The sequence below is a fragment of the Arachis stenosperma genome, chromosome 4 (genome assembly GCF_014773155.1).
Source record: "Arachis stenosperma cultivar V10309 chromosome 4, arast.V10309.gnm1.PFL2, whole genome shotgun sequence".
Lineage (NCBI taxonomy): Eukaryota > Viridiplantae > Streptophyta > Magnoliopsida > Fabales > Fabaceae > Arachis > Arachis stenosperma.
Genome location: NC_080380.1, coordinates 130656518 through 130728606, shown reverse-complemented (window position 1 = coordinate 130728606; position 72089 = coordinate 130656518). Strand labels below are relative to the sequence as shown.

Here is a 72089-nt window from a genome sequence, read left to right as displayed (position 1 = left end):
CCGGGGCCCACTTGGTGTGTGCTTGGGCTGAGCTTGATCTATCCACGAGCTGAGGCTTCTCTTGGAGTTGAACTCCAAGTTATAACGTGTTTTGGGCGTTCAACTCCGGATCATGACGTGTTTCTGGCGTTTAACTCCAGATAGCAGCATGTACTTGGCGTTCAACGCCAAGTTACGTCGTCAATTTCCAAATAAAGTATGGACTATTATATATTGCTGGAAAGCTCTGGATGTCTACTTTCCAACGCCGTTGAGAACGCGCCATTTGGAGTTCCGTAGCTCCAGAAAATCCATTTTGAGTGCAGGGAGGTCAGATTCCAATAGCATCAGCAGTCCTTTTGTCAGCCTTTTTCAGAGTTTTGCTCAAGTCCCTCAATTTCAGCCAGAAATTACCTGAAATCACAGAAAAATACACAAACTCATAGTAAAGTTCAGAAATGTGAATTTAACATAAAAACTAATGAAAACATCCCTAAAAGTAGCTTGAACTTACTAAAAACTACCTATAAACAATGCCAAAAAGCGTATAAATTATCCGCTAATCACGCGGCCGCGTGGGTGACGCGGTCGCGTGGGAGGCTATTTTTCCAAATGACGCGGACGCGTCATCAACGCATTCGCGTGGAGTCAATTTGTGCTAATAGCGCGCCTCCAGCCCTGCTCCTGCGTAACTCTCTGTTCAATTTATTATTCTCTCATCTCCTTGCGACGCGGACGCGTCGCTGATGCGGTCGCGTCGCGTACTTGCTTTTTTTTTATAATCTGAAAAATGCAGAATGCAGTGTTAATATGAATGTGATGCAAAACTCCAGGTTCAATATAACAAAATAAAATAAAATTCAAAAACAAATAAAACTAAATAAAAATGAAAAAGGACGATCATACCATGGTGGGTTGTCTCCCACCTAGCACTTTTTGTTAAAGTCCTTAAGTTGGACATTTGATGAGCTTCCTGTTATGGTGGCTTATGCTTGTACTGATCCAGGAATCCCCACCAATGTTTGTATCTCCAGTAACCTCCGGGGTCCCAGACTAAGCACATAAAATCCTTGAGCAGCTTCAAATAGATTCTTAGGCTCCCGGGGTGACAAATGTTAGAACAGATTCCAGGATCTCAAACTTTACCTTTACACCCGTTTTTGTCTTGATCTGAATTTTTCCAGCCGGCTGAAAGGTGATCTGAATTCTCACTGTAGCGACCAAACAGCTTCCTAGACCCATTCAGTTGAGCTCTATACCAACCTTTGCGTTTAAACTTAAAGCTTCCAACCATAATGAACCTTGCAGGACAATTCTTACCACTGGCCATCTTCCGCTTACTCTTAATGTCACAAAGAGCTCTAAGTTGACCATCCATCTCCAGTAGCCCATATTCAAGTGGAATTAAAAAGCTAAGGGATATGAATTTTACCCACTTGAATGTTGTGAAGGATGATGGCGACTTAAGGGGAGGTATTTTTAATGAGATTGCAAGCTCCACTCCCTTGTGCTCTTTTCTGATAATTACCACCTCTTTGCAAGCTTCTTTGATTTCAACCTCTTCCTCTTGGTAGCTCTCTTTCAATTCAATCTCCTTTTCATTGCCTTCCAAGGGCATGGGAGGTTGTGCTTCTTCTTCTTGAATCTCCATCTCTTGATCAACCTCTCCCAAGTCTTCAACTATGATATGCTTTGGAGGTTGTACACCCTCTTCAGCATCAATTTCAACCATCTTGGAAGGAGGCTCTATGTCTTGTCTTTCCCATGGAGGTTCTGCGTCTCCTAAGTCTTCAACCAACTCTTCTTCTTGAACAATGATAGCTTCTTCTACTTGTTCTAGTATGAATTCATGCTCTGTCTTGTCCACTGGAGTTTCTGGTATCTCCTTTATGCTATGCTCTTCACTAGACTGTCCACATGGGGCTGTGGCTGATCCTTGTGTATTTAAGCGTCTAGAAGCCCATTGAATTAATACTTGCCCCAGTTGTTGAGTGGTTGCCTGAAATCGATCCATTGTTTTCTTGAGACGATCCTTTGCCTCTTGATGCACTCGGTTTTCATAAGTAGGATCATAATGCTCTTGGATTGATGGATATGGAGATGGTGAATATTGAAGTGGTGGTTCTTGTGAGTAATTAGGTTGGAATTGGGGTGGTTCTATATATGGTTCATAAGGCTCATAAGGTGGTTGGTATGGTGGTTGAGGGTTAGGGTCATATGGAGGTGAATGGCGGAAAGGGGCTTGTGAGTGTGGCGGGTTGAGGTTGTGTTGAAAGGATGATCTCTGAGCATAGGGTGGGGCTTGTTGGTAGCTACAAGGTGGTCCACCATATCTATCAGCTTGGGATGCTTTGTAGCCTGGTCTTTGTCCATGATATCTAGGATGGTGTTGTTGCCTAAAGGGTTGATTAGATCCTCTTGACTCCATCCATCCTTGATTGGTCTGACCTTGATGCATATTCCTGCTGTGCTTTCTATTTCCTTCAACAAAGTTAGAACCAAACTCAAAGCGAGAGGGGTGAGAATTCATAGTAGTTATCAGAAATAAAGGGGAAAAAGGAGAAACAAATAAACAGGTAAAAGAAAAATATTTTTTTTTAGAAAAATATTTACAATAACCAATAATAAGGCACACATTTGCAATTCCCCGGCAACGGCGCCATTTTGACGTTGAGATTTTTGCCAGTAAAGAATTTCATAAAAATAGTCGCGTTGTAGATTTAGTCTCTAAACCGACAGAAATCCCTTCGTACAAACGTTTTGGTTGTCACAAGTAACAAACCCCTAAATAAATTGATAACCGAGTATTTAAACCTCGGGTCGTCTTCTCAAGGAATTGCAGGGAGGTATGTTCTTATTATTGGCTATGAAAAAGGTAAAATTGGGGTTTTGGAAGTAAGGTGCGAATATATTATATGACAAGTAAAATAAAATAATAATAGCTGTAAAATAAACCTTTGGCAAGGTATAAGAATTGGAGGTCCTTTCCTAGTTATCCTTATCAATTGTGATGAGAATTGGATTTTTCTCCCACTTTGTTAACCTCTAACTATGAAGGTAAGTTAAGTGGATGAATTCCAATTTTCAATTAACAATGAGTTTGATAACTCAAGAGTCGCCAGTTATTTAACCAAAGCCAAAAGGAAAACTATCTACTCGAATGAAAATAATTTGGATAAGTACCGACAACATAAATTAAAGAAAGCAATCATAGATCTGAAATATCTCAAATAGCATTAATTTAAAAGAGTAATCTGTAACATGGAAGAGTTCATAAATTAAATTGGGACAAATAAAAATAAAGAAGCTGGGATTGAGAGTCACTCCTAAAACTAAGAGAAATCCTAAATCCTAAGAGAGAGAGGAGAGAACTCCTCTCCAAAACTAATCTAAATCATGAGAAGTGAATTATGAGTGCCTCCTTATGAATGGATGCATTCCCCCACTTTATAGCCTCTAATCTGTGTCCTCTGGGCCGAAAACTGGGTTAGAAACAGCCCAGAAATCACTTCCAGCGCTTTCTGGTCCGTACAGGTCGCGGAAAAGTGACGCGGTCGCGTCGTCCACGCGGTCGCGCGGGTTGCGCTCCTGCCAGGTCACGCGTCCGTGTGACCCACGCGTTCGCGTCGCCTGGCGTCAGGGAAGCTATAGCAAATTATATATCAAATCGAAGCCCCGGACGTTCGCTTTCCAATGCAACTAGAACCGCGTCGTTTGGACCTCTGTAACTAAAGTTATAGCCGTTTGAGTGCAGAGAGGTCAGGCTGGACAGCTTAGCAGTTTCTCCAACTTCTTGTATTCCTTCCACTTTTGCATGCTTCCTTTCCATCCTCTGAGCCATTCCTGCCCTGTAATCTCTGAAAACACTTAACACACATATCAAGGCATCTAATGGTGATAAGAGAGGATTAATATTAGAAATTATAAGTCCAAAGAAGCATGTTTTCAATCAAAGCACATAATTAGGAAGGCAAATGTAAAACCATGCAAATAGTATGAATAAGTGGGTAAAGAGTTGATAAAAACCACTCAATTGAGCACAAGATAAACCATAAAATAGTGGTTTATCAGTCTTACTAAGAAATGGGAAGTAAAAAACACAGCCATCTCTGAAAGGAATGATTTGATCAAAATCACCTATGATGAGCTGAGAGGCAAGCTGCTGGCCTATGAAACCACTCACATGTCTCAAGGCAAAGATGACAAAAAGAAAAGTATAGCACTAAAATCAAGAATGACATCCCAAGGAGAAGAATCTGATGACAGTTTCTCAGATGAAGAAATGGTGCTCTTTGCAAGAAAAATGAGAAGACTACTGAGATACAAAAGTAAAGGCAAAGGAAGCTCTTCATCCAAAGATGTCAAGAAAGATCAAGTCAAGTTCACATGTCATCACTGCAAGGAATCTGGTCACTTCAAGTCAGATTGCCCTCAACTTAAGAAAGGCGAAAAATCCAAGAAAGACAAAAAGAAGGTAATGATGGCAACATGGGAGGACTTGGAGAACGACACCAGCTCAGAGAGCTCAGATCAAGAAGCTCAGCTATGTTTGATGACAGACCATGATGATGAAAATGAGGTAGATCTTTCTGATTTGTCTATTGATGAACTGCACTATATTATCAAAGACAATTCTGTCAATTCCAAGAAACTCTTGGATAAGTATGCAAAATGCAAGATAGAAAATGAGGCTTTGAGGATTGAAAATGATCTTCTTTTAAAAAAGGTTAAGGCTAACGAAATTGTTAATGAAAAGTTTTTAAAAGAAGAAAATTGTGCTTTGCGAGTTGAATTAGAGAAATTCAAACTCAAGCATTAAGTTACTGCTTCCACTGATTTGATTTCTGAAAACAAAAAGCTGAATAAATAAATAAAAAGTTTGAATGAAGACTTAGCAAAGTTTGTTCAAGGTTCTCAAAATCTGAACAAACTGCTTGCTTGTCAAAGGGTTGGGTCTGAAAAATCTGGACTTGGTTTCATAGAGGAAAATAAATCAGTTTTCAAACCAAACTTTCAAAAATTTGAATCCTCCTCTTCCAAGTTTTTCAAACCAAAAGGATTCAGCAAACCCCAAAAATCAGTAGGCAAGAATTAGTGCTACAAGTGCAACAAAAATGGTCATGATCCTCCTCAATGTTTCATCTTTCTCAGGTCTTTTGGTAATGATAGTAAATTATATAAAGTTGTTCATGATTTTAATGCTCTTGGGCAACCAAGAAGATTTCACATCAAAGGATCCAAATGGATTTGGATACCTAAGGTTAGTTGAAGAACATGTAGGTTTGCCTTACATCCAAGAAGAAAAAGGACATGTGGTATCTTGATAGTGGATGTTCAAGGCATATGACCAGAAGGGATACTTTCTTCATTAAACTCAACAAGTATGATGGAGGATTTGTCACTTTTGAAGATAATGGTAAAGGTAAAATAATTGCCATTGGTAAGGTTGGCAAAGATTTTTCAACTTGCATAGATAGTGTCGTTTTAGTTGATGGGTTAAAGCATAATCTATTGAGCATAAGTCAATTGTGTGACCTTGGATATGTTGTAACCTTTAGGAAATCTGATTGTAGAGTCATAAATGAGAAAACATAGGCTGTTTTATTTGTTGCCAAAAGAAGTGACAATGTTTATGGTATCACTCTAGATGATCTGAAAGTTCAAAATGTAACTTGTTTTTCTTCAATGAAAACTGAAAAATGGATGTAGCATAAGAGGTTAGAACATGCTAGCTAGGGGTGGGCATGGTTTGGATTTTTATAAATCCAAACTGGATCCATTTCAGAACCAGTTTTATGGTTCATGAAACCAAACCAGAATTGGATTGAAGAGAGAAATCGGTTCTAAACCGGTTTGAAAAAATAAAAACCGATTTTAAACCGATTTTAGAATTTAAATCTGATTTTACTTACAAACCGATTTTAAATCTAGTTTTTTTAAATCCAAATCTAAAATCCAGTTTTTTTTAATCCAAATCTAAAATCCGGTTTTTTTATAAAATCCAGTTTTAAAACCATATTTTTTAACCAAAAATTCAGTTTTAAAACCAATTTTTGAAAATCCAGTTTTAAAACCAGTTTCTTCAACCAAAAATCTAATTTTAAAACTAGTTTTTAAAAATTCAATTTTCAAACCAGATATTTTAACAAAAAATCCACTTTTAAATCCAGTTTTTAGAAATTCAATTTTCAAACTATAATTTTTTTAAAAGTAAAATTAATACTAAAGTCATTTTAAAGTGTATAGGTTCATTACAACTAGAATTTGGTTCTCTATAAATCTAATGACAATAGCTAATCTTTATAACATTTAATCATTCTCAAGACATCAAAAGAATACCACCAAAAAATCTCTCTAAAACAACAGCCACAAAATATCAAAAGATGCCAATTTGCCAACAAAATTATCAAACAACTACAACGTTTGAGGAAAATATATCTGCAAATAACAAATATATCTGCAAAACTACTACTAATCCTAAAAGATATTGATTGCTATATATAAAATTTACTAAATTATATATATATACAAAAAGAACAATCAAGTGGTGGCAATGTGGCATCATGCTTTTATGATATATATTCCTCTGCACATAAATTTGGGAAATTGATGAAGATAATGGATACAATTTAAGATGCTCATATTCTCTCTCAAATTGGATACACATTCAGTGTACATTTATAATTAATCCCAACATGCACTTCACTAATTTTATTAAATAAATTGGTTAACTAACCACAACCAACACATTCACTAAATCAATGTCCTGTACCTCAAAACAGCAAAACAAGATAGCAGCAGTGTTTAATATCAACAAAATTAAGGTGGGGACTAGTGAAAGCAAGTACTCCTAAGTCCTAAGATCTTGAGTTGTTTCCATTGCCTATACTATAGTTGCTACTTGCTAGAGCGAGAAATTCAAGGCAGTAAATAATGATAAGAAAAAGAAGGCCAAGGCAGAACACAGTTAATGATTTTTCAGAACAAAATTCTATTTACAACAAAAATCAGAACAACAAAGCCGGAAACATGTATAAGATAAGTTAGTTTTCTTCAACTAAATAATGATTTTTCATATGATTGCTAATTGAACCACAATTAATACACTTCTTACTAAAGTTCTTGAATCAATGTCACCATTTGAAGTGTTCTTACTATCCCTCTTATGCAGCATTGTTCAAATTCATCATTCATCCCTGCAACTTTAACTACTAGTCTATCTAATTCTAATTCCTATAAGAGATTAGGAGATTAGTTGTTGGTTTTATTGGTTAGTTAGTTAGTGATTATAGTTAGCCTCTGTAACCATATTCTGTTATATATATAACCAAGTAGCACAATACATATAGAACACTTACGTGTTGGCTTAAATCAGCAAGTATATTTTTGCATTAAAAGATTGTGTTACACAATATTTTCACTGATCCAGATATTGGGTATAAAAGAAAAAGTTGATAAAGGAACTATCCTTTCCAAATAGTACTTTCCACACTGTACTGAGAGAATTCCTAACAGTCGTGTCTCCCTTCTATTTCCCTGTAGTTTCAAAAATTATTGCTATTTCAGTCATCCTAAAACTCATGAAAAGTCTCTACACATGGAAGCTTCAATGCTCAGCCCAAGCACACACCAAGTGGACCCGGAAGTGGATTTTTATGTCATTTACTCATCTCTATAAACCCTAAGCTACTAGTTCTCTATAAATAAGACCTTTTGCTATTGTATTTTCATCTGGGTTCTTCTGGTTCCCTCTCTGGGACCGAAGCCAATGATCACCATTATCACTTATGTATTTTCAACGGTGGAGTTTCTACACACCATAGATTAAGGTGTGGAGCTCTGCTGTACCTCGAGTATTAATGCAATTACTATTGTTCTTCTATTCAATTCAGCTTATTCTTGTTCTAAGATATTCATTCGCACCCAAGAACATGATGAATGTGATGATTATGTGACGCTCATCATCATTCTCACTTATGCACGAGTGCCTGACAACCACTTCTGTTCTACAAGCAAACAAGGCTTGAATGTTTATCTCTTGGATCCCTTAATCGGAATCTTCGTGGTATAAGCTAGAATTGATGGCGGCATTCAAGAGAATCCGGAAGGTCTAAACCTTGTCTGTGGTATTCTGAGTAGGATTCAAGGATTGAATGACTGTGACGAGCTTCAAACTCCTGAAGGCTGGGCGTTAGTGACAGATGCAAAAGAATCACTAGATTCTATTCCAACCTGATTGAGAACCGACAGATGATTAGCCGTGCTGTGACAGAGCGCGTTGAACATTTTCACTGAGAGGACGGGACTGTAGCCACTGACAACGGTGATGCCCAACATACAGCTTGCCATGGAAAGGAGTAAGAAGGATTGGATGAAGACAGTAGGAAAGCAGAGAGACGGAAGGGACAAAGCATCTCCAAACGCTTATCTGAAATTCTCACCAATGAATTGCATAAGTATCTCTATCTTTATTTTATGTTTTATTTATCATTTATCCTCCATAACCATTTGAATCCGCCTGACTGAGATTTACAAGATGACCATAGCTTGCTTCATACCAACAATCTCCGTGGGATCGACCCTTACTCGCGTAAGGTTTATTACTTGGACGACCCAGTGCACTTGCTGGTTAGTTGTGCGAAGTTGTGATAAAGAGTTGAGATTGTAATTGAGCGTACCATGTTGATGGCGCCATTGATGATCACAATTTCGTTCACCAAGTTTTTGGCGCCGTTGCCGGGGATTGTTTGAGTTTGGACAACTGACAGTTCATCTTGTTGCTTAGATTAGGTAATTTTATATTATGTTTAAGCTTTTTACTTTTCGAAAATTTTTCAAAAATACAAAAAAATTATAAAATCTTAAAATCAAAAATATTTTTATGTTTCTTGTTTGAGTCTAGTGTCTAATTTTAAGTTTAGTGTCAATTGCATGTCTTTATTCTTCTAATTTTCGAAAATTACATGCATTATGTTCTTCATTGATCTTCAAGTTGTTATTGATGATTTTCTTGCTCTGATCTTTAAATTCTCTTGTCTTGAGTGTTTTGTTGTTTCTCATATGCATTCTCAATTTGTTAGTGTCAGTAGTATACAAACTTCTAAATTTGGTGTCTTGCATGCATTGTTTATTTGATCTTAGTGGCATTTTTATTATTCCTCATCATTAAAAATTAAAAAAAAATATATTTTAATTTGTATCTTTTCAAGTCAATAATACAGAGAATTGAAGATTCAAAACATACAGTAGAGGAATTACACAGAAAAAGCTGGGCGTTCAAAACGCCCAGTGAAGAAGGAAAACTGGCGTTTAAACGCCAGCCAGGGTGCCTGGCTGGGCGTTTAACGCCCAAAAAGGTAGGGTTTTGGGCGTTAAACGCCAGAACGTATACCATTCTGGGCGTTTAACGCAGGATGGCACAAGAGGGAAGATTTTGTTTTTAATTCAAATTTTTTTTCAAGTTTTCATAATTTTTCAAAATCAAATCTTTTTCAAATCATATCTTTTCAATCATATCTCTTTAAAACCATAACTTTTCAATCATATCTTTTTAATCACATCTTTTTCAAAATAGTCTTCAATCATATCTTTTTGATTTTTAATTTCAAAATCTTTTTCAAAAATCACTTAATTACTTTCTCAATCTTAGTTTTCGAAAATCACCAATCAATTTTTCAAAATTTCTTTTAATTATTTCAAAATCTTTTACTTTAATTTCAAAAATTCTTCCCCTCTTCTCACATCCTTCTATTTATGGACTAACACTCCTCCTCAATGCACAATTCGAACTCTATCCCTCTTGATAAGTTCGAATTCTTCTACCTCCTCCTTCAATTCTTCTTTTCCTCTGACACCTCAAGGAATCTCTATCCTGTGACATAGAGGATTCCATACTTTCTTGTTCTCTTCTCTTTCATATGAGCAGGAGCAAAGACAAAAGCATTCTTGTTGAAGCTGACCCTGAACCTGAAAGGACCTTGAAGCGAAAGCTAAGAGAAGCTAAAGCACTACTCTTTGTAGAGGACCTAACATAAATCTTCAAACAAGAAGAAGACATGGCAGCCGAAAACAACAACAATGCCAACAATGCAAGGAAGGTGCTGGGTGACTTTACTGCACCTACTCCCGACTTCTATGGGAGAAGCATCTCTATCCCTGCCACTGGAGCAAACAACTTTGAGCTTAAGCCTCAATTAGTTTCTCTAATGCAACAGAATTGCAAGTTCCATGGACTTCTATTGGAAGATCCTCATCAATTCTTAGCTGAATTCTTGCAAATCTGTGACACTGTCAAGACCAATGGGGTTGACCTTGAGGTCTACAGACTTATGATATTCCCTTTTGCTGTAAGAGACAGAGCTAGGATATGGTTGGACTCACAACCTAAAGAAAGCCTGAACTCTTGGGAAAAGCTAGTCAATGCCTTCTTGGCAAAGTTCTTTCCACCTCAAAAATTGAGTAAGCTTAGAGTGGAAGTCCAAACCTTCAGACAGAAGGAAGGTGAATCCCTCTATGAAGCTTGGGAAAGATACAAACAATTGATCAGAAAGTGTCCCTCTGACATGCTTTCTGAATGAAGCATCATAGGTATCTTCTATGATGGTCTGTCTGAACTGTCCAAGATGTCATTGGATAGCTCTGCTGGAGGATCTCTTCATCTGAAGAAGACGCCTGCAGAAGCTCAAGAACTCATTGAAATGGTTGCAAATAACCAATTCATGTACACTTCTGAAAGGAATTCTGTGAACAATGGGACGAATCAGAAGAAAGAAGTTCTTGAGATTGATACTCTGAATGCCATATTGGCTCAGAACAAAATATTGACTCAGCAAGTCAATATGATTTCTCAAATTCTGTCTGGAATGCAAGCTGCACCAGGCAGTACTAAAGATGCTTCATCTGAGGAAGAAGCTTATGATCCTGAGAACCCATCAATGGAAGAGGTGAATTACATGGGAGAACCCTATGGAAACACCTATAATCCTTCATGGAGAAATCATCCAAATCTCTCATGGAAGGATCAACGGAGACCTCAACAAGGTTTCAACAACAATAATGGTGGAAGAAACAGGTTTAGCAATGGCAAGCCTTTTCCATCATCTTCTCAGCAACAGACAGAGAATTCTAAGCAGAGCCACTCTGACTTAGCAACCATAGTCTCTGGTCTAATCAAAACCACTCAAAGTTTCATGACTGAAACAAGGTCCTCCATTAGAAACTTGGAGGCACAAGTGGGTCAGCTGAGTAAGAAAGTTACTGAACTCCCTCCTAGTACTCTTCCAAGCAATATAGAAGAGAATCCAAAAGGAGAGTGCAAGGCCATCAACATGGCCAAATTTGGAGAGGAGGAAGAGGCAGTGATCGCCAATGAGGAAGACCTCAATGGACGTCCACTGGCCTCCAATGAGTTCCCTAATGAGGAACCATGGGAATCTGAGGCTCACACTTAGACCATAGAGATTCCATTGGAATTACTTCTGCCATTCATGAGCTCTGATGAGTATTCTTTTTCTGAAGAGGACAAAGATGTCACTGAAGAGCAAGTTGCTAAGTACCTTGGAGCAATCATGAAGCTAAATGACAAGTTATTTGGTAATGAGACTTGGGAGGATGAACCCCCTTTGCTCACCAAAGAACTGGATGACTTGACTAGGCAGAGATTACCTCAAAAGAGACAGAACCCTGGGAAGTTCTCAATACCTTGTACCATAGGCACCATGACCTTTGAGAAGGTTCTGTGTGACCTAGGGTCAAGCATAAACCTCATACATCTCTCTGTAATGGAGAAGCTAGGGATCTTTGAGGTGCAAGCTGCAAGAATCTCACTAGAGATGGCAGACAATTCAAGAAAACAAGCTTATGGACTTGTAGAGGATGTTCTGGTAAAGATTGAAGACCATTACATCCCTGCTGATTTCATAGTCCTAGAGACTGGGAAGTGCATGGATGAATCCATCATCCTTGGCAGACCCTTCCTAGCCACAGCAAAGGCTGTGATTGATGTTGACAGAGGGGAATTGATCATTCAAGTGAATGAAGAATCCTTTGTGTTTAAGGCTCAAGGATACCCCTCTATAACCATGGAGAGAAAGCATGAAGAGCTTCCCTCAAAACAGAGTCAAACAGAGCCCCCACAGTCAAACTCTAAGTTTGGTGTTGGGAGGCCACAACCAAATTCTAAGTTTGGTGTTGAACCCCCACATTCAAACTCTAAGTTTGGTGTTGGGAGGTTCCAACATTGCTCTGAACATCTGTGAGGCTCCATGAGAGCCCACTGTCAAGCTACTGACATTAAAGAAGCGCTTGTTGGGAGGCAACCCAATGTTATATTTATCTATGTTCCTTTGTTAGTTTATGTTTTTTATAGGTTGATGATCATGGGAAGTCACAAAATCAATTGAAAAAGCAAAAATAGCATGAAAAATAGAAAGAAAAATAGCACACCCTGGAGGAAAATTTGCTGGCGTTTAAACGCCAGTAAGGGCAGCAAATGGGCGTTTAACGCCCAGTCTGGCACCATTCTGGGCGTTTAACACTAGAAAGAGGCACCAGACTGGCGTTTAACGCCAGGAATGGGCAAGAAGCTGGCGTTAAATGCCAGAAATGGGCACCAGCCCGGTGTTTAACGCCAGAATTGGCAGAAGGAGCATTTTTGCTCGCCACTTGGTGCAGGGATGAATTATCCTTGATACCTCAAGATCTGTGGACCCCACAGGATCCCCACCTACCCCACCACTCTCTCTCTTCTTCACCCATTCACCAATCACCTCAATATCTCTTCCCCATAAACCCCTCACCTATCAAATCCCACCATTCTCTTCACCACTCACATCCATCCTTCATAAAACACCACCAACTTTACCATTCAAATTCAAACCACTTTCCCTCCCAAACTCACCCATACATAACCGAACCATACACCCCCTCTCCACTCCTATATAAACCCATCTTCACTCCTTCATTTTCACACAACCTAAACACTACTTCTCCCCCTTGGCCGAAACACAAAGCCTCCCTCCATCTCTTCTATTTCTTCTTCTTCTACTCTCTTCTTCCTTCTTTTGCTCGAGGATGAGCAAACCTTCTAAGTTTGGTGTGGTAAAAGTATTGCTTTTTATTTTTCCATAACCATTTATGGCATCTAAGGCCGGAGAAACCTCTAGAAAGAGGAAAGGGATGGCAAAAGCTTCCACCTCCGAGTCATGGGAGATGGAGAGATTCATCTCAAGGGTGCATCAAGACCACTTCTATGAAGTTGTGGCCATGAAGAAGGTTGATCCATCACCACAAAACCCTTCTTCTGATATGGCCCGTACTAAGACCACTACTCGCCGCCCTGGCGTTGCTCCTTGCCCTTCTCCTCCTCCTTCGCCAAACACCTCTCAGCCTAGTTCTTCAAAACCCAGCTCTTCCAGAGGAAAGAGGCCTCTTCACGAAGACGAAGAGATTTCCCCCCACTCAGCCTCACCATACTCGCGGTACAATCATTGAATTTCATCTTCGTCCTGTTGCTGAACCTAGACTCTCCAATCCTATTGCTTACAAGTCCTTTTATGCTGATTTTCCTGATGAGTCTTATGATCGTTGCCATTTTCAATCTCTCATGAACTACCTATTTTTCTGCAAAGATGTTTACAAGCGTACTCTCTGTCCCTCTAAGCTTGTCAATCTAGACAAACTCCGTAGAAAAAGTCTGAACTTTACCCCATTGTTTGCATGTCAAGGTTGGACACCCATACTGTCCATCAAAGAGAAAATTTACCCTGATTTGGTCAAACAGTTCTATAGCAACATGTCCTACAAAGAAGGGAGAATTGCTTCTTTTGTTAAAGGCAAAGTGATCATTCTTGACAAATATCACTTAGGCAAAGCCTTAGACTACCAGGACCGAGGACCTGATGTCTACACCTCTGGTAAGTGGGACGAAACGCTCAATGTCTCTTACTTTGATGCCCTAAGCACTGTCTGCATCAATATCCCTCTCTTGGAAGGTAACACTCCTACTCATAAGTCTCTTGGTCCAGTTCGTGCCCAGTTGCATTGGATTGTAAATCACATCATCTTACCTCAGAGCGACTCTTTTCAATGTGTTTCATTTTGTGACACACTGGTTTTGTATGCACTGCTTTTGAAAATCCCTATTTCTTTTGCTTACTTGCTTGTGAGACATATGTATGCTTGTGTCAGTACCAAAAATGTGTTACCCTATGACATGCTTCTTACAAAAATTTTTCAATATTACAATGTTGATTTTGGGGCTGAAATTGTAAAAGATTGTAACTCATATATCAAAGGGGGTGGTGTAGTAAAGAAAACTGCTCCCAGGCGTTGTCGAACTGATGACAACACTGATGTTCCCTCTGTTGATGAGGATCCTCTGATTCTCCCATTCACCTCCACTACAGTCAGGACCATGACACGCATTATGAAGCATGTGCTTGAAGAATTCCTCAATCTGACAGACCTTTTTCTCCATCATGGTGCTGAGTGCAAAAGGGTCCAAGTTTTGGAGGAAAATGCTCTCAAAAAGACCAAGGGAAGGATTCAGATTCTGAGAGACTTTGTGGAGGATATCGAGGTTGGGATCACAACTTCTGACAATGAGGGGGAGGACGATGGAACCTCTGATGAATCCAACTCTGATGCCTAGCTCCTTTTATCTCATATGTGATTATGACTTAGTTTATTTTTTTTGAACTTGTTTAAGTTTCTGGATGACTGTAAAGACCTTAACTACTCTGCTACTTAAATTATATGCACCAGCCACTAACAAACTTTGTGCAGGTTTTTTCTTTTCCTCCCTTGATGACAAAAAGGGGAGAAAAGAAAGGGAATGTTAGTTTTGGCTTAGGGGTTAATAGTGATTGTTAAGAACAATGATGCTTTATGGTGCTAATTAACTCATTTTGTCATGTACTGTGTATCAATGCCTAGTGTTAATTGCTCTATGTTAGTAGTACTATATTGCTTGGAAATTTTGGTCTTGGCTATTTTCAAGATTTGTTCAGGTAAAGATATAAGCCATGATCAAGGGAGAGAAATGCTAGCATTGAGGGGGAGCTACTCACAATCTAAATGTCATCAAAGGGAAGTGTTCTTAACTCATTCAAATTAGTTTTAATTTCCCTATGTTATCATGTTTGTCATCAAGGAGGAGATTGTTGAGCCTAGTTTGATTTTGGGTTAAGTTATGATGACAAACATTATTTTGGATAGAAAGCCCAATATTGTTTAATGTGAGTGTTAGTGATGCAGGCCCAAATGTCCAAGTCCACATTGCTTCAGTCCAAGATCAACTAGTGATTTAGCAATGTAAAAGAGCCAAAGCTCTTACTTGTGGCACCGTTCAGAAATTAAATGTTTATATGTTTTGCTAAAGGACAGCTGAAATAAGAAAAAGGACAAGTGTTGGTATAACAAAGCAAGAAGGACAGTTGGCACACTCTCACCACTCCAAGGACACAAGGACATCTCCACTAACCCAAGGTTACTAGCAGAGCAATACAGGGATCGTGGTTGAGCAAAATACAAACTTACAGCAGCAGAGAAATGGAGCAGAATGAAAAAGAAGAGCATGCCAAAGAAGAAAGAAACACCAAGGACAGCAGAGGTAGTGGTCGAGCTCCTCATCCAGCAGTAGAGGTAGTGGAGCATGATGAAGAAGGACAGCTTGCCAGCTGTGCCAGCTCCAATGGGCAGCAATAACAAGCAAAAGGATGAAGTTACAATGAATCCAAAGTTGAAGATATATAACAAGCTTCACTCCACCATTTTCAAGTCAAGAAAGAGAGAACACACACTCAGAGCACCATCTCTAAAACAGAGCTGGAATCTATTTCTTCTACTCAAGCTTAATTCTGATCTTTGTGTTATGGCTGTCTTGCGTTATTTTCTGTTTTGAGAAAAGGCAATTATGTGAGGTTCAAAAGCCATGAGAGAAAAGGCAAGTGTGATGCAAAATAGCCACTGATTTCTTATGTATTTTGGGTTTATAAACTAGGATTAGTTTTCCTTACCAAATTGGGTTAGCACTTGGGAAAATTGAATCTGGTTGATTCCCCTTCCTAATTGGGTCAGCACTATGGAAAACTAAGCTTTTGGTGATGAAAGCTTAGGGGGTAAATACTAGTTGAATTAGGGAGAAATTCAATAGTATTGGTGTATGTAATCTGTGAATGATTAGTGAAAATTTTACCATGGTTTGTGGTGGAGACTGGACGTAGGATTCATTGCACAAAGAATTCGAACCAAGATATATGTTGGTCTTCATCTTCTCTTCCCTACTCTTTACTGTTCTGCGTATGAGACTATTCCAAATAATCTCCTGCAAATCGTGCTACAGCAAAAACAGAGTTTGAAGCTTTAAGTTTTAAGCTAACTTGATTCAACCCCCCTTCTCAAGTTCAACTAGAACCATCAAGTACCAAGAATAATGGTAAAGCAGTTACGAAGGGATTTGGTGCGAGTGAAGAGGTGGATTCTGACAGAACGGTTACGCAGGGGTTTAGTACTAGGGGAGAAAGGGATCTTGATGGTAATGTTATAACAAGTAGGCCTTCTCCTATGGGCCAGCCATTTGGATACCAGACCCGATGCTACCTGAAGGGGTGTGAGTTGGGCCTAGATCAAATAAACCCAAAACCAAATTAGAAGGACAATGGGTTCTGAGATTTTGAAGGTGTGCAGCTGGGGTGGGGGGAGAGAGATGGGCCTGCGTTGGGCTGGCAAGTGGCAAATCGGGTTGCTAGAGCCCTGTCCTGTGAGAAGGCGGAGCGGACAGAGGGTAGGCGGGTTGCGCGTGCTTCTCCTACTGAGTCTGGGTGTGACGTGCGAAATGCAGCGACCACCGTTGTACGTGCGAAGGGTGAAGTCGGAGGGGCCAGGCCGAGTACGCAGAGCCAGTCGTCGACAGTCTCCAGGGATGCCGCGGCTGATTTGCAAGGTTCTGCACAGGGTACGGGTGGGGGTGTGGATGGTGGTTGCGGGATGGTGAGGAGGGCGGGGATGCGCGTAGTCAATGAGGGTAGGGTGCAGGTGCTGACGGACAGGGCAGAGGCTCTTGATGACGATATTACTAAAGAGAGTGCACTGCCGCACCTGGACCGGTTGGGAGAGAAGGCGACATCCTTGGGGGCAGACTGAGGAGAAGAGGCAGACGTTTAAGGTTTGGCTAAGGATTAGGGGACCTTAGTGGATGGGGCTGGATCTGAAACAGGCAGAGGGAGGACCACCAAGGGAGAGGACGACAGGATTTCCAAGGAAGCACAGGTCAAGAAAAATGAAGTTACATGGGCTCTGGCAGTAGAATCTGGCGCTGTGTTGTATGATGAAAAAGTGGATATCATGAGTATATTGCAAGCCCAGAATGAAGAAATAGCGGAGATGCGAAAGCTATCAAAACAAAAAGAAAAGGCAAGAAGGGGTCGTACAAAGAACAAACATAAGGTGAGTAATAATTTGATTAAATGATTGTGAGCTGTTGGAATATTAGGGGGTTGAAGGGAGACAAAAAGTTGAACATGGTAAAAACGTTGAAGAAAAAGTATAATTTGAACATGTTAGGATTGCTTGAAACAAAAAGGGATGTTATTTCGAAATATAATGTTGCCAGGATTTAGGGAAATAGTACTATAGGTTGGGAGTTTGTGGAATCTGTTGGGGTGGCTGGGGGCTTTTGTTGATGTGGGATGATATGATGTTTCAGAAAAGTAATTGTTATAAAGAAGAGAGGTGGTTGTGCATTGAGGGAGTGTTAACAAAGAATAAATTTCAGTGTGCTTATTGTTTGGTGTACGGGACGCATGGAAGGGAGGACAAGTGGGTGGTGTGGGAGAAGTTAAGCTATATTGTAGGCTTGTGCCAGGTTCCTTTCTGTTTGTTGGGGGACTTCAATGAGATCTTGTAAGTAGAGGATCACAAAAGGGTGATGAATTTGTCGGTTTCAGCGGAAGAGTTTAAGAGTTGGGTTCAAGACATGCAGTTGGTGGATCTCCCCCTTACTGATAGGAAGTTCACATGGTTTAGGGGTCAATCTTGTAGCAGAATTGATAGGGTATTGGTTAATATCGAATGGGTGGAGGAGTTTCCTGACATTAGGCTGAAAGGCGGTCCAAGGGGCTTGTCAGATCACTGCTCGTTGATTGTGGAGGATACAAGAGTAAGAGGGGGCCCTCGACCGTTCAGGAGTCTAGATTCCTGGTTTACCCATGAGGGTTTTCTGAGAATAGTAAAAAATGAATGGCGAAACTTGGGAGGTGCTCTGTTCCTTAGTAAACTGAAGGCCTTGATGATACCTTTGAGGCAATGGCACAAGGATAACTTTAGTGATATGGAAAACAGACTGATGACGTTTGAGGATGAGATCAGGAGATGGACGATCAAGTTAGTGATGGGATCTATGATGGTACAACAGAGGCTAGAAGGAAGGCGTTGGTGTGCTTTTGTGACAAGTGGTACATTAGGAAGGAAATCCATTGGAAGCAGCTGTCTCGGTCCAAACATGCTAGGGACATGGACAGGAATACCCGGTACTTTCATAATATTGCCTCAGCTAGAAGGCGGAATAACAGGATTGATGCTCTGATGATTCATGGATGGCTGGTGAGGAATCAGGCAAGAATAAAGCATGCAATCAGGGGATTCTACAAAGAGTTGTATTGTCAGGAGTATGCTTCGAGGATCAGTGTTCGGGATGGGTTGTTGAAGCAAATTGATAGAGCTGAGGTAGAAGCCTTGGAGATTTTATCATCTACAGAGGAAATCAGGGAGGCAGTATGAGATTGTGAATCTTCTAAGGCCCCAAGTAGTGATGGATACAATATGAATTTCATCAAGAAATGTTAGGAAGAGATTGGTCAGGAGTTCACTGCAGCGGTGATGGAATTCTTCCAAAGGAAAAAATTACCATCAGATGTGAATATAACATGGGTGATGCTGGCCCTAAAATTTGTGGGTGCTAAGGAGATCAAGGATTTTCGGCCGATTAGTTTGGTAGGGTGTGTGTATAAGGTGATTTTGAAGGTGCTGGTGAGAAGAATGAGATCAGTTATGCCGAGCTTGGTGGGAGAGACTCAGACTGTATTTGTGAAAGGCAGAAAAATTCTTGATGGTGCTCTCATTGCCTGTGAAACGGTCCATTGGCTCAAGGCGCAGAGAAAGAAAGCGGCCATCATTAAGCTGGATTTTCATAAAACTTATGATAGAGTCAGATGGAGTTTTGTGGATATAGTGTTATAGAAAATGGAATTTGGACAGCGTTGGAGAAATTGGGTGAGGAGTGTGTCAGTACGGCCACTATGTCTGTTCTGGTTAATGGGTCACCATCCAAACCATTTAACATGGAGAGAGGCCTCAGACAAGGGGATCCTCTTTCTCAATTTCTGTTTGTGCTAGTAGTCGATGTGTTGCATCGGATGTTGGGAGAAGCTGTCAGGAACGGGCGCATTGATGCGCTACTGGATGGAGGAGAGCATATTGAATCGTCGCACTTACAATTTGTAAATAATATGATATTGTTTGTCCCCCGGTAACAGAGACAGTTGTGAATTATGAGAGACTGTTGCAGTGTTTTGAGTTGATGTCAGGGATGAGCATCAATTTTGATAAGTCAAATCTGATATCGGTGAATTGTGAACAGGAATGGGTAGATCATGCGTGTGGTCTGCTGGGGTGCAGGCAAGCGGTATTACCAGTTAGGTACCTCAAGATTTCCTTGGGTGCGAATCCTCGTCTGGTGAAGACTTGGAAACCAATAATAGATAAGGTGGAAGAGAAACTCAGCCTGTGGAAAGTGAAGGTTCTAAACAAAGCAGGCAAGCTTGTTCTCATCAAATTAGTATTGAATAGCCTACCGATATATTACCTAAGTTTGTACAAGATGCCAAAGGCGGTTGCGGATAAGCTGATTGCGTTGCAAAGGAGATCTATGTGGTGTAAGGTAGATGGTAATGATGGTATCCCTTTAGTTAAGTGGGAGATGGTTCAGGCACCAAAAAAGGCTGGGGGCTTGAGGGTTGGGGATGCCATGCTTCGAAACACATCGCTCTTGTTCAAGTGGTGGTGGCGGTTTTCAAAAGAGGATTGCCCCTTGTGGAAGAAGATTGATTGCTCGTATAACAACTTGAACCTTGTTGTAATGCTAGTAAATCAGCAGCTACCGGTTAAAGGATGGCCCTAGAAAGACATCTGTCAATTAAATATAAAAGAGCAGAGGATAAAAAACAAAATGCTTACTGGCTCGGCGATGGAGGTAGGGAATGGAAGGAGCATCCTGTTTTGGGAAGATAATTGGTTGCAAGGTCTTCCTTTGAAAGTGGCTTTTCCAAGACTCTTTTCTATTTCAACCCAACAAGAATCTATGATAGCGGATTGTGGATTTTGGGATGGGCTCGAGTGGATATAGAATTTCCAGTGGAGAAGAGAGTTGTTCCAATGGGAGCTGGAACTTGTCCACCAGTTTCATGAGAGGCTAAGGCCGGTGAAGTTGTCAGATGGTAAAGAGGATAATATGGTGTGGAAGTTTGATAGTAAAGGGGTATTTTCAACCAAATTTGTTATGCAGGTCCTATAATCGGAGACTCTGACAGATGAAATAACGAGCTACATTTTCACAAGTTCAATTTGGAGAGGAGTGGTACCTCCGAGAATTGAGCTTTTTGGATGGTTTGTGCTTGTGGGTAGAGTTAATACCAAAGAGAGGTTGATTAGGCTAGGCGTTATTATTCATAGTGATAATATCTATGTACTTTGTAAGAAGGAGATAGAATTGGTACAGCATTTATTTCTTCTATGTGAACTAACATGGCAGGTGTGGTGCAGTTGGTTGAGGTCCTTTGGTGAAGATTGGGCTATTCCTGGAACCATAAGGGAACTATTTGAGAGTTGGACTGGCAGGCATAAGCAAAAACAAGAGCAGAAGAAGTGGCTCACTGGGTTCTTTGCAGTGATTCGGAACATTTGGGTGGAACGTAATACTAGGATTTTCAATAATAAGGAAGCAGGTGTTGCATTCGTAGAAAGGAGGACGTTTCTGAGCTACAAAGAATGGACAGGTAGTGATCCTTTTGGTTGTTGATAACAATGCTGGAAATGACAGGTATTTTATGTATTTCTATGTAGTACTTGTTGTTTGGTTCGTTTGCTCCACTTTACTGTGTTGAGCTTCCTTTGGTTCAAAAAAATATATATACTTGAAAAAAATGAAACATATAAAAAAAGACAAATAAAAAAAAGCCAAAAGATAAAACATATTTGCACATCAGATAAATAAGATGAGTAAAAAACAAGTATCATCAATGACGTTAAGAATTAAGATCTTCTTCAAACAATAATAGTAAGCAACGAGCAACTTTCTTCATGCGTGCTATTGCACTAGCACCAAATATACCACTCGAGTTCTTATCACTAGAGATAGAACACAAATATACTACAAAAAATATTAATTACTGTCAGATATATTGTTGGCAAAATGAATAAAATTCAACGATAATTAAGCTATTGTCAAATTTAGCGTTGGAAGAAATTGGGCGGTATAAACTTCACCAGTAAATATTTATCGTTGGAATTTTTTTATCCACCAGTAATTACTGCAGATTCTGCGATGAATTACCTATTCAAAAAACCATTTAATTATCGGCGAATTTTTTTATGATAACGTTGCTGCCATAATATGTTGTTTCTTGCACTATTACCATCGGATTATTCCCTCGATAAATCCGACAGTAATGTCAATTTTTAAAAAAAATTGTAAAACAAATGGTCAAATTTAATTCTTATTTAAATTTATTTTTCACATCATTAATGGTTAATTTATAAATAATAAAATATTCAAATAAATTAAAAGTCAAGTACATCAAATAAATACAATGAAACAATAAAATGAAGCACTAATAACTAAAGATCTAGGTAGTCCTCGTCGTTGATGTCAGCGACGTGCATCTGAGCCTTGTACACTTTCATCTGATCCTCCATTCGCTGAAGTTGCTCTAACTGCTCCCTCCTTTCTAGCCTGAGGTCATCGGTGTCTGTCACGCGTGTGAGGATCTCCTAATACCTCTCCCGACAATCTTTCAGTTTCTGAGTCTGTTGGTGAAGGTTGTAGATGAGCTCCTGCACCTGCAGCCTCAAATCCACGCCTTCCTCGAGCTCGACAGCGCAACTAGTGACAAAGGCAGACGATGGCCACAACATGGAGGTACGGAGGCTGCTGGCCAAGAACGACCCCGGTCTGTATACGCGGTTCTTGTCCCGTTCCTCACGAACATCCTCCAGCATCTGCTGCAGCCGCTGATCCATTCGGTGGCCGTAGATCTTTCTAATTATAGCATCGTGAGAGGCGTTCCATATAAAGTACAGCTGCACAAAGAAACTTTAAAATTAGCTAATCAAAATAGAAGATATATAAACTTGCTAAAAAGATTTGAAACTATAAAAAATAAATTTAATTACCGCCCATTTATGAAACCATCGCTCTCTGGCTCAGCGGGGATCTTTTTGTAGCTGGGCCAGGGATGGTCGTACATTAGCTTGATGACGTTGGTCATCTCCTGAGTACATACGTTATTGTTTGGTGTAAACCTATCAATAATCTACAAACAAACCAATATGGCAATATAAGTTAGAACTTCAGAAGTAAATAATCATAATATATAGAGATTTTTATAGAAATTTTGGTAGAGTTTCATCTATAACTAGAATGCGCCACAAACTCTTTCCATCAACAATTAACTTAAACAGCACCAAGTGTCAACAATCAATGAACAACAAACACTTTCAACAATTCAATAATCAGGAAACATGAAATACTTTCAGCCATTCAAATCTACAACCTTAAATCCACTAAACCAGAATCAATAATCAGATACTTTCAACAATTCAATAATCAAGAAACATGAAATACTTTCACCCATTCAAACTTACAACCCTAAATCCACTAAACTAGAACCATCAATAATAAGACATTTTCAACAATTCAATAATCAAAAATCATAAAACACTTTCAGTCATTCAAACCTACAACCCTAAATTCACTAAACAAAAATCATCAATAATCAGACACTTTTAACAATTCAATAATTAGGAAATATAGAAGATTTAAAGTGATACTTACTCTGTGCTACCATCAGGCCAAATCATCAACCGTACGATGGGAGGGTGTGAAGGGAAATCAGCTGCCTCACTTTTGTGAGAGGACTCCGGGGTCGTAGCTTCCGTTGTTGGAGGCAGCATTGCCGTGACAGCGAACTGCTGAGCAGTTGGAGGTAGCATTGTTACTGTGGACAGAGGAACATAGTTGGGGTTAGAGGCCATGATGAACGGCTGGTCCGTTAAACCCGCAACCTGTGGCGTTACCGGGGTAGTCAGAGTAGAGCGAGAGGATCCAGAATTCCTGAGGGAATTGAAAGAAGCCCTCCCTCTACCACAACCACGACTGTGACCATGACTAGCAGCCTGATCCACAACACCTCTACCCATCATCATGTCTGCAAAAAGCAAAACCAGCCGGAACACTGTGAATCAACATAATTCAGATAATTTCAAACAACTCCAGCAACAATATTCAGCAATTCAATTCAATAATTAAAACACTTTTTAAGTTCAAATTCAACTCAATTAGTATGCCTAAGATAATTTTAAAATATTTGCAAGTTAAAAATAAGGAAACAATCTACAAGAAATTTAATAATGTAGATAACATAAATATTCAAAATAATATTTCTTCCTAAAATATCATATTTTCAAAATAAGAAATATTTCATTGGATAATTGGAATACATTCAATTTTTTTACATTATGAATTCATATAAAATCAACTCAATAATCAACAAAATCTCAACATATTCATAACCAACAAAACCACTGCATATTCATATTCAAAAACAAATTCATAAACCAATTCAATATTTCAACCACTGCCATATTCTAATCAGCATCATAAACTAATCAACAATAAAATTAACAGCAATAACATCAATGAATCAACTACTTAAAATTAATATAGCATATAAAATATTAGAATAACTTGAGAAACAATTAAAATCGATACATGTTGTTGCAGAGGCAGAGGAGAGGCAGAGAGAGGCACAGCGACACGCGAGCAGGAAGCAAAGTCAAGTAGAGACGTGAGGATGGAGAGAGGCGAAGTTGAGCAGTAACGGTGGTGGGTCTGTGGTGCGGCGTGGCAGTTTCGAGAAGGCAGAAGGTGAATGGTGAAGTGGCAAGGAGAGAAGAGGGAGAAGAAAAAGAAGGGAGTGGTGTCGGCGGTGGGTGGGTTGACAGCAACGGAGAAAGGGCTGTGATGATAGTGGTGGTGTCGGCAAGGACAGATGGTGGTGTTGGGGAGAGGAGAGGAAACGGTGGTTGAGTGAGAGAAAGAGTGAATCTTGAATGAGGACGAAGAGGGTTCGCGATTTAAAATCTAGGGATAGATATAGAGAGATAAACATATACATACAGAGAGAGGGAGAGAGATGTCTTTATTGGAAATCTAAGGATATCAATGAGAAGAGTATTACGTCGGTGGTAAAAATTGGACAAATTAATTGACATTGGAACAAGTAGAATTATTAGCTAGGTTAAATATATTATTAGTTAATTGTAGTAATAATGGAGTACTAGTAATTTTATATTGTTTAAGATAATGAACTTTGTGTTATGTATTAGTCTCACATTGTTTAAAGCCATAAAAATTTTTTTTCTAACTACTATAGATATGTATATACAATTTTTTGTTTACGAAGTGAAGTTGAGTTGAATATAATATAAACTCTGTGCTTATTTTATTTTAGACTCTTTTAGAAGTAAGAAATCTAATTTATATCTTTAGTTTGACCAATTAAAATGAATTTATGACTATTTTTATTATAGTAGTATTACTCAAAATTAGTGAATATAAATTTTGTCTTTATAATGAGATTGTTAATTTTATCAAAATTGATAAATCCAAATGACGTTCTGACATCATTAATGGTGGGAGTGATAGATGGTGTAACAAGCTAAATTTATGGAAAAAAGAGGTTGGGGCAAGAAATTGGGGTTAGAAGTACTAACAGCGATGGAAGAAGAAGAGAAGGAAGATGCTAAATTGTTTATAATAGGTTTGGTATTTTGAAAAAATATTATTGATAAACTTGTTTAAAAGTATAGTCTAATTTGCATCTCAATTTAAAAAAATATATATTTGTGTCATCATTTTGGAAGGACAAATATATATATATATATATTAGGTATATTTATGTAACTATATCTTTCTCAATTTTGCATCTTAGAAAACAAATACTAAACATATATCACCATACCATATCATATCCATATCTTTAATTTACGTCATCAATTTTTAATTGAGAATTAAATTTAAATAGGTATAATATATAAACAAAAAAGCAAATCTTTTGCAATCAAAATTTAGAAAAATACAGAGCATAAAAAAAGGGTTATCTTTTTTTTCAATTTGTTTTTTTTTTCAAATCAAAGGGAATAATTGAAAAGAAAATTAAAGGATTATTTTATTTCAATAGTCATTTATCTAATCAGTAGATAGAAGAGATAATAATAATAATTATTTTTTATTATTATTATTATTATTATTATTATTATTATTATTATTATTATTATTCAGAAATAGCAAACAAACAAAACTAAAAGTATTTACAAATTAAATAAAAATTAAAATCTTTATGTTTGGCGTGAGTTGGAAAAAACCAGAGGCATATGTCAAAGGATTACAATTTAATTTTACTCTAGAATTGAAAAAAATAATTACACAAAAAGTTTGCTTATCTTTAATTTCCCTCCATTTTAAAAATAGTTTATAGGATATATTTACATTATTCTCGTGATCGTTTCCAGCGAACATAGGGTACCTAATGGAGACTTTTATAGGTTTAAACATTAACTTGTTATTTAAATAACCAACAATAGACGAAGTTGTAACGTTTTGGCAAACCGTAAACCGAATCCTTGAAGGTTTAGGGTTTGTCGAAATTCCTTTTGCAACGATTTCAATTTCAATTTCTATGATAAAACCTGCATTTTGAATGATTTTATTCTTCCATCTTTTGGGGAAGAAAAGTTTCAGCTAGCGACTTTGGATTCGCAGGTAAATTACCATTATATGTTACGATTTCTTTTATATGGATAATTATCTTTTTAATAATGAATGAATAACTGCATTTTTCGTTCTTTGGCAATAATAATGTATTCAATTTTGTGTTTTCTTCTTATAAATTATCAGTATCATAACTTCGAATTTGAACAAGGGATTTAATTAGTTGCATGCATATATCATGCACGTTATAATGCAATTGGAATATTAATACGTAATATATGTTGAATTTAATATATATCTCCTTTTCATTATTTCAGCTTATGATTTGCATGCTTCATAATGAAAAAGTGTAATATACATTTATGTGTATATGAAATTAGAAACTATGATCATAGGGTTAGGTATATTTCATCTTCAGAAACTTTGACAAATCCTAATGTTAGCTTGTATGTAATTATGTATTATATTGATCCATGTCAATTCATATAATATACACATCAATGAAACAAGCTAAGTTATTAATTATTTTTTTCTTTTCTTGTTTGAAAGCAATATAATTTAATTTCTTTGTTGCTTTTCTCAAGTTTTTTGGATTTCACCCTATTTTTCTTTTGTGTTTAATTTCCTGAACACACGCATATACTAGTTCCTTTGTCCTCATATAAGTTATTTAATGAATAAAATCTAAAAGGGTAAACATACAGTCATACATCGCTATACTAGTGATGAATCACACTAATGTTATCTTATATATAATAATTTTATTACTTTGAAGTACACAGCTGAGTGGAAAAAAACAACGGTGTGTCAATATGATACTTCATTTATTTAATTCACCTACTTAACATTATTTCCGGTTTGAGAATTTACTTACACTCATAAAATAGACTAAAATATACAAGGAGAAAAAAAAATACACAAATATAATAATATCTACTATAAGTTCTTCATATGTTTTTTTATAGATAGTCAATTATGTTTTAAAAAAAATTAACTACTAAATTGATTATTCTATATTTTCATATATATATATATATATTGTTTGATATATTTTTAATCTATATTTTATATTTTAATATGTATTTTATATAAATAATTAATTTAGTACTAATTTTTTTATACATACACGCAGTATAATTAATTGATAATTAAGTCTATTTGGTTTATAAACTATAGATACAAATTAAATATCAAGAATTTAATTTTAATATGTTGATAGTATAAAATATTTTATATATTATCTAATTATATCCATATATATATTTAGATGATTATTTATTTAATAATGTAAAAAAATATTTTCTGAGATAAAAATACATAATTTGCAATAAAAAATATTGTATGTACACTAAAATTCAATTACTAAATTAATTATGTATTTGTATATGAATATAATATATATGTTATTTAACTCGTTTTAAAATTTATATTTTAATATATATTTTACATAAATAACTAATTTGATAGTTAATTTTTTATGTATATCTAATATGTTTAATTATTTATATAACTATATTAGATATATATTAAAATTAATTATTAAAATTAAATTAATTATTATATATAAATATATATAATTTAATTTATTTTTAATTGAATTTAGTATTCTAATATAATATATATTTTATTTTAATAATTTATTTTGATAGCTAATTTTAGTGTGTGTTATAATGAGTCTAAAATATCTTTAATTTACACTAGCACATAAAATGCACTAAGAGTTGGCATGCATTCTTTTGTGTGTAGATTCATACATATCAAGGAGAGACCCAAAAAAAAAAAAAAAAAAAACCAAAGCCATGGGAAAAGGGTGTGTAGTATCCCTAGTCATACTTTCAATTTTCATAGCAATAGCAGGGACATTAGTTGTCCTAGGATTCACAGTGTACAAACCACAAGAGCCCAAAATCCACGTGGACAACATCAACTTGGACAACATGAAGTTTGCCTTCAACGTATTCCAAATAAAGTTTGACTTCAACGTGACGTTGACCGCTGACGTCACCGTACAAAACCCTAACAAGATTGGATTCAAGATTTCAGACACAAGTGCCACTCTCAACTATAGAGGTGTTAAGGTTGGAGAAGCACCTATTCCATCTCAAGAGATAGCACCAAAAGAGACAAAGAAATTCAACGTAACCCTAACTGTCATGACAGCAGCTTTGTTGTCTCATCCTATGATATTCAACGATGTCACAAAGAACCAATTGCCACTCACGGTTGTGTTGGATATTCCTGGTCAAGTTGAGATCTTGGGCATCATCAAGGTCAACGTTCATGTTCAAACTTATTGTGATATTCTCATCGATATTCTCCAGAAAAGACTCGCCAGCCAAAGATGCAAATCCACCGCCAATATATGATGTTTTTCTAATTTTCTGTAAATCAACATTTCCGGGCTATATATTCAAAGATTATATTTTCCTCACTCTTTCATATATACTATGTTTATATTTTTCTTTGTGCTAAAAGACAATTTTTTTCATCTTCCATCACTTTTTTATAAAGGAGAATTTTCTGGTACTTAAAGTATTTATGTCAAATTTGTTTAAAATGTGATCAAAAGTTAAAACGTGGCATTCATCCTTTGTACAAAGAGTATTTGTGTCAATTAAATAAGTTATTGCAAAAATTCATGTAGAATTTCTATCTTCACGTGAAGTTGATATTTGAAAATTAATAAATAATTTAATAAATTAAATTAAATTATTATTTAATAATTTTTAACTATCAATTTTACATAAAATTATAGACATTATAAAAGACACTTTTTATAAATCATTCATATATATATATATATATATATATATATATAGTATTGCATATTGTTATCATAGAAACTTAACATGCACACAAGGTTAGAAGTCACGTGTAATTAATTAGGATTGCTAGGCTTATATGTATAACTAATAGCAGAGTTTCATTCTTTTTTATTTTTTGTGGAATTCAGTTTAGAGATTCTGGTATAAAAGAAAACTTCATTCTCTCTCTTTTAGGTTTTGATGTAATCTCAGCTCTCACTTTATACCAATTTTTTTTCTTCAACGATGATTCTCATAAATTCTATATAACAAGCAAGCTAATTTAACATTATTTAAAGTCTTTGGATGTTTATTCTTCATATCTACATTATCAGCAAATCAAAAGAAACTTGATGTACGAGCTAAGAAAGGAGTGTTCCTTGGATTTAAAGAGGGCACTAAAAGATTTTTAGTTTTAGATCTCCACACCAACAAACTTCATGTCTCAAAGGACATTATCTTTTATGAGCACAGTTTTTCTTTTAAAACTAATAATCACTGTCCAAAATTGTCACATTCACCCACTCACACTCAACCACATGCAAGCACTCAATTTTCTAGTTTTCACGATGTTTTTGACTACTCCCAAATAGCCCCTCAACAGCATCTGCCCCTCACTCAATTTTCACAGCCACACACACCTCTCCCACACACTTCACCAACACCACTTGGAAGATCTACAAGGGAAAGGAGACCCGCATATTTAGAAAATTATCACTGCATGCAGACCTCTGTTGAATCAGCTTCCTCCTCATCCAAGTATCCGATTTCTAATTTCATGACATATCACAATCTATCTCTCACACACCACACATTATCAGTCAAAATTGCATCAAGTGTCGAACCTACACGTTATGAGGAAGCTGTGGCTAACCCTTGTTGGAAAGAGCTGTCTCAGCTGAACTAAGTGCTCTTGAGGTAAACAAGACATGGATTGTCACTACATTACCTAAGGGCAAGAAAGCTATAGGTTGCAAACGGGTCTTCAAGTTGAAGCTCAAGCTAGACGGGACAATTGAGAGGCACAAAGTATGTCTTGTGGCAAAAGGGTATAATCAGAGGCAGGGATTTGATCTTTTTGACACCTATAGTCCCGTGGCTAAGATGACAGCATTGCGCATCCTTCTTGCTCTTGCAGCTGTTAAACACTAGCATTTAAAGCAGTTGGACGTCAACACTGCTTTTCTCCATGTGGACCTTCATGAGAAAGTTTACATGACCATCCCTCCTGATCTCACAGTTTCACAACCCGATTCAGTGTGCAAGTTAACAAAATTCCTTTATAACCTCAAACAGGCCAGCCGCCAATGGAATATAAAACTTACTTTGATGCTTCCCAATTTTGGCTATTGCCAATCCAAGCATGACTACTCTCTATTCACCAAATTAGTTGATAAAAAATTTACTACTGTATTAGTATACGTCAATAATTCGATCATCACGGGTAATGATTTAAATACCATTTCAGCCACCAAACAACAATTACATGATGCCTTGAAGATCAAAGACATTGGTGATCTAAAATTTTTTCTTGCCCTTAAAATTGCACGAAGCAGTTTAGGTATTGCTGTTCATCAGCGAAAATATGTGTTAGACTTGTTGAATGACTATGAAATGTTGGACTGTAAACCTGCCTCAACCCCATGGAGTACGATATGAAGCTAGCTAAAGACTCAGCTCCTCTCTTCACAGATGTAGCTGCCTATTGCAGTCTTATTGGGAGCCTTGTATATCTCACTACTATGAGACTCGATATTTCCTTTGCGGTTGGAAAGCTCAGTCACTGTCTTGATTGTCCCACCAGTTCTCACTATAACGCAGCCATTCGGGTCCCCAAATAACTCAAACAAGCCTCAGCAGCAGGTCTTTTTTTTTCTACTTCCTCCGACCTGCAACTCTTTGGCTATTCGGATGCAGACTGGGCAGCATGTCCTAACACTCGCAGGTCTGTTTCCGGGCATTGCTTCTATCTTGGCACCTCTCTCATTTCTTGGAAAAGCAAAAAGCAATCAATAGTGGCCAGATCCTCTTCAGAAGCTGAGTATAGGGCCCTAGCTCTTGCAACTTGTGAAGCTCAGTGGATAGTCTATCTTCTCAACGATCTTCATCTGCCTCTAACCAAACTTGTTCCTTTATATTGTGATAGTCAGTCTGCCTGCCATATAGCTGCCAACCCCGTGTTTCATGAGCGCACCAAACACATCGAAATAGACTGTCACGTAACACGCGAGAAGACATCCTCAGGCCTCATCAAACTCCTTCCCATCTCCACCAGCAAGGATCAAAATGCCGATATCATGACTAAAGCCTTGAGTCCAGGGCCATTCAAACTAGGATATCGTAAGTTAGCGATGCTCAACATCTACAATCTAACTATAAGGGAGAATATGCAAGATTAATCTACATACGTAAGTTGCCAATGCCTTTGACATTGCCAACTTAAGGGAGAATGTTATTATAAAAACTTAACCTGCACAAAAGGTTAGAAGTCACGTGTAATTAGTTAGGATCGCTAGGCTTATATGTATAACTAATAATAGCAGAGTCTCATTCCTTTTTTTGTGGAATTTAGTTTAGAATTTTTTATATAAAAGAAAATCTCACTCTCCCTCTTTTAGGTTCTGATGTAATTTCAGCTCTCACTTTATACCAATTCTTCTTCTTCAACGATGATTCTCATAAATTCAACATATATAACATTCTTCTTATATATTTTTTTCTTTAACAAATTAATTTGGCCATATGAGGAACAAAAATTTGAGACATGGTCTTTGTCAACCTCCAATATTTGACAAATTAAAAGTTATTTTTTATTAATTCTCTTTTGTATAGCTTTCCGGACAAATTTGATCCATGATGATGTTCTTATAAAGGGTTCATCGAAGTCAGGGTGTTGATGCCAACTCTTGTGATATTCGAGCAAGAGGTGTTGATCCACAAAAAAATTTGATGTTTTAAATTAAGCAATATTATATATCAAAATTTATTATTTTGAGTCAACACAACACTTGATAATAACAAATTTATTTTTATAAATAATGTATAAAAAGATAAAATTAACTAAATTTTAAACATATCAGTTCTCATACATGGTCTTACAACTTTGTAGAGACCTGTGTTTTTGGTAAATAGTCGTCCAAACTTAATTCAATTTATTACTGTTGTATATCTGTCGATATTTCTCTTTTTAATCATACAATTGCTACTACACTTATGGTGATTCCTAAATAACTCCTCTTTCCTAAACACAATTTATAACTTTCATCATATTGTGCTCTTCAAAAAAAAACTCTTCTCAAAATTTTAAAAGGTACTGGATTAGAATTTCATTCTAACTAAAGATTCGTATGGTTCCAGAACATTCAATTACAGAAAAACTGAGAACGAAAGTTCTCTTTTCATCCGACTCTTTGATCTTAAAAATACTAATTTTAAGAATGAGTGATTGTTTTTATTAATTTTTAAATTTTAAATTCTAAATAAATATGAGATGTTAGCAAAAAATATTGACTAATATTAATAAAAGATACTAGTTCAATTTATATATATATATATATATATATATATATATATATATATAGATAAAAAAAAAAGAGAAATTACATAAACAAGTGTTTTTGTGTTAAGCACCAACGTAACAAAGTCACATCTTTTCCCCTTATTTATCTTAGGCCTCTTTATTTTATTTTATTTTTTTATAGAAATGTTAATAAAACAATACAAAACTCTTACAAAAACAACAAATTCAATAGTAGTGGGGAAATGACTTTTATATATTAGTAGTTGTCTATCACTGTTGCGATGTTCAACTTAGTGAGGACACACTGCTACGCGTTGATGATAGAATTCAAAGGAAACAATACGTTAGGGTATATCTTTGACTTTCGGAGCATTAATATAGGATGGGAGATTGTTAAGTTTACCTATATACTGCTGTGCCATTGAATGATATAATCTCTTAATTAAGAGATACATCACTGTATTCCGCAGTGTCTCTACCTAACTATTTTCTTTTTCTTCGGCTACAACAAAAATTACTTTTAACTACAAATATTTAGTAGCGATGACATAATAGTTAATTATTATATGTCATATTTAATTCATATTTTTGCGATAATTATATATTTATCGTTATGGTATATGTTATAATGATAATTATATATTTTTAGTAATTATTAAAAAATCTTTATTGATAATCATATAATAAAAAATATTTGGTAATTAAAATAAATTAATTAAAAATAATTAAAATTTATCTTATTTAATATTTATTAATTATTATAACAATTAATAAATGTTAAATAAAGTAAGTTCTTTTTTTGTCTTTTTAGAGCTAAAATTATTTAATGACGAAATATAAGACGACTAATATTTAATTACTGATAAAAACATTAGCGATTATTTTTATTGTCACTAAAAATAAAATAAATAATTACTAAAAATATTTTTTCTAGCATGTATTAGTAATGGAATCATTGAATAATATATTTTTTATATTTTAAAACGAAGATTACAAATTAAATATTGTTCCAGCCCAACCCATTAAGAACCTCGGATCCGGTCACAAGTTACCGATCCACTGGGTCGATGGACCCGAACTAAGAGGCGACCCGCGCATCACCTCCCGTTCCGTAGAGAAAATATGGACAGCTAGCAGAAGCTTCCATACAGGTGGACCTAATTACAGAGAGTCCATCCGGGTACAGAGTATAAATGGGGAGGAACTTACCCCTCTCTAAAGATACGTCATCTTTCTCACCCTAATTAGCTGTCATTTCGTACGAATACTAATTTTAGTATTGGAGTGTTCTTGCAGGAGGCCTTACCCGCTGACACACCAACGACTCAGCGTTTTCGTCCGTCAAGCTCACGCTCAAACCCCAATTCTACCTTATCCGGTTGCACTTGCCTCAACTCAAGGATTGAGCAAAAAATTTTTTTGGAAGGGACCAATATAAAAAATATAAGTTAAAAAGAGAAAAAAATTAAAAATTAAAAAGAGGTTAAACTAAAAAATTAGAGACTTATACATATAAATTATTAATTTTAGAAGATTATTGCCCCTCTCCCTTCTCATGTGACTCTACCACTGTCTCAGCCTCACTCGATCCATATTCTACTCGAGCAACCGATCAAATATTAAATAAAATAATAGTTCAAAGAATTTCTATTGTGATTTGTGACGGTATAGCGCAAGAGTAACAACTGTACAGATATATAGAATAAAAGGAATGGAGTGTGATCTTATGAGTAAGCAAATAAGTATAAATGTTTGTATTTCTTTAAAAGGAGCATTTAGATAAAGACAGTTAAAACATTTTTTTTTAAAGATATTTTTAAATAATTAAAATTTAATATATATAATTAATTAAATTATATTATTTTATTAAAATTAGATCAGATAAATTAATTTGGTCGAAAAATTAATAAATTATATTTTAAACCGATTTAAATTAATTTTTTTATAAAAAATAATTATAATATTTCTATTATAAAAAATAAATAAAATATTCTTATATATATATATTAAGAACCTTAAATTCTAATTCTTTTCTTTTCTTTGTGTGTTATAGGGTTAGAATTTAAAATTTTTAAAATTAAAAAATTATATAATAAAAATATTTTAATCATTTTTTATAATACGATTATTGTAGTCATTTTTTATAAAAAATATTAATTTAAAATGATTTAAAATTTAGTTTATCGATTTTTTGATCAAATTAATTTGTCTGATCTAATTTTGATAAAAATAATATAATTTAATCAATTATATGTATTAAATTTTAGTTAATAACAAATATTTTTAAAAAAAGACGTTTTAAATATCTTTATCGAATTATTTCTCTTTTAAATTTAATAATTCATCTGGCATGTCAAGTTCATGCACTTATTGAACAAAAATTTGATTGGCAGTTGGATACATGGTATGGCTTTCTTGCCGCGCATTGAGTTATTAGAGAATTGATAGGAGTCTCGTTATTAATTACGTTACTACTCCTAGAAAGATGACTTTATATAAATATAAAAATTAAAGAAAATAAATATTAATACCATTTTTTTTTATATAAATTTATGTAAATACATAATATAAAAAATAATTAGAGTGACATTATAAAAAACACGATCTGATTACTATTTTTTTAATTAAAATATAAACACATATTATAAATAATTTAGTCAAATATATTAAATTATTTAACAATTTTTAATTATTATCTTCATATAGAAAAAATATCGATTTTCTCCTGTATCTCTCAACTCAGCCGATTAAAAATTAATTCGTTCTGAATTGAAATTCTATTTAAAAATCTGTTAATACCAATAAATTATTATATGTATAAGACAAAATTTAAATTCCTAACATTTATTTAAACAAATTAATAAATTGAATATTATATACAAATTGACTTTCATCTTGATATAAAATTAATAATACTATATAATCAGAAAATATTATCATTTTAGATCAATATTTAACCAACAATAATTTACAAACACCTATATTTACATCAATTTACATACACATTTATTTTCATTAAAATTTACAAAATAAATCAACATAACATGTACTTATATTTTTAGAATTTATACACGTAAATTAATAAATTTTATTTATTAAAAATAATTTAATATTTATAATTGTTTAAAATTGTCTAGCTACCAATGAACTATAACTAAAACTGCATAATTTTTGTACTCATTTAGAGATATTCGAGTGTCTCTATCTTTGAAAAATAAATAAATAAATAAAATAAAGCATTTAATCCCTGGCACCAAACAACTACCCTTGATAGAGTTGAGATATCACACATTATTACCGATATAGTTGCCACTTCCGTTATTATTGCTCTAAACCCCAAACCTTCCAAAGCTTCCATTTTCATCACAAACTTAACAATGTCTCAGTTAGAATTATCGTCAAAACACAAGGCCATCACGGGGAGCAACCACAACCACGACGAAGACCATCAACAAGTTGCGGTGGTTTCACAGAAAAAGATGAAAAAGAGAAGAAACTGCGCCATCGCCATGGTAGTCATCATCTCCTTCTTCATTCTGTTGGCTATCATATTCGTCATCCTCGCCCTCACGTTGTTGAAGACCAAAGATCCAAAAACAGAGATTGTATCTGCAACTTTGCAAGGAATCTCACCAAAACTCACATTCCCCGCCATTAACATCCAACTCAACATCACTCTTGACCTCAAGATTCGCGTCGAAAACAAGAACCACGCTAGCTTCAAGCACGGTGAGGGTAAGAGCATTCTTCTCTACAAAGGAATCGAGGTTGGAGAAACTGAAATCTTCTCTGGTTTGATTCCTTCAATGGGATCCGAAATTCTTCCGTGTACACTCACGTTAGAGGCTGATAAAGTTGCAAGTAACATCACGGGTTTTCTTGGGGACTTGATGGGAGGTGAAATTACCATGAAGACCTTAACTCAGATTCCTGGTAGAGTTACTTTTCTTGGGTTTATCAAGAAGCATATTGTTGCTAAGTCCAGTTGCCAGTTTATAATTGGTGTTCCTGATTTCAAGATTAAGAACCAAGTTTGTAAGACCAAGATATGATTCATCATCAACAACAATTGAAGCAGGATTCTAGCTTCTTATACTATACTATTAGAAGAGTTTTTTACATGTATTTAGTTATTAGTTAATATTTTCTTAATCGACGATCTTGGATACTTATATCTCTCTTGCTAGAGTTTCATTTTTGAGTTTTTGAAAATTTTTGGCAACACCTTCATTGTCTGATGATGGCAAGATCAGTAGTGTAGAAATATTTTATTTTAATTTATGAACAAAAAAAATATTAAAGTGGATATTTTTATGATAACATCTTCACATAAAGATAACATTGTGGACCATTAAATGAGTTGATATATTTGATTATATATTTAATTAATCATCTAAGAATTTATTATTTTTATATAAAAATATGATCACGTGAGTATTTTCCAACCATTAAATGGCTTGTATGTGTTTGAATGTTATTATTTTATTTTATTTATTTAGAAATTAGGTAACGAAAAAAAGAGGTTTACTTTAAACATGTGAGCACTGAGCAGTGATGCTGTGGTGCCATGCATAAGTTTGGTTCTGATATAATAATATTAATTTTCTTTCATCTGGCATACAAAGATCAAGCTTCGATGTTATATTCACGAAAGAAAGAAATATTTAGAGTAAAGACTCAACAATGGGACTCTAGTGTATTTTTCTTGAAAGATAACGTGGCTAATTTTTTTTTATATGAAAAAAAATTGTGTGTAATTCATCATTATGAATTATTGGTGTATTTTTTTTTTAATATGAATTAAAATTTTTTTTTAATTTTGAGTAATAAATCGGACTCTCAGATTTAAGAGAGTAGAGAAATCTGAGGATCAAATTTTATAGGGTTACAAATCTGAGAGTCAGAATTGTATATTGAAAACAAATTAAAATAAAAAAAAAACTCAAATCTGACGGCTCATTAATTTTAATATGGAAAACATGTTGGTGATTTGGGAAAATATGGAGCAATTGTGTGTATTACACAGAGATGGGCGTGTCAGATGAAAAGCACAGCACGCAGGGGGCGTGGTGCATACATCACGTGGGGGGCGTGGAAGCTAGGTGGCAAGCTGTGGTTGAGCCACCTAGGCAGCACGCAGGGGGCGTGCTGAGTCAGCACGCAGGGGGTGTGCTGACGTGGCAAAATCTGGTTGGCCCGTTTGCTGCACCACGTGGGGGGCGTGCTGACGTGGTGGAAGGTGATTGGTCCAAGTGTGAACCACGTGGGGGGCGTGGTAAGTTCACCGCTCTATATAAGGTAGAGCTCGATAGTGTTTTTCCATACTGAGTGAGTGAGATTTGAGTGTGTTGTGAGGATTCTTTGATGTTGTAGTTGGTGTAATGGAGGACACCGCAAATTTGGTGGTGTATCGTAATGGTGAGATAATACGTAATACTCATGAGGGAGTGAGGTTTGTGTCACAAAATTCGTTTTCGTTTGTGGTTCCATGCACGATGACGTTAATAGAGCTGCAGAACGGGCTATGTCAGAGCATGGAGAATGGTACGTTAATGAGAGTGGGCAGAATTCTGTACCGAAATCAGGATTTGGTTTTTGGTGGCCTAATACAGTTTGATACCATTCCGATCACGGATGAGGCGAGTATGCAGAATATGTTTGAAATTCACCGGCAGACTTATATGAGACACCCACAGATTGAGTTGTACGTTGAGTTTGAAGCTGAAGAGGCAGTAGCGGTCCAAAATGATATAGATGTAAATGATGATATAGCTGCAGTGTACGAAGGTATGAATAGTGACAGCGAAGAGGACTTCGAAGCCACTTATGAAGCCGGCGATGAAGATGAGGATGGTGATGTGGGAGTTGAGGCAGCAGTGGAGAATGTAGTGGTTCGTCCCTCGAGCAGTCAACCGATGGGCGTTCCACCTTTTATGTGTGAGTTGGATCTCGACGCCATGCATGCCCCCGAGTTTCCGGAATATGCAAACAGAGGTACGTGTTGACTAAATACGAAGTTTTTGTTACTTTATACCTTGGAGTGTGCAATAAACGATGATTTCGGCTTTCTGTAGGTATTGCTGATCCTGAGGACGGAGAGTTCCGAATTGGAATGGAATACAGCTCTAGAAAGTCGGTCGTTGCAGCAATTAGAAGTTTCACTATATCTAGAGGAGTTGACTATGATGTGTTTGAGTCTGAGCCACAGACGTTCTATGCAAAATGCAAGATGTACGGGCGTGGATGTGACTGGCTTATCCGAGCCAGCTTGATACGGAGAAAAGGTTGTTGGGAGATACGCAGATACAACGGTAGGCACACGTGCACCATCGGAACGATTTCACAAGATCATTCCAAGTTGGACTCAGATACAGTTGCTGAGGCTATAAGGCCGTTGGTCGAGTCGGACCCGTCCATCAAGGTGAAATCTATAATTGCGGAAGTCCAGTCAAGGTTCAACTATACCATCAGTTATCGAAAGGCTTGGTTGGCAAAGCAGAAGTCAGTTGCGCTCGTTTTCGGTGATTGGGAGGAATCTTACCAAGCATTGCCGTGGTGGCTCTCGGTCATGGTGCAGAAGATTCCTGGTTCAGTTGTCCAAATAGAAACACGACCACTCTACAACGGGAACGAGGAGGCACAAGGTGTAAAAATACTTCATCGTGTATTTTGGAGTTTCAATCCATGCATTAGGGCATTCAGGCATTGCAAACCCCTGGTTCAGGTTGACGGCACACACCTATACGGAAAATACAAAGGTACACTTCTAGTCGCTGTTGCACAAGATGGGAACCAGAACATTGTGCCTATCGCCTTTGCCTTGGTGGAAGGTGAGACAGCTGATGCGTGGCACTTCTTCCTCAGGAATCTGCGAACGTATGTTGTTAGAAAAGATGGTGTGGGTATGATCTCAGACCGGCATGAGTCAATACGGGCAGCAGTTAATCGTTCCGGTGGTGACTGGCAACCTCCAAGAGCATGGTGGATGTTTTGTATAAGACACATCGGCAGTAACTTCTTAAGGGCATTCAAAGTCCCTCACTTGCAGAAGCTTGTTGTCAATATAGGGTATTCAAGAACGGTGGAGGAGTACAATATCAACTATAAGAGGTTGGAGGAGCGAGGCGAGGCATATGCCAGGTGGTGCGATGCCATCGGACTCAGACATTGGGTATTGGCATTCGACGAGGGACATCGATGGGGCCATATGACAACAAACCTTGTGGAGTGTATTAACTCAGTGTTGAAGGGTGCCCGTAATCTACCTGTGTTGGCGCTGGTCCGAGCAACATATTATAGGTTAAATGAACTCTTTACGCGAAAGAGTGCGGAGTCTCACGAACGCAAGCGTGCTGGATTTACGTACTCCGCATTTGCGCAACAGCGGATAGAAGCAAGTATGCAACAGGCTGGGAACATAGTTGTGCACCGCTTTGATAGAAGAAATGAGGTGTTTGAGGTGCGCGAAATGACTACTGGAAAGGTGTTAGTTGTTGATCTAGCGCGACGGTCGTGTGACTGTGGGCACTTTCAGGTTGAACGAATACCATGTCGCCATGTTATTGCTTGCTGTGCTAACCAGCGGCTTGATTGGCAGTTGTATGTGCATGATGTGTACAAGATGACGGAAGTTCGTAAGGTTTATAGGTTTGAGTTCACACCCTTAGGAGATCCTGAGACATGGCCTGCTTATGAGGGACCCACATTGGTCGCTAATCCCGCACTGAGGCGAACGTCTAAAGGCAGGCCCAAACTGACCCGATACCTGAATGAAATGGACTCACGTGACATGCGTGGTCCTCGGATATGCCGTCTCTGTGGTGCTCAGGGTCATAGTCGGAGTAGGTGTCCGCAGCGTGCTGGACCGAGTGGTGCTGGTTCATAGTTTAGATTACTCATGTTTGTACTTTTTAATTTGCATTTCGTCAGTTAGTGCTTTTATTATCATTCGTGTTTGTACTTTTTTATTTGTATTTTTCAAATGAAGTCTATCCATTGATATCTAAATGTCTGCTTAATATTGTCATTAGCTGATTTCCTTAAGTTAATATACAAAAAAGGGAACTACAGGTTACATAAGTTACCAAAGCAAACATTAAACACGAATTACATTAACTTAACTCTTAAAATAAAATCTAGATAACCTAAACCGAAGCTCACTTCTTTCCACCAAAGTACCTCAGTCCCTTACCCATAATGCCCAGACTGAACCGCGATGGAGTATACCTATCAGGTGGCTGTGGGGGAGGTGGCTGTGGGGCAGGTGGCTCTTGCTGATGAGGAACGTAGGCCGTCAATCTCAACAGATGTCCGTAGGAGCGTACGTACCAATCCCGATACTCTACCGTCGGGAAAAAATCCCAGGTCGGAAGGGGGTGCCGATCCCGCAATCGACTGTGTCGCCTGTTGGCCCACTCCTCTATCCATGCCCCATGCAAAACTGTCCAATCATGTAGCTGCACTCCACGTAGAACGACGCAATGCTGATCAACTGGAATATCTCTTGCTGCCCGCGGAGGAGGTTGTGCATATCCATACTGACGCATCACTCGGTCCGCAGGGTGCCACTCGACACACTCGAATGACAACAACGGAGCAACGATGTCACACACCTCAAGATGGGGATATAACTCGTCCGGAACGATCAATCCGTGATACGGCCGCCACTCAAACTGCCACAGTATTATTGGCATATTAGAACCCTAACAATAATGGATTGAAAAACGGAACAGCTAAAATATAACTATTTACCTCTTCCATGTAGTCTATGTCATGCCTGAATGTCTCTACGGTCTTGGATAACCACGCTGTAGTCCGTTCCGAATGACTCCACCTAACACATTATTAATCGAAAAAATTTAAATAAAACACCATAAGTCAAACATGCATCATGAATATAATAGAAGACTAAAATAAGACTTATTACCTCCTGGCAACTGGTATCTCGGCGGGTGGAAGGGTTTGTCTCGGTACGGGAGCAAGACACGGCATTCGCTCCCATGCCCAAACAAACAATAGATTCAGAGGGCCATCCATCTCCTTAGTATCATATCGTGATGCACGACATAGTGCTCTGTAAAGATGAGCGAGACAAGTTGACCCCCAACTGTAAGTATGGATCTGCTCGAAATCGCGAAGCAATGGTAAATACTTCGCATGGGCATATGCGGTCGACTTGTCCGTGAATAGGGTCGACCCTAACAAACAGAAGATATGACATCTGACGTATCTCCTGATGGACTCCTCAGTATCCAACGGCTCTGCATCTCTAATACGTCGAACCCAAGCCAACTTGATATAGGACTTCGCATTATGACTGACTGATGGCTCATGACCGAATATCGCTATGCCCTGACTCTGAACAAACTCGCTGCTACTATCTGTCCATCCACTGACAGGCTCTCCATCAATGGGTAGGCCGAATATATGAGCAACGTCCTCTAATGTCACCGTAACTTCACCGATTGGCAATACAAAGCTATGGGTTTCAGGCCTCCACCTTTCAACCAGAGCAGCTAACATGGGGTGAAATCCTCTTATGACTCCAATTCTGGAGACGTGGTAGAATCCCGTGGCGCGTAAGTGGTTCTCCACCATCGGATCCCACGTCTGTGGTGGATCTAGTTTACGCACCAACAAGTTCCTGTTAGGCTGCATTAACAAAATTACATGTTACATTAATTAAATAATAATCCTTATAATATTATAATATACATTCACATATTTATACGAGAACAATATTAAACAATATAAAATTATTATATAATATAATATTATTATTATAAAAATAATTATCTTCTTAAATATAATATTATATATATATGTATATAATATACGATAACAATATTATTATTAAATTTATATATTATATTATACGATAACAATAATATAATAATATATATTATACGATAACAATAATATAATAATATATATATGTATTATACGATAATAATTCATACTACTATATAATATATTATTATTTTTAATACATTTTACATATTTAGTTTATTATAATATTTACTTACTAAATTTTTTAATAACGATACAGTATAATATAATTTAGTGTACCGTTTATTTACTTACTAAATATATTATTATTATTATTATTATTATTATTATTATTATTTTATAAAAAAATTATTATATTCTTAAAATATTTAAAAATATACAGAATAATATTTTCAGCACCAAAATATATATGTATCATAAAAAAATACATCAAAAAAAAATTTATTTACTTACATAAATAGGATGATCGAGATAGTTGATAATATGTTCTTCAGGGGCTAGATAATTACGTACCATTTTTTTTCTAATCCTTTAAACTAATACTCTTTTTATTTCCACACATAAACTTAACTCATCACTATTCACTACTACTTACTATACCCTCCTTACTAATACAACTAAACTCACTTCTTTCTCTCCTTCTCCCGTGTAACACTTCCCCTCTTTCAGGTATGATTTTATGAAGTGTTGGAGAAGAAGCCCCTCCTGCATGCATATATATATATACATGGACTGGTAGCGCTGGTTCTCGGGGTGGGGGGCTGTCTCCTGCATGCAGACAGGACTGCAACACGCCCCCCGCGTGGTTCTGCATTGGGACTCCGCAACGCTGACAGCCCTGACGTACCACGCCCCCGGCGTGATGAGTCACCACGCCCCTGGCGTGCTGCCACCTCAGCCACCACGCCCCCGGCGTGCTGCCACCTCGGTTATCCACCTCAGCCACCACGCCCCTGGCGTGCTGCCACCTGCCACTCCTGCTGCGCCACCACGCCCCCGGCGTGCTGCCACCTGTTTCTCCCTCTCAGCCACCACGCCCCCGGCGTGTTGACCGTGAGCTCCACCCTCCGGTAATTTTCCTCCTTGGCCAATATTCGGCCAATTCACCAACACTTCCTCCATACAGAAAATAATTTCCGCAAATCTGACCTTAGATTTGTATTTTTTTTTTAATTTAAAACCACACATTTGACTCTCAAATTTGTGATTATCCAAAAAAAATTAAAACACCACAAATCTGACACAAAATTTTCACTTTATTTAAAAATACCGCCTTCTACCCCATATTAAAAATACAAAATGTGATAACGTGACTTCTATAAAAAAAAACATTTCGGTATTAATATTAGAAGAATTCTCTTATATAAAGACGCGTAAAACGTAATACAAATTATTTATTAAAAAATTTATTAAACAATAACGCAAATTGATTTTGTAGGTTTTTTTTATTTAGTGAGAATTTTAAATAATCCCTAAATTCTTTACTGCAATAAAACTAGTTACTATATTAGTACTACTATTTTTTATTTTTTTTGTTATAATTTCTGCTTCTATTATTTTTATTATGCAATATTATTTTATTATATTATTATTATTATCTTTTATACCATTATCAGCATCATTAATATCACCTTTTTTTATTATTTTATTTTTTGTGTGATGCTATTTTTTTTAGAAAATTTTTTGTAACACAATTAATTTTTCATCTTACGACATTATTTTCGATAAAGTCTTTTTTCATTTAACTACTATTGATGAAGAAATTTAAAAAAAAAATATCAATTGAAAGTACATTCACAAAAATTCTAGTCATTTTTAAAATTTCGGTCATTAAAAAAAACTTCACATATAAAATTGCAAATATTTTAACCTACCATAAAAATCATCAAATAATAATAAAAATGGCTTATATTTTAATAATATATATAAAAATTGTATCAAAATTTGATTTTTAAAAATGTTTTTGATAATATATATTTTATTAATTATGTTAAGTGTATACCAAATTTGTTATTAGTATAAAATATAATTTAAATACAAAAATATATTAAAAATAAGTGAAATAATAATATATTTATTTATATATAAATAGATAATAACTGATTTTAATGTATAAATAATATTTTTGATATTTTTTTGTTTGGTGACTAATATTTTTTATATTTAATATTAAGTTACTTTTGTCATGTTTTAAATTTTTTTGAGAATATTTTTATTAGTTGTATAAATTCGTAAACACCATTTCAGTAGTTTACTTTTTTTTTTCATCAACTGTGGTTGAATGTAATAGTCTATATTATTTAAATCTATTATTATTAAATCCTAGATAAGGGTTTGGATTCATCGAAATAAAATAATCTTCTTCTACATTATTTTTGGACACAACGCATAAAATCTTTTTTTTTTTTTGTTGGGCAAGAGATGAGTCATGAGTTAGTTTATTTAAAAATTAAAATATTTGTTTTGAGGGTTATCTAAAATAATGATTTAGGCCTGAACGTGAGGTTAAGATTTTTTTTAAGGCAGCGTCCGACTTATGCTAGTGCCAAAGTGCCGTCATTCGAGTTCCTCGTGAAGAGGTGAGGGGTGGTATCTGTAAGAGACTCCAATGCTTAAGTTAGCAAAAGATTATAGGCAGGATTTTAGTAGATTGGGTTCTCAATATACTTGAAAGTATAGAGTAAAATAGATAACTACCTTTTAGTGTAATTTCACCTTTGATGGTGAATAACGGTTCCTTTTTTTAGAAAAGTTATTGAGATCTTTCTTCTAGATAAATGAGAGATATCTTAAGAGTTAATTACTCATTCAGATAAGTAAGGCTGGGTTAGTTGTCATTGCGCCCAACTTATGTGAAGTCGGGCAAGCATGGGGGAGACACGTTCTCTTAATTGGGCCTCTATTTATTTTTGATCTGGTTATTTTGTGAGTCAGGTATGAACAGTGCTCCTATTTAAGTCCAAATTTTACCAGGTCGGACTTAAGTATTAGTAGATCAGACTAATTTCTCGTGGATTAATAAATCAGGTCGGACAACTCGTCTTTCTGGGTCACATCGGATACTCAACGTGTTCAAAATCTGAGACGTTACGTCTTTTCACATCTTGCAAACGTTCCTCTACGGTAACCTTGGTAACCACGTGCTATAAATGAAAGGTTTGCGAAATTATTTTTTTTTCTCCTAATGTCTTATAAATACTCAATCTCTTTTTTTTTTGTTTCTTTCTGAAACATTTGCATTCTTCATTTTCTCTCTTAGATTCTCCATAACTTATTTACACTTTAAGATTGAATTTCCTGCTTGAAAATTTTCTTCAGTCGTTGGAGGTTTTTGGATCGTCCGTATATTTGCTATTCAAGTACTCTTCTACGCATTTCTTCACAGTTAACATTTTTGCCCCTTGTCTCTGTGTTTATGTTCTGAGCGATGTCGTTACTTTATGTTTGATTTTTTTTGGGGTTCCTATGTCATATTTGAAATCAAGTTTTGAATTTTGAAAGTTTGCTTTCTTTTCTTGAACTTGGATTTCTAGAACTTTTAATTTGTTGTTGTAGTAAATGTGGACATGGGGTTATACTCCATGTTGATCCCAAATAATGTCTTTTTTATCTATTAAATATGGAACCTTTTCTATATTTGGAAATACTTTTTCTTAGTACTCAGGGGGTTGTAGGAACCGTAACGTTTCTTTGTATTATTGAAGACGACCCGACCTCTTTAGACTTTTTATGTTGTTCTTCCTGGTTTGCTGATTTGTAGTGATAATTTATTCTTTTGTTGTATTGTAGGTATAGTTTTTATGTCTCGATTAGTAATTCACAACATGTCTTTTAAGTCCTGTTCGACCTGACTTGAGTAGATATATCTGTACTTACTTCTATCCCCATTATTGATAATGAGTATGCTGAAACCTTTCTTAGGCATCATAGATTATGTCTAAGTCGGAAGGATGAAAGGAACTACGAAATTGTGGTCGCTGACCCTGAAGAAAAGGTCTGTTTTTCCCGACTTGACAAGTTAGATCGCTATTTCATTTATGTGTATGATTGCTTTTTCTCAAGATTAGGAGTTACCCTTCCCTTTCTGATTTTGAATCCAAGATCCTTAAATTCTATAATGTTTCTCCCTCTCAACTTTATCCTAATTCTTAGAGTTTCTTGAAAATATACCAGCTCCTTTGCCGGGAGCTTGGTGTCCTTCATTCTCTTAAAGTTTTCTTTTATCTTTTTGTCTTCACCAAGTCTTTCAGCTTCAAGAAACATGGATGGATCTCTTTCTGAGTTATCCAAGGTAGGAATATTTTTGCCATTTTTTATCATTCTTTTCATGACTATAAAAATTACTTCTTTAAGATCTGTGCTGTTGTGGAGGGTGTCCGACCTTTCTTTCTAGGTGATGGGGACGGGCTCCTTTTTCCTTTGTATTGGGAAGAACATCCTGTGATAGTTAAGTATAATTTGGATGATTTAGATGAGGTTGAGAAGAGTGTAGTTGGATTGTTCCAAGAGTACTGGGATCAAGCTCCTTATTTGGATACCAAGAGATATTTAGGAAATCCGAGCCAACTTCAATCCGATCTAGGTAGTCTTCTTTTCTTTTTATAGATATGAATTTGTCAAAAGTTATTAGTGACTAATGTATCCTGACTTTAATGTCGTGTAGAAAAATGGCTCCTAAATCGGCTCCTATGAAAATTCTTCGGACTGCTAGGAAGAATGTTGTTGCACGAAGCATACAATTGAAAGATGCAGGTAAATTGGATGACCTCTCCTCTCCTTCTAAGTCGGACTCGGAAGCTTTTGCCTCGGTAAAAAAAATTGTTGATCCGACTCCTCAACCAACTCCTCCTCCCTCTAGCTCAGTAAAACAAACAACTTTTCCTCTACCTTTCAATCCCGAGTTAAAACCAAAAAAGCGTAAGACTTTGAAATCGGAGGTATTTATGAGCAGGGCTTTAATGCCATTATTTGGAGCCCTTCCCCACAATGTTTTCAGTTTGGATGATATTTTCATAAAGAGCCATCTTCAAGTACTTTCCTGAGGTGGAATTCAGGTGGCTGAGGTTTATATAGATTTGTTGAAAGAACTAGAAAAGACCCCCCTTGATGCCACTCAACGCACTTTGACTGATCTACAAGTTGAAGTTGCATCCTTAAGGGAATCAAAAAAGGAGTGGGAGGGTGAAAGGAGTCTCTTATTTCCGACTTTGGCAAAGCACGGATGAGAGCAAAACAATTTGAGGATACCCTGGCTATGGCGGATGGCTTAAAAAAGAAGGCTGAGGAGAGTTATATCAAGGGTTTTGGAGAGAAGCTAGATTCGGTGGATGAGATCACTAAATCTAGGGAGAAATATGCCGAGATGGAGGAAACCATAGCTATGGGAACGGATGAATTGGTGGAAAATTTGAAGACCCAATTCTGAGTTATGGCTCTCGAGGCAGACTTCTCCCTTATTAGTCCTGATAATGTGGTGGTGGAAGGGAAGATAGTCCATGCGCCTAAGGAGGAGAAGGATACTCCTTTGCCTGACCTGAAGATCTCAGAGACTCGGGCTGAGGGAGCATCTCAAGGTTTTTTGACTTGGATTATTGATGAACATATTCCTTCTAAAACTCTCCCGACCTTTATGTGTAGCCTAAAAACGTTTCTAACTCGACTTCCAGTGACCAAGTTCCTCTTCCTTAGCTTTTCAATTTTCTAAGTATTTGGATGGCCCGACTTGTAGGTCTATATGAACAATTTTAATTTTGTAATAGTTGTAGTTTGAACACTTTATTTCTTCCTGCTTAAGACCTTTTTCCACTACTCGAATGCGTGGTGGTTCTTTTGCTTAAATGAGTATTACTTTATCCACCTTTACTTAGCCTTTTAAGACTTAGAAAATTTCATTAAGTCATTTTGGTAGCTTTTGATGTTGCTTTTGCTAAGTTGGAAAACATGTCAGCAAATTAAATCGGACATTTTTGAACCTTTTGATTAGAAATTTTGTTTTTTCTTAGTTATTTAAAGTCTGACTTTGAGTAGTCGGGCCTATCAAGTTACTCTTGCATTTTGTTTCAGGCCCAACTCTTTTAAGGTCGGACTATGAACTGCTTACGTAATTTCTTATACTAATTTGTACCTTGTCGCTTCATCTTGCTAATCAATCAGGTCGGGCAATGATTTTCGCAGTTTTTCGAGCTTAAACTAATGCGTTTGAAGGGGAAAATCAATAGAAAAATTATCTATAAATAGAAATAATTTACATAAGTTTTCTTGCTACTAAGGATTTTTTTTATTACCCTTAGCCCTTGCTATGGTGCCTCGTTAAAATCCTCTTCATGAAAATCCTTTTCGGGAAAAAATCATGAAGTCGGGAAAAAAAGTACACCAGGGAGCAAAGTATGCTTTCTAACTATAGTACTTCTTTAAGTTACATGCGTGCCACAACCTTGGGAGCTTGTTCCCTTTTGGATCGGACACTTTATAGTAACATTTTCCTAAGATTTAAGCAACCTTATAAGGTTTCTTTTAGTTTACAGCCAGCTTCTCCTTGCCCAACTTCTGTACTCTGATGTCATTTCGGATTAATATGAGGTTGTTTATGCTGAAGCTTTTTTTGTTGACTTTATTATTGTACCTCAATGCCATTCTTTGCTTCAATACTTCTTTTTTTTATCCGAGCTTGTTCTCAGAGTTCTAGGAGGAGGTCAAGTTCTTCTTTTTGTGCTCGGATATTTTATATTTCATCATAGAATCTGACCCATGGAGATTCTTTAGTGACTTCTATAGGAATGATGGTTTCTAGGCCGTAAGCAAGTCGAAAAGGTGATTCCCCAATTGTGAAGTGGATAGTTGTCCGATATGCCCACAAGACTTGATAGAGATCGACTGCCCATGCTCCCTTTGCATTTTGTAGTCGACACTTTAGCCCGGCCAGTACGACTTTATTTGTAGCTTCTACTTGTCCATTGGCTTGTGAGTGTTCTACCGACGTGAACTAGTGCTTAATTTTGAGGCTTGCTGCCAAGCTGTAGAAGGCTGAGTCGGTAAATTGAGTTCTATTGTCTGTAATAATGGAGTGTGAAACTCCAAACTGGGTAACAATGTTCTTGTAGAGAAACTTCTGACTTCTTTGAGCTGTGATGGTTGCTGAGGGTTCTGTATCAATTCACTTGGTAAAATAATCAATCCCAACTATAAGGTACTTTGCTTGCCCGGATGCCTGTGAAAATGGACCCAGGAGGTCTAAACCCCATTTTGTAAATGGCCAGGGTGAAGTGATGTTAATGAGTTTTTCTGGAGGTGCTACATGAAAGTTGGCATGCTTTTGACAAGGCAGATACTTTTTAACGAAGTTGGCCGCCTCCCTTTGCAAGGTTGGCCAAAAGAAGCCGGCAAGTATCACTTTCTTGACTAGTGACTGTGCTCCTAAGTGATTTTTACATATGCCATTATGAACTTCTTCTAATACCTCCTTAGTTTTGGAGGTCGGGACGTACTTCAATAGAGGTAGGGATATTCCTCTTTTGTAGAGAATATTATGGACCATCGTATAGTTTTGTGCTTCCCTTATGAGCCTTCTTACTTCCCTTTCTTCTCCAAGAATGATATCGAATTTAAGATATTCGATTATGGGGTCATCCATCCTAGGTTTTGGTTGGATACGGTCATTATTCCTGACTTGTCGTCTCCTTTTAACACTGGTGGTGGATCGAGAGTTTCCTGGATCAGGCTTCTATTGCTGCTCCCTAGATTGGTGCTGGCTAATTTAGACAGTGCATTAGCTTGGATATCGGATTTCTGAGCTATATGTCGGACTTCTATTTCTGAGAACTAAGCTAATTGTTCTTGTGCTTCTTTCAGGTACTTCTTCATATTGGGATCTTTAGCCTAATAAGTCCTATTGCTTGGGAGATTATCACTTGAGAGTTACTAAATGATGAGCGGATAATTTGTACGCTTTTTGGCATTATTTTTAGTATGTTTTTGGTAGTTTTAGTTGAGTTTTTATTATATTTTTATTAGTTTTTAATTAAAATTCACTTTTCTGGACTTTACTATGAGTTTGTGTATTTTTCTGTGATTTCAGGTATTTTCTGGCTGAAATTGAAGGTTCTGAGCAAAAATCTGATTTAGAGACTCAAAAGGACTGCAGATGCTGTTGGATTCTGACCTCCCTGCACTCGAAGTGGATTTTCTGGAGCTACAGAAGCCCAATTGGCGCGCTCTCAACGGCGTTGGAAAGTAGACATCCTGGGCTTTCCAGCAATATATAATAGTCCATACTTTGCCCAAGATTTGATGGCCCAAACCGGCGTTCAAAGTCACCTACAGAAATTCCAGCGTTAAACGCCGGAACTGGCACCTAAATGGGAGTTAAACGCCCAAACTGGCATAAAAGCTGGCGTTTAACTCCAAGAAGAGTCTCTACACGAAAATGCTTCATTGCTCAGCCCAAGCACACACCAAGTGGGCCCGGAAGTGGATTTTTATGTCATTTACTCATCTCTGTACACCCTAGGTTACTAGTTTTCTATATATAGGACCTTTTACTATTGTATTTTCATCTTTTGATCATGTTTTATGATTAAACCCTCTTTGGGAGGCTGGCCATTCGGCCATGCCTAGACCTTGTTCTTATGTATTTTCAACGGTGGAGTTTCTACACACCATAGATTAAGGTGTGGAGCTCTGCTGTACCTCGAGTATTAATGCAATTACTATTGTTCTTCCATTCAATTCCGCTTGTTCTTTGTCCAAGATATCACTTGTTCTTCAACTTGATGAAGGTGATGATTGACGCCCATCACCATTCTCACCCATGAACAAAGTGACTGACAACCACTCTTGTTCTACAAGCATCTGAGGCTTAGTGAATATCTCTTGGATTCCTGATTGCACGATGCATGGTTGATCGCCTGACAACCGAGTGCTCGCCTGACAAACGAGCCAACCATTCCGTGAGATCAGAGTCTTCGTGGTATAGGCGAGAACTGATGGCAGCATTCAAGAGAATCCGGAAGGTCTAACCTTGTCTGTGGTATTCTGAGTAGGATTCAATGATTGAATGACTGTGACGTGCTTCAAACTCCTGAGGGCGGGGCGTTAGTGACAGACGCAAAAGAATCACTGGATTCTATTCCGGCCTGATTGAGAACCGACAGATGAATTCCGCTATGCTGTGACCAGAGCATATGCAATCGTTTTCAATGAGAGGATGGGAGGTAGCCACTGACAATGGTGAAACCCTACACAAGCTTGCCATGGAAAGGAGTAAGAAGGATTGGATGAAGGCAGTAGGAAAGCAGAGAGACGGAAGGGAAGGCATCTTCATGCGCTTATCTGAAGTTCCTACCAATGAATTACATAAGTATCTCTATCTTTATCTTTTATGTTATTTTCGTTCATCATCATATACATTTGAGTTTGCCTGACTAAGATTTACAAGATGACCATAGCTTGCTTCAATGCTAACAATCTCCGTGGGATCGACCCTTACTCACGTAAGGTATTACTTGGACGACCCAGTGCACTTGCTGGTTAGTTGTGCGAAGTTGTGTAATGCCATGGTATTGAGCTACCACGTTCTTGGAGCCATTACCGGGGATTATGAGAGTTGTGAAAAAGTATTGTTCACAATTTCGCGCACCAAGTTTTTGGCGCCGTTGCCGGGGATTGTTTGTGTATGGACAACTGACGGTTCATCTTGTTGCTTAGATTAGGTATTTTTCTTCAGAGTTCTTAAGAATGAATTCTAGTGTTTCAAGGTGATGTTCTTATCATCACCAAAGCTGATTGATCTTCATCAATTTAGCTCCTGAATGCAATGTCCTGCTGAAGCTTTGCCGGCCATGTCTAATTCCTTTAGACTAAAGCTTTAGACTAACATTGCATGATTCCTGGAATTCTCATTAAGAATTTTGATACCTTTATTTTTATTTTCACTTAATTTTCGAAAAAGCACAAAAAAATTATAAAATCATAAAATCCAAAAATATTTCTTGTTTGAGTCTAGAGTCTCATCTTAAGTTTAGTATCAATTGCATGTTTCTGTTCTTCTTGCATTTTTCGAATTTAGGCATGTGTCCTCATTGATCTTCAAGTTGTTCTTGATGATTTCCTTGTTTTGATCTTTGAATTCTATTGACTTGAGTGTTTTGTTGTTTCTCATATGCATTCTTATTTGGTTAGTGTCAATAGTATACAAACTGCTAAGTTTGGTGTCTTGCATGCATTGTTATTTGATTATTCCTCATTATTAAAAATCCAAAAATATTTTTAATTTGTGTCTTTTCAAGTCAATAATACAGAGAATTGAAGATTCAGAACATACTGCAGAGGAATCACACAGAAAAAGCTGGGCATTCAAAAATGCCCAGTGAAGAAGGACAGACTGGCGTTTAAACGCCAGCCAGGGTGCCTGGTTGGGCGTTTAACGCCCAAAAGGGTAGTAGTTTGGGCGTTAAACGCCAGAATGTGCACCATTCTGGGCGATTAACGCCAGGATGGCACAAGGGGGAAGATTTTGTTTTCAAAATCAATTTTTTTCAAGTTTTCAAAGTTTTTCAAAATCAAATCTTTTTCAAATCATATCTTTTAAAATTGTTTTCAAATCATATTTTCTCAATCACAATTTTTTTTTAACCAATCATATCTTCTTAACCACATCTCTTTCAAGATAGTTTTCAATCAAATCTTTTTAACTTCTAATTTCAAAATCTTTTTCAAAAATCACTTGATTTCTTTCCCACTCTTATTTTCGAAAATCAATTAGTGTTTTTCAAAAATTTTTCAAAATCTTTTACTTAATTTTCGAAAATTACTTCCCTTCTTCTCACATCCTTCTGTTTATGGACTAACACTATCCCTTAATGCAAAATTCGAACTCCATCTTCTTTGATAAGTTCGAATTTTCTACTTCTGTCTTCTATTTCTCTTCTTCCTCTGACACCTCAAGGAATCTCTATACTGTGACATAGAGGATTCCATATTTTCTTGTTCTCTTCTCTTTCATATGAGCAGGAACAAAGACAAAGGCATTCTTGTTGAAGCTGACCCTGAACCTGAAAGGACCTTGAAGCGAAAGCTAAGAGAAGCTAAGACTCAACTCTCTGTTGAGGACCTGACCGAATTCTTCAAGGAAGAAGAACCCATGGCAGCCGAAAACAACAACAATGCCAACAATGCAAGGAAGGTGCTGGGTGACTTTATTGCACCTACTCCCAATTTCTATGGGAGAAGCATCTCTATCCCTGCCATTGGAGCAAACAACTTTGAGCTTAAGTCTCAGTTAGTTTCTCTAATGCAACAGAATTGCAAGTTCCATGGACTTCCAATGGAAGATCCTCATCAGTTTTTAGCTGAGTTCTTGCAAATCTGTGACACAGTCAAGACTAATGGGGTTGACCCTGAGGTCTACAGACTGATGCTATTCCCTTTTGCTGTAAGAGACAGAGCTAGGACATGGTTGGACTCACAACCTAAAGAAAGCCTGGACTCTTGGGAAAAGCTAGTCAATGCCTTCTTGGCAAAGTTCTTTCCACCTCAAAAATTGAGTAAGCTTAGAGTGGAAGTCCAAACCTTCAGACAGAAGGATGGAGAATCCCTCTATGAAGCTTGGGAAAGATACAAACAATTGATCAGAAAATGTCCTTCTGACATGCTTTCTGAATGGAGCATCATAGGTATTTTCTATGATGGTCTCTCTGAACTATCCAAGATGTCTTTGGATAGCTCTGCTGGAGGATCTCTTCATTTGAAGAAGACGCCTACAGAAGCTCAAGAGCTGATTGAAATGGTTGCAAATAACCAATTCATGTACACTTCTGAAAGGAATCCTGTGAACAATGGGACTAATCAGAAGAAAGGAGTTCTTGAGATTGATGCTCTGAATGCCATACTGGCTCAGAACAAGATATTGACTCAACAAGTCAATTTGATTTCTCAAAGTCTGTCTGGAATGCAAAATGCACCAAGCAGTACTAAGGATGCTTCATCTGAGGAAGAAGCTTATGATCCTGAGAACCCTTCAATGGAAGAGGTGAATTACCTAGGAGAACCCTATGGAAACACCTATAATTCTTCATGGAGAAATCACCCAAATTTCTCATGGAAGAATCAAGAGAGACCTCAACAAGGTTTCAACAACAATAATGGTGGAAGAAACAGGTTTAGCAATGGCAAGCCTTTTCCATCATCTTCTCAGCAACAGACAGAGAGTTCTAAGCAGAATACCTCTGACTTAGCAACCATGGTCTCTGATCTAATCAAAACCACTCAAATTTTTATGACTAAAACAAGGTCCTCCATTAGAAATTTGGAAGGACAAGTGGGTCAGCTGAGCAAGAAAATTACTGAACTCCCTCCCAGTACTCTCCCAAGTAATACAGAAGAAAATCCAAAAGGAGAGTGCAAAGCCATAACCATGGCCGAATATGGAGAGGAAAGAGAGGAGGTGGACGCCACTGAGGAAGACCTCAATGGGCGTGCACCAATTTCCTCTGAGTTCCCCAATGAGGAACCATGGGAATCTGAGGCTCAAAATGAGACCATAGAGATTCCATTGGACTTACTTCTGCCTTTCATGAGCTCTGATGAGTATTCTTCCTCTGGAGAGGATGAGTATGTCACTGAAGAGCAAGTTGCTAAATACCTTGGAGCAATCATGAAGCTAAATGACAAGTTATTTGGAAATGAGACTTGGGAAGATGAACCTCCCTTGCTCACCAGGGAACTGGATGACTTGTCTAGGCAGAAATTACCTCAAAAGAGACAAGATCCTGGGAAGTTTTCTATACCTTGTACCATAGGCACCATGACCTTCAAGAAGGCCTTGTGTGACTTAGGGTCAAGTGTAAACCTCATGCCTCTCTCTGTAATGGAGAAGTTATGGATCTTTGAGGTACAAGCTGCAAGAATCTCACTAGAGATGGCAGACAACTCAAGAAAACAAGCTTATGGACTTGTAGAGAATGTTTTGGTAAAAGTTGAAGACCATTACATCCCTACTGATTTCATAGTCCTAGAGACTGGGAAGTGCATGGATGAATCCATCATCCTTGGCAGACCCTTCCTAGCCACAGCAAAGGCTGTGATTGATGTTGATAGAGGTGAACTGATCATTCAAGTGAATGAAGAGTCCTTGGTGTTTAAGGCTCAAGGATATCCCTCTGTCACCATGGAGAGGAAGCTTGAAGAGCTTCTCTCAAATCAGAGTCAAATAGAGCCCCCACAGTCAAACTCTAAGTTTGGTGTTGGGAGGCCACAACCAAACTCTAAGTTTGGTGTTGAACCCCCACATTCAAACTCTAAGTTTGGTGTTGGGAGGTTCTAACATTGCTCTGAGTATCTGTGAGGCTCCATGAGAGCCATCTGTCAAGCTACTGACATTAAAGAAGCGCTTGTTGGGAGGCAACCCAATGTTATATTTTGACTATTTCTCTTTGTTATTTTATGTTTTTTTTTTGTAGGTTGATGATCATAAGAAGTCACAAAATCCATTGAAAAAAGCAAAAACAGAATGAAAAACAGGAAGAAAAACAGCACACCCTGGAGGAAGAACTCACTGGCGTTTAAACGCCAGTGAGGCTAGCAGTTGGGCGTTTAACGCCCAGTCTGGCACCATTCTGGGCGTTTAACGCCAAAAAGGGGCACCAGACTGGCGTTAAACGCCAGAAAAGGGCAAGAACCTGGCGTTAAACGCCAGAAATGGGCACCAGCCCGGCGTTTAACGCCAGAATTGGCTCAAAACGTGATTTTTGATGCCATTTGGTGCAGGGGTGACTTTTCCTTGACACCTAAGGATCTGTGGACCCCACAGGATCCCCCCAAACCCCTCACCTATCAAATCCCATCTCTCTCTTCACCACTCACCTCCATAAAACCCCAATTACTTCACCATCCAAATTCAAACCACTACTTCTTCCCCTTTTGGCCTAACCACAAAGCCATCTCCCTCTCCTCCATTTCTTCTTCTTCTACTCTCTTCTTTCTTCTTTTGCTCGAGGACGAGCAAACCTTTTAAGTTTGGTGTGGTAAAAGCATTGCTTTTTGTTTTTCCATAACCATTTATGGCATCCAAAGCCGGTTCAACTGAGAAGGCATGACCTCAAGCCCATCACTAAGAAGAAGATGGAGCAAACAAGAGATCCCTGAGATACCTCAAGGGATGCACTTTCCTCCACAAGACTATTGGGAGCAACTGAACACCTCCCTAGGAGAATTAAGTTCCAACATGGGACAACTAAGGGTGGAGCACCAAGAACACTCCATTCTCCTCCATGAAATTAGAGAAGATCAAAGAATCATGAGAAAGGAGCAACAAAGACAAGGAAGAGACATTGAGGAGCTCAAGCACTCCATAGGATCTTCAAGAAGAAGAAAGAGCCGCCATCACTAAGGTGGACCCGTTCTTTAATCTCCTTGTTCTTTATTCTTCTGTTTTTCGAAAATTATGCTTTATGTTTATCCATGTTTGTGTCTTATGATCATTAGTGTCTTAGTGTCTATGCCTTAAAGCTATGAATATGAATCCATCACCTTTCTTAAATGAAAACTGTTTTTATCACAAAAGAACAAGAAGTACAGGATTTTAAATTCATCTTTAGAACTAGCTTAATTAGTTTGATATGGTGACAATACTTTTTGTTTTCTGAATGTATGCTTAAACAGTGCATATGTCTTTTGAATTTGTGATTCATGAATGTTAAAATTGTTGGCTCTTGAAAGAATGATGAAAAAGGAGACATGTTACTGAGGATCTGAAAAATCATAAAAATGATTCTTGAAGCAAGAAAAAGCAGTGAATACAAAAAAAAAAAGAGAGAGAAGCAGAAAAACGAAAAAAAAGTGGAGAAAGAAAAAGAAAAGAAAAAGAAAGAAATAAAGTTGTGATCCAAGGCAAAAAGAGTGTGCTTAAGAACCCTGGACACCTCTAATTGGGGACTTTAGCAAAGCTGAGTCACAATCTGAAAAGGTTCACCCGATTATGTGTCTGTGGCATGTATGTATCCGGTGGTAATACTGGAAGACAGAGTGCTTTGGGCCACGGCCAAGACTCATAAAGTAGCTGTGTTCAAGAATCATCATAATTAACTAGGAGAATCAATAACACTATCTGGATTCTAAGTTCCTAAAGAAGCCAATCATTCTGAACCTCAGAGGATAAAATGAGATGCCAAAACTGTTTGGAGGCAAAAAGCTACTAGTCCCGCTCATCTAATTTGGAGCTATGTTTCATTGATAATTTGGAGTCTATAGTATATTCTCTTCTTTTTATCTTATTTGATTTTCAGTTGCTTGGGGACAAGCAACAATTTAAGTTTGGTGTTGTGATGAGCGGATAATTTGTACGCTTTTTGGCATTATTTTTAGTATGTTTTTGGTAGTTTTAGTTGAGTTTTTATTATATTTTTATTAGTTTTTAATTAAAATTCACTTTTCTGGACTTTACTATGAGTTTGTGTGTTTTTCTGTGATTTCAGGTATTTTCTGGCTGAAATTGAAGGTTTTGAGCAAAAATCTGATTTAGAGACTCAAAAGGACTGCAGATGCTGTTGGATTCTGACCTCCCTGCACTCGAAGTGGATTTTCTGGAGCTACAGAAGCCCAATTGGTGCGCTCTCAACGGCGTTGGAAAGTAGACATCCTGGGCTTTCCAGCAATATATAATAGTCCATACTTTTCCCAAGATTTGATGGCCCAAACCGGCGTTCAAAGTCACCTACAGAAATTCCAGCGTTAAACGCCGGAATTGGCACCTAAATGGGAGTTAAACGCCCAAACTGGCATAAAAGCTGGCGTTTAACTCCAAGAAGAGTCTCTACACGAAAATGCTTCATTGCTCAGCCCAAGCACACACCAAGTGGGCCCGGAAGTGGATTTTTATGTCATTTACTCATCTCTGTACACCCTAGGTTACTAGTTTTCTATATATAGGACCTTTTACTATTGTATTTTCATCTTTTGATCATGTTTTATGATTAAACCCTCTTTGGGAGGCTGGCCATTCGGCCATGCCTAGACCTTGTTCTTATGTATTTTCAACGGTGGAGTTTCTACACACCATAGATTAAGGTGTGGAGCTCTGCTGTACCTCGAGTATTAATGCAATTACTATTGTTCTTCCATTCAATTCCGCTTGTTCTTTGTCCAAGATATCACTTGTTCTTCAACTTGATGAAGGTGATGATTGACGCCCATCACCATTCTCACCCATGAACAAAGTGACTGACAACCACTCTTGTTCTACAAGCATCTGAGGCTTAGTGAATATCTCTTGGATTCCTGATTGCACGATGCATGGTTGATCGCCTGACAACCGAGTGCTCGCCTGACAAACGAGCCAACCATTCCGTGAGATCAGAGTCTTCGTGGTATAGGCGAGAACTGATGGCAGCATTCAAGAGAATCCGGAAGGTCTAACCTTGTCTGTGGTATTCTGAGTAGGATTCAATGACTGAATGACTGTGACGTGCTTCAAACTCCTGAGGGCGGGGCGTTAGTGACAGACGCAAAAGAATCACTGGATTCTATTCCGGCCTGATTGAGAACCGACAGATGAATTCTGCTATGCTGTGACCAGAGCATATGCAATCGTTTTCAATGAGAGGATGGGAGGTAGCCACTGACAATGGTGAAACCCTACACAAGCTTGCCATGGAAAGGAGTAAGAAGGATTGGATGAAGGCAGTAGGAAAGCAGAGAGACGGAAGGGAAGGCATCTTCATGCGTTTATCTGAAGTTCCTACCAATGAATTACATAAGTATCTCTATCTTTATCTTTTATGTTATTTTCGTTCATCATCATATACATTTGAGTTTGCCTGACTAAGATTTACAAGATGACCATAGCTTGCTTCAATGCTAACAATCTCCGTGGGATCGACCCTTACTCACGTAAGGTATTACTTGGACGACCCAGTGCACTTGCTGGTTAGTTGTGCGAAGTTGTGTAATGCCATGGTATTGAGCTACCACGTTCTTGGAGCCATTACCGGGGATTATGAGAGTTGTGAAAAAGTATTGTTCACAATTTCGCGCACCACTAAACATGATCAATCTTTCTACCCCGACTTCTTTAGTCAGCTTCAAGCCAACAAGTAAGGCTTCATATTCTGCTTGATTGTTAAAAGCAGGAAATTCGAACTTTAATGAGAGTTCAATATGAGTTCCTTCTTTGTTTTCCAGAATTATTCCTACTCCACTTCCAGCTTTGTTGGGTGATCCATCTACATACAAACACTAGGTTGTGGAAATTCCCTAGGCTTCTGTGTATTCTACCACAAAGTCGGTCAAATATTGGGACTTGATTGCTATCCGAATTTCATATCTTAAGTCAAATTCAGACAGTTCTATTGCCTATTGTAGCATTCTCCCTGCAATGTCCGTTTTCTGAAGAATATGTTTCATGATCAGTTCAGATCTTTATAATGTGGGCTTAGAAATAAGGTCGGAGCCTTCTGGAAGTATTAATAAGGGCATATGTAAACTTTTCTATCTTTTGATAGTTTAGTTCTACCCCCTGCAGAACTTTACTGACAAAGTAGATAGGCTGTTGTCTGTGTTCATCTTCTCGGACTAATGTCGAGGCTATAGCCTGGCTTGCAACTGCCAGATAGAGGATGAGTTCTCCTCTTAGGACAGGTCAGGTAAGTATTGGAGGTTGGCTCAAAAAAGTTTTAAAGTTTTAGAAGGCTTGCTCACATTCCTGAGTCCATTCAAATTAGTTCTCTTTTTTTTAGTATTGAGAACAGAGGTATAGACTTCAATGTTGATCTGCCAGGAATCTGGATAAAGCTGCTAACCTTCCATTTAGTTATTGGACTTCCTTGAGAAAAGTCGGGCTTTTCATCTCTAAGATTGTTGTGTATTTGTCTGGGTTGGTCTCGATACCCCTTTGAGTGAGTATGAAGCCTAAGAATTTTCCGGCCTCTACTACAAATGTGCATTTTAAAGGATTCAGTCTCATCCTGTACTTCCTTATCGTGGTGAATACCTCAGCTAATTCAGACAAGAGATTGAGGTTGTCTCTAGTCTTGACAAGCATTTCGTCCGCATATACTCCCATCAACTTTCCAAGATGAGATGAAAATACTTTGTTCATCAATTGTTCATATGTGGCCCCAACATTTTTTAATCCAAAAGAAATTACTACATAACAATAGTTAGCTTTGGAGTGATGAAAGATGTCTTCTCTTGATCTGACTTGTACATCTAAATTTGATTGTATCCCAAGTATGCATCCATGAACGACAGATATCTATACCCTGAAGCTGAGTCGACCAAGCACCGATGCTGGGATAGGGATATGGATCCTTGGGACAAGCTTTATTGAGGTTGGTGTAATCAACACACATCCTCTATTTCTCAGCTTCTAATAAGGCTTGCACTTGCTTTTTTACGACTTGTGCTCTTTCGGGACCGAGCTTCCATCGCTTTTGTTTATCAGGCCGGGAGCCTGGATAAATGGCAAGCTTGTGACACATGAGGCTGAGGTCTATCCAGACATATCGGAGGCTTTTCAAGTAAAGAGGTCGAAATTTCTTTGTAAGTGCTCAATGATATTTGCTTTTAATTTTTCATCCAAGTTGGCCCCTATACTTGTTGTATTTTCTACCTGATCTCCAATTTGAATCTTTCCAACCATTCCTTTAGGTTGTAGACGCAGGTCTTTCCGTGCACGGATACCACCAAATTTAATAGTATTGACCTCCTTACCCTTTGTACTGCCCCCTAAGTTGAGGCTTTCATTGTAACATTTTTCTTGCTAATTTCTTATCTCCTTTTACAGTGGTAATTCCTTCTACAGTTGAGAATTTCATGCAAAGGTGAAGTGTAGAAACGACCGCAACCAGTCGGTTTAAGGTGATTTAACCTATTAAGGCATTATAGGCTGATGTTACATCAATTATGATGTAGTTAATGCTTAAAGTTCTGGATTTCATATCTTTGCCAAAAGTCATATGTAACAAAATGAAATCAAGAGGTCGGATCGACGTATCTCCTAACCCAAAAAGGTTGTCCATATAAGCCTTCAGTTCCTTTTCTTCTAATCCGAATTTGTCAAAAGCGGGTTTGAATAAAATGCCGACCGAGCTTCCTTGATCCACCAATATTCTATGGAGGTTTGCATTAGCAAGGATCATTGTGATTACCACAGGGTCATTGTAACCAGGTGTCACTCCTTGAGCATCTTCCTTGGTAAATGAAATAGTTGGTAAATCAGGAATTCCGCAATCTTCCACGACTTGTTATACTTTCTTGAGATGCCTTTTGCGTGAGGATTTAGTAATTTCTCTCCTGCAAATGCTCCGTTTATTATGTGTATGTGCCTATCCGGGATTTATGGTGGCCGGTCTCGCCGACCTCTATCTTCATCACCTTTCTTCTTCTTCCCTGGGTCGTCCAATCTTTTCGCGAGGTATCTATCTAGCCGATCTTCTCTAACCAACTTTTCTATAACATTTTTCATATCATAACAATCATTCGTAGAATACCCATATAATTTGTGATACTCGCAATATTCCGTTTGACTTCCAGTCTTTTTGAGTTTAATTGGGCGAAGAGGCGAAAGTTTTTCAGTGTGACAGATCTCCTTGTAGATATCAACAAGAAAAATTTGGAGTAGCGTGTAATTGTGGTATCTCTGAGGTTTTTACGAGTTGTATTCTTATTTTTTCTTTGTCTCCTTATCCATATCCCGATCTTGGTAGGGAGGTTTGGCCTTGGGACTAGATCTCTAAGTTAGGAGTTCTCCTCCATGTTGATATACTTCTCTGCCCACTTTTGTACTTTATATAAAGAGGTCGGATGCCGCTTTGATATGGATTGAGAAAATGACCCTTCTCTAAAGTCATTAACAAATCCCATTATTACTACTTCAGGAGGCAAATTCTGTATTTCTAAGGAGACTTTGTTAAACATTTCCATGTAAGTTCGGAGAGTCTCTCCGATTTCTCGTTTTACCCATAAGAGACTTGGAGCATGTTTGACTTTGTCCTTATGAATTGAGAATTGGATAAAAAACTTTCTTGTCAGATCATCAAAGCAAGTCACTGACCTGGACGGTAAGCTATCGAACCACTCTATTACTGCTTTGGTTAATGTTGTCGGAAAAGCCTTACAACGAGTCACATCGAACGCATCGGCCAGATATATCCTACTTTTGAAATTGATGAGGTGATGTCTTAGGTCAGTCGTTCCTTCAAAGAGATCCATGTCGGTGGATTTTAAAATTACTTGGGACCCTAGCCCGCATGATCTTTTCTATGAATGGATCTTCTCCTCGAAAGGGTTTTTTTCTCGTTCCGCGTTGTTGGTCCGATTTCATAAATCAGCTTCTAATTTTAGAAGCTTTTCCTCAAGTTCCCTTCTACGTCGTACTTCCTTTCGCAGATCTCTTTTGGCTTTCCTTTGTCGCTCGATCTTCTGTTTGAGTTGTACCAACTAGCCATGATGTCCGTGTACGAGTCCCATGATCTTAGTTGGGTGTGGAGGTTCTTCGTTTTCATGTGGGTATACTTCTGACTGCAGTCGTCTGCTATGAGAATTTCGTGATGTTCCTTCTCCATTAGGATTACTTGATCCTTCTTGTCGTGGGGGTATCATAAGGGTTTGGTCATCGTTACGAGGTTCTGACTCAGACTCGGATGCAGTGTGTCCGTCTTCAAATTGCTCGTTAAGTTAGCAAAAGGCTTTAGGCAGGATTTTAGTAGATTAGATTCTCAATGTATTTGAGGGTGACAGTGTATTTATAGTAGAATAGATAACTACTTTTTAGTGTAATTCCACTTTTTGATGGTGAATAATGGTTCCCTTTTTCTAGAAAAATTATTGAGATATCCCTTTTAGATAGATGGGAGATATCTTAGGAGTTAGTTACTCATTCAAATAAGTAAGGCTGGGTTGGTTGTCATTGCGCCCGACCTATGTGAAGTCGGGCAGGCGTGGGGGAGACACGATCTCTTAAATGGGCCTTTATTCATTTTGGGCTTAGTTATTTTGTGGGTCAGGGTATGAATACTACTAAAATGATATTTAAAAATTTATATTATTAAAAAAATTCTAAAATATATGAAAAATAAAAAAATTACAAAATATTTAAAATTATGACAAAAAACAATAAATTAAATATATATTCTTAAAAAGATATTAGAAATAAAATTTTTATGTGATTTATTATGAATATAAATAGAAAAATCAAACCTTTTCAATTTAGAGAGAGAGAGAGATGATTATACTTTATCATATAACGATAATTTTCATGTTGCGTAATTAATTTTTAACCCAATTTTTAATAATTAAAAATTAAATAATTAAAATTATTAAATGTCGAATATTTTGAATTTGATCAATTTTGTTTTATTAATCAATTATGAATTTAAAATTAAATTTGAGTAAGAAAATAAAAAATTATTTTAAATTTTATCTCACTAATCAAAATTAATTCTAAAAAATAAAAAATTATTTTGTACATTATATTGTAGTATAGTGTCGTTATTTTTTTTAATGATAATTATTGCTAAATAAAATGGTGTAAAAAATTAGAAGAAAATATATTTACTAATACAAAGGGATAATAATTTATTTTTCAATAGAATAATAAATTATTGAGTTATGGTTTGTCTTCCCACAAACATTACTCAATGATAGTATTCTAGTAATGTTTTCAAAAAATATTAACCAATTTAAACTTTTGTAATAGTATATCTGTATAAGTCTATAAGTTTAAAAGCTTGAAAATTATGTTATAGAATGTAAAATTTTAACTAGTACTAACATTGATGATATTATTTTGATTTCAAAAATAAATATGATACCAATAAATGAAATTATTCATTCTAACTAAATTTTAACAAAGACAAATCTTTGTAAATATTATTATTGATGAGTAATTGTTCTACTTAAAGACAAATACAATTTTTTTCTGTGGTATTTTCTAATTCGATAGACCTTAAGAAAAAATAATATTTTTTTAGATATGTTTTAACTCGGCTGATCAAGGAATGGATGAGTGAGATGACCAATCAACCAATCTAAATTAATTTAGACAACGCTAATTATTTTAAATATTTTTAACATTAAAAATCATTAAACTTTGATTTTAATTTTAATTTTATAAATATGATTTTTAATTTTAATTTTATAAAATATTTATAGTGATAATTATGATATATTTTTTTCATTTAATTCTCTTTAACAAAATTTTTTTTATATATTTTTATGTATTATGTCGTGTAAGATACCGGAATATATATTAGTTTAGGGTTAAAAAGTAAATTGTGAATTTTTAATATTAAAAATTAAATATATAATTCCGAATAAAACGACGTGGTTTTATTTATTTAAAAAAAAAAACAAAAGCAGAACCATTCGTGAACCACCCCCCGCCCCTCTTCTTCCCCCAATCATTCGTGCACTCCCTGGAGACCTCTGAAGCCAAGGAAAACCCTAGCCCTTCTCCCTCTTCCCCGTGTCGTTTTCATCTTCCTCTTCCCCAGGTAGCTCGGCACGTCGTTTTCATCTTCGCTGGCTTCTCGGCTCGGAACCCAGGTTACTGGCCCTGCTTTCAATTCTTCGCTTCCGCTTCTTCCTTTTAATTTATGAATGTTCGGTCTTCTTCTTCGTTTGAAGTTCTGAAATTGTTCCATTTTTGTTCCATTTTTCTTGTAATGTTCTGTAAATTGTAATTGTCTGCTGCTGATGGATCTGTCTTGTATTTGCTGGTTGCTGATGGCTGTAATTTTTTCTTTCAAATTTACTGATGGCTTGATGGCTCTGTTAGTCTGTTGCTTTCAATTCTTTGCTCTGTTACTGATGGCTCTGTTACTGATGGCTCGATGGCTCTGTTAGTTACTGATGGCTCTTAATTTTTTGTTCAAATTTACTGATGGCTTTGTTTGTAGTTGCTGGTTTTGTTGGGTGAAGGTTTAGTGTTTTGGAATGTTATATACTGTACTAATGTTTGTAATTGCTGGGTGAAGGTTTAGTGTTTTGTGATTATTGGGTAATGTTTTGGTTTAGTGTTCTCTCTTTTCCAGATTTCTCTTCTCCCTGTATTTCTGCATGTTGCTGAATTGGTAATCAATAAATTTGCCTTTTTGCTGTAAATCGGGGCTTTACTAGGATTTGTTAAATTTGTTGCTGTAACTTGAATTTGTTGCTTCCCAGTCACAGAATTAGAACAGAATGCTCAGTCAGTGCTTGATTGATTGGCTTTGCTCACTGATTGTATTTGATGATAAATTTTAAATTGATAACTTTTAAATTTTAAATTTGCACTGCCTACTGATTCACTGTTCTTTCGGTGCTTTTCGTTGTTGTTAATCATTGTGATGAGCTTTGTTAAAATTTGCACTGCCTATATTACTGAGTGTTCCTTCAGTGCTTTTTGTTGTTGTTAATCATTGTGATGAACTTTGTTAAAATTTGCACTGCCTATGTTACTGATTCACGGATTCATCCCTCTCGTCATTATTATTGGCATGAACTCCGAACCAAAACCCCAACTTTCTGGATAAAATTGTAACGAAAGCTGATTGGGACTTTTTCTTCTACCTAAGGTATGAATCAGAATGATGAGGCCAAGTTGTGAATACACAAGTGTCAACGGACTATAATATATATTGAGTTTGTGACATTAGAAGGGTGTAATAATAACAATAATGGAGTCATGTTATTTGAATATTGAGGTTTAACATTTAAACTCTCAGCTTCTCAGCCTTGTTTGATTCTTCATCTCAGGCAATTGAATCGAATCAACCAGGCCTTCCTTTTCTTTTCCTTTTAGTTGATTCTTAATTTTTCTAATATATGTAACTTTCTGAATCAAGTGGATCAGATTATGTAGTTTTCTTGATTTGGGATATTTTTGGAGACGCAATAGAAGAGCTATTTTATTATTATGTTTGCTATAATAATATTCACATGTTATGTATGCTTGTGATTATTTTGGTGTTTACATTTTCTTTCCAAGTCACTTGCTGTGGTTGTTCTTTCCGAGTCATATTGGTTTTGGTGATCTAAACACGTAAGAATTTAGTTGAACAAAATATTGATCCAAAGTCATATATTTGTTTCTGCAGCAGTTCTTCTAAGTACTGTACCCCTATCCGTTGAGGTACACTCTCTTCCTCTGTCTTTGATTCTTATCATCTAACGAACTAGTAATTGCAAACCTCAAATTCTCTTATTATTATTTTATTAAAATTGTGTTAGTAATTTGATTTGGAAGGGGTTGGGTTGGGTTTGGTTGGTTTTCATATGAATTAGGGTTTGTTGAAAGAAGAAAGGAGATGTCGTACCTGTTGCCGCACTTGCATTCGGGATGGGCGGTGGATCAGGCGATTCTTGCGGAGGAGGAGCGTCTTGTTGTCATCCGCTTCGGCCATGATTGGGATGAGACCTGCATGCAGGTAATTCCTACCCTTATGTTTTTTTAACATTAGAGTCTGGCTTGGATTGATTTTCGTGTATTGGAGTATAAAACTGAGTTGATTGTTGTAATAATGAGCTGTAAGTGTTTATCATCAAATATACACGTTTTATGAATTTTTTTTATGTATGTATGATCTAGCCGTTAGCATTGCTTGAATTGGGATTCAATTCATGTGGTTTGATGTGGCTCATCAATCCAGCAGCAGTATAGATTATATGAAGGATTGTTTTCCTGTCAGAACGACACAGCTTGAATCGTGCAGTGATTGCCGGTTTGCAATGTGTCCATGTGTTCTCTCGAACCCTTTACCTTTCTTTATGGTCTCCCTCTCTCCATAAGACAAAGGAGAGACAAGGAGGATGCCTTATTGTGCGCCTGCAAATAAATGGTGTGTCCTATAGAAAGGAGGAAGAGGTTCAGAGGAAACTAAAAATGGCTGAAAAGCCAAACATCGGGTTTTATGGCTAACTGAAATATAAAGAAAAGACCAAATAACAGCTGACAAATTGAATTTCGAAACACAGCTTTTTGCCTGCTCAAATATTCAGGTACAACCCCTTTATCTCTGTTCCTTTATGCTGAACTAATTACCAATCCACCAGGTAAAAAGATAAAGAAAATTATAGTCAGTCTTTCAAATTGACTAATTTACTTTTTTGCTTAGACCGTTGATGAATTAGTTGAATTTAGGTGATTATAATGTTATATTAAAAGAAAGTTATCTTTTTTTGTTATTTAGGATGTGATTCATGATTCAGCTCAACTCGTGGTCCTGAAAATAAGTTTGCAATTTGAATCTCTGACGACCATGGTCTGGCTTATTGAAATTGACTAATATTAGTAAATCTTATAGGACTTTTTATTCTTCAATGAACATGATGATGTTGGTTGAATGTCTATGAGTGTGCCTCAACCAACCTAGTTTTTGTATGTTTATCCCAAATTTTGTAATTTTTGTGTCTTTGCATTTGTGCCTGCCTTCCAGAATGAAGATGTGGTTTTGGTTGGTACATGTTACTTTGAAGTAGCATTATATTTAGATTACTATGACGAAACACCATAGAAATTGTAGCATGGTGTCTTGTCTTCTAAATAATAATTTATTTTTTGCTTGCTCAGATGGATGAAGTGTTAGCATCAGTTGCTGAAACAATAAAAAACTTTGCTGTAATTTACCTTGTGGACATCACGGAGGTTCCTGATTTCAACACCATGTACGAGCTCTATGACCCATCCACAGTGATGTTCTTCTTTAGGAACAAGCACATTATGATAGACCTTGGCACTGGAAACAACAACAAGATCAACTGGGCTCTCAAGGACAAGCAAGAGTTCATCGACATTATCGAGACAGTTTACCGAGGGGCAAGGAAGGGCCGTGGTCTCGTGATTGCCCCCAAAGATTATTCAACCAAGTACCGTTACTAAGCCTCACAAGCAAACATTGCTGCTTTGTTGTAATCACCATATATTGTGCATCATACCTTTGATGTTTCTGGATCTGTAAGACAATTCCTATGTTTAATTTTTCTTCCAAAAATTGCTTAGCTGCTATTACCAGCAATATATGGTGTCTTTACTGCTTAGCTGCTTAGTCTGTTTTTATCATGTTAGCGTAGCAGTGCTCTGCTCTGGTAGCATGCAACGTGTTATTTGGCGAAAATTGCAACAGGTGCTCTTATTTATAAATTATAATCTATGATTGCAACTTTCTTATTACAGAATTTTATTTATTTTTTGAAGTTGATTATTCACCGTATGTGGTAACAAGTTGATGAAGGCATCTTGTAATTATTTGAATAACGTATCATCCTTCAAAGTTAAATCTATGTATTAAGTTAACAAAATGAATAAGAATTGGGTCTCATGTGCATGGTTTTTCACAGAATAGGGAGAGAGAGAGTTGATTATACTTTATCATACAATGATAAATCTCATGTTGCGGAAGCTTACAGTGCTTGCTTATATAGCAAGTTATTACATATTGCATAACTAACTCAAAATAGACTCACTTGTAACAAACTACAACTAATATAGCTGAGCTAACTCCTAACTATACAAGATGAGAAGTTGAGAGGCTATATCAGGTAACACCGTAAAATTGGGAGTGTATATGTCCAACAATTCCAATTTGCGATGAATAGTTGTGAAAGTAGCTGGAGGTAGAGGCTTAGTTAGTAAGTCAACTATTTGGTCATGTATGGAGATAGGGAGCAAATGAATTAGACCTTCCATGAATTTGTCACGAACCACATGGCAATCAACCTCAATATGCTTAGTGCATTCATGAAAAACTAGATTAGATGCTATATGAATAACTAACTGGCTATCACAAAAACACTAGTTGGCTTTGACAAAGGTACTCCAAGGTCAAAGGGGATATTGCTTAACCATATCGCTTTCCTTGAAAGCTGTTGTAAGGGTCCTGTATTCTACTTTCGAGGAGCTACATGAGACTGTCATTTGGTTCTTGCTTTTCCATAAAACCAACGATGGTCCAAGATAAAAGCAATAAGCAAAAGTGGAGTGATGTGTATCTGGGCATGCTGTCCAATATAAGTTTGAAAAGTCTGTGACATAGAGATCATTGTGTGTAGGGAAGAATAAACCTTGTGCTGGTGCAAATTTAAGATATCTCAACAATCTATGAGTAGCTTGCATATGGGATGTGGTAGGTTTGTCCAAGTATTGTATTAGGTGACCTATGGCATAGCTAAGGTCTGGTCAAGTGTTAGTGAGATATAGCAATTTTCCAATGAGCTTCATATATTCCACTATCCTTGCTTAGCTTTGCACTGTAGTCCATAAAGGTCGATGCCGGTTTGCAATCTTCAAAACCATGGTCTGTCAATAAATCCAACACATACTTCGTTTGGTATAGAGTGATTCCTTTATCTGATAGATCTAGCAATCTCTAAGCCAAGGAAGAATTTCAAATCTCCAATGTCCTTGATTCTAAATCTTTCATCAAGCTCCTTCTTTATGAGATTGATCTCTGCCAAGTCATTTTCAGCAAGCACCAAGTTGTTTACATATACTAACACTGTAGTTAAGCTCGAATCTGATTGTTTGGTGAACAAACTATAGTCTGATCTGCACTATTTGTAGCCTAATTCGATCAAAACTGACTTCAACTTGTTATTCCCCTGTCTGCTTGTCTGTTTCGGCCTATATAGTGATTTCTCTAGCTTTCAAACTTGACCTTTCTTAACATATAGACTAGGGAGAGCCCTCATATACACTTCTTCTTTCAATTCATCATGAAGAAAGATTGTATACTAGTTTTTGGCTGCTTCCAGGGCAAGTACAACTCTCAAACTAGTGAGTTTCAAAATTAGACTAAATGTGTCTCTATAGTCAATTCCCGATACCTGTGTATATCCCTTCGCCACGAGGCGTGCTTTGTAGCGTTCAACTGATTCATCAGGGTTGTATTTAACCTTGAAAACCTGCTTGCATCCTATGGCCTTCTTGTCTGGTGGGAGTGATGTGATTGTCCAAGTTTTGCTTACCTCTAGTGAGTTTAATTTAGACTTGATAGCTTCTTTCCAGCAATTTTGAGTCATAGCCTCCTTAAAATGCTTGGTTTCAATGTTTGATGACAATGAAAGCAAGAATGCTTTATGATTTTGAGAAAGTTTTTCATATGATAAGAAACTAGAACTCGGATACCTGCTGCAGTGATTGATGTTGGGGTGGCTAGGAGTGGTGAAGCTTAGACACTGATAGTCTTTCTACACCAACATTCACAAAGGCAGTGTGCTATTGTTGGTATATATTTCTGTTTGAGATGAAGTGGTAGCCCATGCTTTTTGTAGTATGTACTGACTATGTGCCCTGTCTTTCCACAGTGGGAGCATTGCATTTTGCCTCTTCCATATTGTCCTCCCTCTCTCTGCCTTGCATATTCTCTGAAACAGTATTAAAGAGAGTGGCAGAACTAGCTTGTGCTATAATCTTCTGATCAGCGAAATCAAAATTAAGACCATGAAATTGTCTTTCTTGCTGTGTAAGCAAACTGAATACAACATTCACGTTTGGGAGTGGATCCATTAGCATGACCTGAGACCTAACACCTAAGAATTAGTCGTTCAATCCTCTAAGGAATCGAGCAACCTGATTTTTAGTTCTAAATTTTCTCATGATTCCCAAGCCACACTTGCAAAATGAACTACAGTCACAAGATGGAATGGCTCTAAAATTCTCTATTCCCTCCCAGAGTGATTTTATCTTTGTGAAATAAGTAGTGACACTCATCTCACCTTGTCTTAAAGCATGTAATTCTTCTTGCAATTTGGCAATTTAAAATCGATCAACTTAATAATATCTATGCTTCAAATATTCCTAAAGATCGAAAGCAATATTGTTCTAGATCACATTTTGTAAAATTTTAGGCTCTAAAAAAAATATTAATCCATACAACTATATAGGTATTGCATCTTTCCCATGCATCAAAGAATGGATCACACCTATGTGGTCTAATCAGAATTCCATCAACAAAATTTTAGTTTGTTGTTTGATTTTTAAAACAAGAAGCATAACCCTACTCCAGCTATTATAATTTCTACTATGCAGAACAATACCAGTAATAGAAATATCAGGATTCTCAGTTGGATGAAGAAAGAGATAACTTGTTGGATCTTGACCAGGATTGGAGTTTAAATTGCTTCGATTGATTCAAGAAATTCAAAATTTCTTATGCATCAAGATTCTATAATGGAGTTGGTGAGTTTGTGTTCTCACCAGCTGAGTTTGGATCCGTGATTGTCTACTTCAGATTTTGCAAGTTGCATTGAAGAATCTGAAGGACCAAGATTCCTTCTTCAATCTCAAATTCACAGTGAGCTCAACCAGATTTGGTCTACGCTCACCACACCATAAAGAAATAGTGTGTGTGAGGTAGGGAGAGACTTCACACAGAGAAAAGTGGAAATTGATTGTACTTGATCATACAATGATGAATCCTAAGTTGCATAAGCTTACGGTGCTTGCTTAGGTATTGCATAACTAACTCAAAACAGACTTAGTATACTGTATACTATTATATAATTACCATCTAACTAACATGTAACAAACTACAACTAACTATATAAGATGTGAGGCTGAGAGGTTATATCAGATAACAGTAATTTTACACACACACATTGTGAATAATCAGAATTTATAAAATTTAAATTAAAAAAAAAGTTTAATATCCAAATTTTGTTCCAATTTTTTTTTTGTATGTATCTTCTAAATGCTTGTCCAAATATTTGCATATAAATTTTCGAGTAAATGCACAAGTTGTTTTTCAATTTTAAAATTTATTTGTTACTTATAAAAAAATTATTATTTTTCTTACCTTTTAATATTTTAAAAACTAATTTATCATTTGTATATTTCTATTAGCAAAAATAATTTTATATTACTATTTTGTAGTTTACCCTGTTGCAACTGATTTTTTATTGGGCTAGTGGACCCTTGTGGATCATTGAAAGGGCCAGAAATCAGAGCATAGTTTAGTTTATTGAAATTTAACTCAAAAAGAAATTC

At 36.8% G+C, this 72089-nt stretch overlaps 4 protein-coding genes and 1 non-coding gene across 6 annotated transcripts; 4 read left to right on the top strand and 1 right to left on the bottom strand.

The window, feature by feature from the left end:
- The first annotated feature begins 27822 nt into the window (after positions 1-27822).
- LOC130975528 (uncharacterized) lies at positions 27823-28389 on the top strand. Its single transcript, XM_057900314.1, has one exon. It carries the CDS (start codon positions 27823-27825, stop codon positions 28387-28389), a length of 567 nt encoding a protein of 188 aa, XP_057756297.1.
- Positions 28390-35618: 7229 nt separating this feature from the next.
- LOC130976676 (uncharacterized) lies at positions 35619-36445 on the top strand. Its single transcript, XM_057901587.1, has one exon. The coding sequence runs from the start codon at positions 35725-35727 to the stop codon at positions 36397-36399; it is 675 nt and encodes a 224-aa protein (XP_057757570.1). The 5' UTR covers positions 35619-35724; the 3' UTR covers positions 36400-36445.
- A 930-nt stretch (positions 36446-37375) lies between these two features.
- LOC130975527 (uncharacterized) lies at positions 37376-40232 on the top strand. The gene is made up of 3 exons (XM_057900313.1): positions 37376-37622; positions 37721-38341; positions 38422-40232. Exons 1-3 carry the CDS (start codon positions 37376-37378, stop codon positions 40230-40232), a joined length of 2679 nt encoding a protein of 892 aa, XP_057756296.1.
- Positions 40233-53678: 13446 nt separating this feature from the next.
- LOC130978790 (small nucleolar RNA R71) lies at positions 53679-53786 on the bottom strand. The gene has a single exon (XR_009086404.1). It is a non-coding gene; the product is annotated as a small nucleolar RNA R71 (small nucleolar RNA).
- Positions 53787-64470: 10684 nt separating this feature from the next.
- On the top strand, positions 64471-68273 carry LOC130976082 (thioredoxin-like protein YLS8). 2 transcript variants are annotated; one of them, XM_057900832.1, is made up of 4 exons: positions 64471-64672; positions 66205-66239; positions 66392-66534; positions 67677-68273. In XM_057900832.1, the coding sequence occupies exons 3-4, from the start codon at positions 66415-66417 to the stop codon at positions 67983-67985; spliced, it is 429 nt and encodes a 142-aa protein (XP_057756815.1). In that variant the 5' UTR covers positions 64471-64672; positions 66205-66239; positions 66392-66414; the 3' UTR covers positions 67986-68273. The 2 variants fall into 2 exon arrangements, with proteins under 2 accessions (XP_057756815.1, XP_057756816.1); XM_057900833.1 differs by having other exon boundaries at positions 64486-64672; positions 66208-66239.
- The last annotated feature ends 3816 nt before the right edge of the window (positions 68274-72089 follow it).

Excerpts from the sequence above, each read along its gene's own strand:
- LOC130975528 (XM_057900314.1), top strand. The coding sequence starts at position 27,823 with ATGGGAAAAGGGTGTGTAGTATCCCTAGTCATACTTTCAATTTTCATA.
- LOC130976676 (XM_057901587.1), top strand. The coding sequence starts at position 35,725 with ATGTCTCAGTTAGAATTATCGTCAAAACACAAGGCCATCACGGGGAGC.
- LOC130975527 (XM_057900313.1), top strand. The coding sequence starts at position 37,376 with ATGGGCGTGTCAGATGAAAAGCACAGCACGCAGGGGGCGTGGTGCATA. Across the intron at positions 37,623-37,720 it reads TGAACCACGTGGGGGGCGTG|TTGGTGTAATGGAGGACACC; the intron begins GTAAGTTCACCG and ends TTGATGTTGTAG. Across the intron at positions 38,342-38,421 it reads TCCGGAATATGCAAACAGAG|GTATTGCTGATCCTGAGGAC; the intron begins GTACGTGTTGAC and ends GGCTTTCTGTAG.
- LOC130976082 (XM_057900832.1), top strand. The coding sequence starts at position 66,415 with ATGTCGTACCTGTTGCCGCACTTGCATTCGGGATGGGCGGTGGATCAG. Across the intron at positions 66,535-67,676 it reads GGGATGAGACCTGCATGCAG|ATGGATGAAGTGTTAGCATC; the intron begins GTAATTCCTACC and ends TTGCTTGCTCAG.